General features: G+C 31.7%; 2 protein-coding genes and 1 long non-coding RNA gene across 3 annotated transcripts in view; 1 reads left to right on the forward strand and 2 right to left on the reverse strand.

Annotated features, from left to right (window-relative positions):
• LOC143073778 (neuropeptide receptor 15-like) overlaps positions 1-1,630 on the forward strand; it is an 8,973-nt gene extending 7,343 nt beyond the window's left edge. The window contains exon 2 of the mRNA XM_076249534.1: positions 901-1,630. Within this exon, the coding sequence (XP_076105649.1) occupies positions 901-1,630 (730 nt within the window). The remainder of the gene's footprint in view (positions 1-900) is intronic.
• Positions 1,631-13,434: 11,804 nt separating this feature from the next.
• On the reverse strand, positions 13,435-60,190 carry LOC143073315 (glycerol 3-phosphate dehydrogenase-like). Its single transcript, XM_076248751.1, has 8 exons — positions 60,136-60,190; positions 58,717-58,904; positions 41,751-41,904; positions 40,492-40,698; positions 37,048-37,208; positions 20,672-20,790; positions 17,529-17,739; positions 13,435-14,419 (listed from the first exon to the last, which is right to left on the reverse strand). The coding sequence occupies exons 2-8, from the start codon at positions 58,863-58,865 to the stop codon at positions 14,161-14,163; spliced, it is 1,260 nt and encodes a 419-aa protein (XP_076104866.1). The 5' UTR covers positions 58,866-58,904; positions 60,136-60,190; the 3' UTR covers positions 13,435-14,160.
• LOC143073316 (uncharacterized) lies at positions 26,000-27,795 on the reverse strand. Its single transcript, XR_012977475.1, has 2 exons — positions 27,424-27,795; positions 26,000-26,610 (listed from the first exon to the last, which is right to left on the reverse strand). It is a non-coding gene; the product is annotated as an uncharacterized LOC143073316 (long non-coding RNA).
• Positions 60,191-60,948: the final 758 nt, after the last annotated feature.

The raw sequence follows: 60,948 nt of genomic DNA on the forward strand, positions 1-60,948 counted from the left end.
TTCAAGATCTCCCCAAAAGAGGCGTGTTTTGAGAAACAGCTGTATTTATAAAGTGCAACCTACAGTCTTGCAGTTTCATAATAGATTTATTTTGCTTGATCATTTTTGTTTGCAATGATACCAATTTCAGATAAACATGTGGACAAACTTTACAAACTCCGTTGAAATAAAATAAAAAACCACAAAAACAAATCTATGCACCGGTTTACACCATTACATGTTGCCTTAATTAACAGGGACATACTAATAATGTAAAACCTATTTTAACACGTGTATGAAGAAGTCTTCTGATCTGTAAGTTTATCAGTTGTGAATGTACCTTTCGTGACTTTTTGAACATATAGTCTAGAATTCGAATGGTTGGTGATGCATCCTAACAGGGAATCCTATCTCTGTCGATGTATTCGGTCTTCCACCTTTATGAGTTTGTGCGTTTCCTTCAGTTCTTTATTACTATTGTGAAAGATACGTTGAACATCAGTAAACTACCGATGCCTCTTACTAGTATAAATCATATATTTGTAAGTTGCTTTTTAGGAACCAATTTCGGAGCCTGTAATTTAGAGGAAGTCCTTGGTTCATGTCCGTCGTATTTATTATTTCGTAAACTGAATTGTTATAACATAGTTGTAGTTCATTTTTCTCCTTTGAACACATTTTTATGCTCGAAACCTTTTATAGCTCTGACTATACGGTATGGGCTTTCGAAGGTCGTACGGTGACATATACTTGACTTCTTCCAGTTGCACAATTTGAAGTCATACCACATCTTGTTTTAATATTTACGTGGAATGAGAAAACAAATGGCTAATTTATCGTAGTCAATGTTTGATTGATTTCTAAAATCTGTTTCAGTTTTGTATGTATAATAAAATATTAAAATGTCTTCTTATTTTTCAGATATGTAGCTATTATCCATCCAATAAAGGCACACATTCTTTGTAACAAGAGACGAATAACTGCTGTATTAGGGTGTTTATGGCCCTTTGCATTTGGTGCCGGATTGCCAACTCTGTTTTTCAACGATGTACGCATTTTGCCTGGGAAGGAAGACCCTTACTGTACAATCATGTTTCCATACAATCATGAAACATTTTATAAAGTTTTCAAATATGTGGAATCGGTTTTATTCTATTTTATTCCTCTTGGAATTCAACTTTCATTGTATCTGTTAATATCAAAACACTTATTTACGGGATCTGATCGTCTCCACAGAAGAGTGACTATAAGGAGCGCAAACGGTTCGTCCATTGAGCGCCATTCAGAAGCACTCAAGTTGAGAAGAGGTGTTATTAAGATGTTAATGATGTGCGTAATAGTCTATTTTGTGAGTTATTCGCCAAACCAGATTCTTCTTATTGTTGAAACGATTAGACCAGCAACATTTCATGAGAATTTTTCATACATTGTATTTACGATGATTGTGGCTAATATAAACTCTGCCGCAAACCCTGTTCTGTATAGCATTTTCAGTCAAAATTTTAGGAAGTGTTTTAAACTTATCCTCTGCAGATGCCTTCGTTCACGGCATTCTCCAGAAATTCGCAGAGCACTCCACCTGACACATGGCAACGGAGGTACCAAATCTTCAGGAAATTCTATGGCTGGATTAGCGTTCACAGAAGTATAACTTCATTTCGTATTGTTTCATAATAAATTTTTAATTGATATCTTAGGGTTTTTTTCTTCAGTTTTTAAACAAGTTAGTTAGCAATTTGTCAACAACATGAGAGGTTTAGCGCTATAAAACAAGGTTTAATCCACCATTTTCTATATTTGAAAATGCCTGTTCTAAGTAAGGAGTATGATAGTTCTTGTCCATTCGTTTTTGATGTGTTTTGTCATTTAATTTTGCCATGTGATAAGGGACTTTCCGATTTGATTTCCTCTGAGCTCAGTATTTTTGTGATTTTACTTTTTACATGAATTGACTGTTTCACAAAGAAGATTCATGTAACACATAGAATAACATCACATATACACAATTTAAAACAGACCGAAGATACTTATGACAATTCGATTTGTCACAATTCGAAGAAAATTGACATGGTCATTTACAGAATCAAAGATGGAAAAAATACAACAAAGTCTACAAAACACTTAATAGAAGCCAAAAAAAAACACCAAAAAAACGCATTAAAAATACTCGGGATGATCACATTACCTTAAAATGGTATGTAGATCCTGCTCCACAAGTTGAGCCCGTAATGTTGCTTATTTTAAGTATATAGTTCGTGATAAGTCACATAATATCAGTAAATTTTAAGAATGTACAATACAAAACGGTACCAAAGCATATAATTTGATACACCAGACGCGTGTTTCGTCTACAATATACTCATCAGTGATGGTCAGATCACATTAGTTTTGAAAGCTAAAAAGTTCAAAGATGAAGAGCAATAAATGTATTCTTTCGTTTTCAGTCTCTAACTACCAGTATTATAACTATATCTTACTAAGTTAACCAAAGACAAAAATCACAACAGAAATTATAATCTGCTTATATATCAACTGAATAAACTAGCGATAAATGGTTAACATGTATTTGACCTAAATATTTGCTAACATGACATCTGTTGCTCTTTTAAATAAAGTTAATCTTTGTACAAATTAAGAATTTGTGTTATTCAGACCATTGTTAATAGTTCAGAAATTTGTATGTATTCGACTTCCCAAACATTGATCACCCGCGTGCCTTATGAAGATAATTTAAGAAGTACTTTGCATGGCCACGGACATTAGTTAACATTATTTGTCTCTAAAAATACTTATTCTGATAATCTGTATTGATTTCTGTTCTGTTCAGAATGGATGCATTTTCTTTTAAAACAAATATACCAATAGAAAACCAATAAAATAAGAGCAGAAAAAACATCAATAAAATCATGTTCGACAGCATAAGAGTTTTTATAGTTATCTTATAACTAAAAGCTCAGTAACGATCCTGCATTATGGTATTTTAACTTAATATTGTATTCTTCTTTATAGTTTTGTTTTGTTTCTCTTATGTATTTGTGTTATTGGGTTAATGGTATGTGAAAACTTGTAAGTGCATTATGAACATGGATTGATATGGCCCATCAGTGTGTTTGCAATGAGGTTTTCTGAGTAGAAATTGTAGTTAAAACACATTTTTGTCCTATTAGCAGTCGTTATAATAAAAATTTTAAATCTAATTTCTACGAGAGAGAAAAGAATGATCAGACACCCATTCACTCTGCAGAATTTACCAAGCTAGTACGTTTACGTTCTTTAAGTTATAACGAAATGCAAGAAAACGAAAAAAAATATATATAAAAAGATGAAGGAAAAAATAGCAGTTCGGAATCATTGGATTGTATACTGTTTGCTCTCAACATCTTACGATTCTGTTTTACGTTGTACATGTAAGGTTAATTGAAAAATATGTACAAAATACAAGGGGTAAAAATTGACACATTTTGCAATTGGATTGTACCTATAAACCCTATCAGTAAATTAATAAATTGTGTCATAATGATTTATTGATTGAAAGTAACAACAATTACATAATGCCAATCCTTTTCATTTATTTTAATTTATACCTCGAAGTTAATAAATCTTCTAAAATGTTTCCTCGCAATGATCAATCGCCTGTTCTCAATTGATGGCAAACTGACGTTAATGAACCAATAATTTAAATTTATTTCCCTTTAATTTAATTTAAAGTGCATGCAATTTACACCTTATATGATTTGTATAATTCTCTAGAATGAGTAGGTTCATCCAGCTGCTGAATACTAAACACGATGATTTTCCCGCTTTTTAACCCTATCCATAAATGGTCCTTACAATCAATTGTTATACAGAAAGGGTTTTTAATTTCCGAGTGAATAATATATTGCAGAAAATTTCCTGATTGATCTAAAATATGCAGCTTGTTACAACTATAGTCGGAAATGATTATTCTTGCTTCACTGTCGCAACAAATACTGTTTGGATTGAAATGCTCGTCACTGTCACTGCTTCCGTTATAAACTAGTTTTAACGATCCAGCCTTATTAAAAAACAAAATTTGACCACTTTTCTCACTTGTTTCATCCAAAACACAAACGTCACCATTTATATTTTCGGTAAGTTTCCTAGGTGTCGTAAAAATTCTTTTTGTACCATAAAATTCTATTGTTTGTTCAATTTCAAAATCATTATTCATCCTTACAACTTGTCGACGACTTTTGCTATCTGTATTGTACGACCATGAGTCAACAAGCGACACTAACACATCGCCATTTTTGCAAAACGCCACTGCAATCGGATGTAAATCAACGTGAAAAAAAGACCAACCAATATTTTGAGTTGAAGATAAAGTATTTACAGGTAATCCCATTGGGGTTATTTTAACAATTCTATGGTTATAGTCAACTGCTATTACGGTGTTTGGAGGCTTGAGTGTCCAATCTTCAACAACAAATTTAAACTCAATTTTTTTTCGTTTATTTTCACCAATGTCAAACAAAGAATTTGTGGTAGAAAACCCCTGGTGTATCCAACATACATCGGAGCCCATAACGCAAATACAACACACTGGTTTATCTTCGCAATCGATTGTTAAATGGGGAACGGGTTGTAATATAGAACTAGGAATATTGTCCTCGCGAAGTGATGTACTTTTGTTTAAGTTCATGGATGGTAGAACACTGCTAACGTGTATGGTAGGTTTCACAGACGACAGTAAGAGCTCATCCGTTTCATAATTTCCGTATTTATGATCAAAACTTGAGAACCCTTTTGGTTTATTGTTTTTGATACCGGCGTTTATATCTTGATGTCCAAGATTTGGATGAATTTCTTTTGCATTTGTATGAATATTGGTGAAACTTTTCTGTTTTTCGCTAAAATGATCCATCCATTTATTACCCTTTAAGCTTCTGTCATTTTCTGTAAGACAGTTATAGTTATTCATTCGCGGACTTATTTCTCCTTTGTTTAGTCTATATCTTATACAATTAGACATTGTCTGTTTAGATTCTGTATGCCTAGGTTCAATATTCTCCTCTGACGGAATAGGATAATCCAATTTAGTTTCAGAAAAAGACGTTTCATGGTTAACTGCTCCTTTGACCAACACAGCCCCGAACATGGACTTCATTAAAATAGTATCAATTTCACCTGGTTCAAATACCGGCAAATCTATTTGTGGGTACAATATATTGACATTATCATGTTCAACTAGTTTTCGTTGTCTAAAGACATCCCATTTTAAATAATCTGCATTATGTATACTCGTCTGTTGAAATATATTTGAAATTTCGATTTCTGGACGTTTTTCAAGCTTTAAATAAACTCGTTGTTTTATTTTATTCAAATGTGTATGATTCTGCTTTGTTATTGTCCGACATTCCTCTAGTAATTGATTTTTTATTTTCTTTATATGTCTTAGAAATTCTTCCGCTCGTTTATCTATTCTTTCATTTATAATTTCAGCGGTTTCGTTTGTCTTGTTATGATATTCTTCAATTTGCTTTAAAATTTCTACAAATTCTATATCATTTTTAACCGGTTGACCCGGAACATCCGGGGTCTTAAATAATTCTTCAAATCTTATCTCTTTCTGTCTTGAACTTGCTCTCTTGACGTCATGGACATGTGCAGAATGACGTTCTAAAATACAATCTGAACAAACGTGGCTTCGACATAAAAAGCAATAATATTTCAGTTCTTCCTTTACATGCATGTCACACACCGGCTGTAGAAATTCTGAAGATGACAGATTTTCCATTACTGTTCAGGAAATAGTATTTATTAATCCCTATTCTGTATGGAAAACACCTTAAATTACTATAATAGCAATTCACTACGCATAAATCCTCCAATAGCAGCTAGTTATCCCACGAGAAAATGAACAAATTTTACGAATATGATCTACCTATTGATTGTCATATATTAATGCTAATGACACTTATGACGATATTTATTACAAAAGAGTTATTTGTTTGTACCCTTTAAAAGCTTTGAGACGAATCACTGGTTACGTATCAACCTGCATTGTTTAGGAATTAAAGTTACAAAACAAACGTATATACTGACACACACTTTCTTATGTATAAAGTATCTCTTTAAATTTTGTAGTTCATTCGACCTACTGTGTATTGAACTAGTTTGACCTTTTGAAAGTTGGCACAATTACATGTATGTTTTTATATTTACAATAAGAATAATTTTACCACCGAAAATCGTCCAAGTACAAAATACACCAAACAACGAACGTTTATCAATAAAACCTTTATCTCTCGTTCAAACAACAAAACAGCTGATAAAAAATCCTAATAGATTTTCATTTCTTCAATCATACATGTGGCTTAGATGCACATTAATATAAGAATACTTAACTTTAGGTGACTGAAAATAATTTATAAATTACTTTGGTCAATGTCACAATGTCATTCATATTCTGAGAAATATTCGAACAGTACATAAAATGTAAGAGGAATCATATAACCAAATAAGATTATAACTTCATTTCGTTGCAATAAGTTGAATGTCCTAAGAATGGTTCAACACAAACTTTGAAGAGTTAGGAATCTGAAAGTCAAACTACAGTGAAACCTGGCTAACCGAATCCTTTAAATAAACCAAAAAACCTGTATAAACCAAACATGTTATTAAGCACCGTCATATCAAATTGTATGCGTTGTATACCCTATAAAACCGAACATCGGCCAAAACCGAACACAATCTTAAGTCCCGAAGAGGTTCGAGTTAGACAGGTTTCACTGTACTACATCCTCCTATAATGACGTTTAACTCATCAATCAAAAATAAAATTTAACTCTTAACATCTGCAAACTTTCCATTTATAGACAAATTTAAACCAAAAAAATGAACATCCTTATTTATACAGAAGCATGTGTGCAAACAACACAATCTTATCTGAATTGATTGGACAATAGCGCTGCTTTGTGAAAGATTTATCTATCAATCAATTGTCTTTACAGTAAATTGTTCCCTGATTTGGTAATTATGAAAAATAGGAGCGTTTGTTATATTTGCCAATAAGATAGCAACGACACGAAAAGAAATTTGAAAAGAGGTGAGCAACCGCCCACGAACAGGCACGCAAAACGATATTTGTTATTAAAATTTTGTTTGTTTACTCAGAAGTGCATTAGTTTTCAAATTTGATGAAGAGTTTAAGAATCTTTTATTTTCGTTGCTTAGACGAACAATTAAAAATCAAAAATAAAGACCAATATTGCTTTACACAGTAATAGCACAGAGTTGTTTCGATCACTTCATATAAAAGAAATATGGTGTTTATTTGATACATATGACGTGCCTCTTTGTCCCGTCATTGTGTTATTGTACAGTTGTTAATTTGTGTAGTATTCTTGTCTTTAATTTTTGCTACTAATTGTGATATATATGCCATTTTGTGCTTTTTTTGTTACATATTTATTGGGGTTTTTTTAGTGATTAAGATTATAAAACAATGTTGACTGCTGTACCTTTATTTGTGACATTTGTACCTATTATGTCTGTTTGTTGTTTACACATAGTTGTCAATATAATCAACAGTTGTTTACATTAGAAAATGTCTGTTCCAAGCCAGGAATATGACAGTTGTTATCTTTTCGTTTGATGTTTTTGAGCTTTTGATTTTGCCATTTGATTAGGGACTTTTCCTCAGAGTTCAGTATTTTGGGGATTTTACCTTTTTCACAGTTATATCATAATATTATTACAGAAATATTACTAGCTTTTTGATAAAAAAATAGCATTTCAATATTCTGAAGTTCAAATTTTCCTATTTGTATTTCATCAAGGGGAATTTGTTTAATATGCTAAAATCGAAAAGTGAATTTTTACATGGTCTGCGTCTATTTATCTACGTTCTGTTTCACGTTTAGCTTAAAATTTTTAATGCAAGACATATGGATAAAAGAACCTAGTTAAGTCTTACGGCTTTAATTTCTTTTTTCTATATTAAGAATATAATGCATCGTCTGTATTTCATTAGGTATGAAGAACTTGACCACAGTACAGTCTTCATTGTAGTGTGTGAGTATTTTAATACAAAAAACAGACAAGTAGGTAATACAGAAAGCACACCTTTTATTTTATTTTATATATTTCTCTGTTCTGTTGAAATATTGAGGTAGATAGCACATGCATACATGTTGAAGACCGTACCTTAATCTATTATGGTTTACTTTTATAAACTGTTACTTGGATTGAAAGTTATCTCATTGGCACTCATGCCACATCTTTCTATATCTATGAACGTTGAGGTTCATTGCGACAAAAGAAAGAAAACACTTAATTGTTGTTCGCCTATTAAAATGATGGAGTCCCGAATCATTTATATTACTTCAATTTGTATTTACGGCATATCTCTATATCCCTATCCCTCAACAGCTGTTTTCCATGCGTTTGATATGTTGAAGGTTCCACTAAAAACAAAATATAGGACACTTCATAAACATCTAAACTTTGCCTGTATTTTTCAACCTATGATGAATAAAGTCCTAAACTATGAGAACATATGTTCATTTAAACATACTTATCATTTACACACTGTGTAAATTGTACATAAACTTGAAATTGTTAAGTAGTACCCAAACCGGTTCTTTGGGTGCTCACTAAATTTTTATAAAAATCTGGAGGCCTGCTAGATGACTTAATTTGTTTGAAATTAGTATAGATGAATACTGTTACATGTAATGCAGTACAAGCTAATATTGATTTTTCAAAATATGTATTGATTTACGAGTTTCTGTTAATTTCATGCATCTAAGTGAACGAATATCGAAGGTACAATACAGAAATTGTACAACTATGCCATTGAAACATATTTATGCTTGTACTGCATCACATGTAATAGTATTCGTCTTTACCAATTTTTATCAAATAAAGTCGTCTCAAAGGCCTCCAGATTTTTTAGAAAATTTAGTATTCACCCCAAGAACCGATTTGGCCACCACATAATATTTTCAAGTTTATTTACAATTTACACAGTGTGTATATGTTAAGTATGTTCCACTGAACATAGTTGCCCATAGTTTATGACTTTATTCATTATAGTTTGAAAAATACAGGCAAAGTTAATATATTTATGAAGTGTCCCATATTTTGACTTTAGTGGAATCTTAAGCTTTTTAATTTACCAACTGATAACTTAATTTTTGCTTTTATTTTTCCTTGGAGTTTTTTCTTTTTCTTTTTTTGTAATTTTACTTTTGAATGTTATATTGTCCTGATATTGTTTAAGTAATTTTTTATGTTTATCTCCTCTGAATCAAGGGTTGCATAATAAATAATATTTGACACAGAATTGTATTCATTTGTATTTATTACACCTTTTGAACTTTTGAGAGGCACTTTGATTGTTAAACTTGCTAAGGCACTTACATTGTTTAAGTTGCGTGCTTTAATCATTGTTACAACATATTACTTAAAAAGCTGCATTTTCTGTGTAAAGTCAGCTGGAAACATAAGTGATTAGACTAGTTATATTAAAAATATTACATGCCCTTAAAATGGTAATTTTCACCGACATAGCATGATTTCTATAACATAATTTCAAAGATTTCAAATAACAACAGTTTAAGCAACATTTTAAATGACATTGAACTTTTGCTCTACTATACTTTGAACCGTGTCTTATCTCACTAGGAAATTCGTTTTGATATAATATTTTGCGATACCACAATAGCAGTATACGCTTATCGTTACGACAAAATAAAGTAGTGTCGCTGAATGTGAAATGGAAAGATTCGTTAATACAATTCAATTGGTTTATCTATTAAAAATTTATGAGTTCAGATATTCGGTAAACAACGATTGCCTTTAATTGTATTCTTGATATATATGTTGTTCAAAATGAATTTTCCTCGATGAAATAAACACAATAGATTTCATACTGGACTGATACAATCTGAACCGTATTGGACCTAAGTGACGTTCATTCTAGAACAGCAAAATGTGATATTGTTGTCAAACCTGATTCGATTGTTTTTACGATTAACAGCTTCTACGTTGAATTTATGATTATTTAATTGTATAATATGATTTTGAATCTCTTGAGATTTATAGCTTTTTTTCATGCTAGCATAAAATGCAATGTTTAATACTGATGATTATCATTTATCAGTTTCTGAGAGAATTTGCTATCTTCTTTTAACTCTAGAAATATACTTAAGAGATAAACTATTAATAGTTATCAAAAGTACCAGGATTATAATTTTATACGCCAGACGCGCGTTTCGTCTACATAAGACTCATCAGTGACGCTCAGATCAAAATAGTTAAAAAGCCAAATAAATACAAAGTTGAAGAGCATTGAGGATAAAAAATTCCTAAAAGTTGTGCCAAATATGGCTAAGGTAATTAATTTTAGGCATTGGAAATGTCATCAACAAAACTACAGTTCTTTCTGTTATCGCCTATTTTATTTTAACAAAAAATGGCAGTTGAATTTTGAAGAGCCTCCTACGTGCCAAAGAGGAAATGCATAATATCAATTTTGCGCACAAAGTTTAATCTTGTGGATTTGAAACACAAAGGTTTGTCTCCCAGATAAAGATTGCATAAGAAGTATTCAGTACAACTTTCAGAATGATCTTCTTATTTGATTTGCCTTGATAGTTGTTTTGATTCGAGCTCCATTGAAGAGTCTTATGTACAAAAAATTGAGAATGGAAATGGGGAATGTGTCAAAAACAACAACCAACAAGGTCGCCAATAGGTCTTCAATGTAGCGAGAAACTTCCGCACCAGGAGGCGTCCTTCAGCGGGCCCCTAAACAAATATCTATACATGTATATATGCGTTTGGAGTGATTCATGTAAATTTTATGACAGGTATCTTTGATGAGTTATTGCATATCTTTTTAAATTGTATTCCAAACTAGAATTCGAACCTCATATGCAAAACATTCAAAACTGTGCACGAAAAGAACAACGCTGATTTACGTTTGCGGAACTTCCAAAACAATGGGTTAACACAGACATTCAAATTCATATAAAAAGGTACATTTGGCAGTTTAAATTTTTCATCAAAACGGAGTGGACTTGCAGATCTAATTAACATATAGTTTAAGACGAAACTTTAAATTTTATTTGTAGGACTTTTATAATTTCCTTATGGAATAAGTGGTTTGTACCTCAACAATATTTTTTTTAAAATAAATATTGATTTGTGTTCACTGATTTTAGCCCTCCTTTCTAATGGTGATATTTGAGTTAGACATCCTTTAGTTATTGTCGTCCGTTAATTTTGACACGCATTTCGTCTACATAAGAGATATCAATGAATTCCATTGACTTGACTGTTGGTGTTGCTATCCGACTATTGCAACACATTCAAAATTCTGACCAAATTGCAATTTGTTTTATAAAATCAAACTGTTCAACTGGTCAAAATTTTGAACAAAGTGTTCAGTCAAAATGGGAAAGTGCAAGGTGATAAAATAAGATATACTTACTATCCTATGAGACTTTAACTCCACTTTAATGTTGTTGTGACAAAATCAGTTTAACAGTTTATATAGGTATATTATAGTCATTACCATGCAAAAGGTGAAATTAATTTTGAATTGCTATAAAAATGTCCAAACTATGCTTTCATATAATTTTTCTTTTAAAAGGTCTACTATATTCATTAGAATCAGACATCATTTGAATTAAAACATCAAATATTCATTAAAATATCTGTGAAATAACAATACTTTATTGGTAAGTTTCCATGGGGAGATAACCTAAACCATTATTCTTTTGAATAAAGACTTTTTTTTAGAAAAGAAAAGATTATCTCCCCATGGAAACTTCCTACAAACATATTGTAATTTCACACATATTTTACTGAATATTAAATGTTTTAATTCACATAATGTCTGATTCTTGTGAATATAGAAGACTTTTCGAAAGAAAAACTATATGAAAACTTAGTTTGGACATTTTTATAGCAATTCAAAATTACATTTCACCTTTTGCATGGTAATGACTATAATATATCTATACAAACTGATAGACTAAATTTTCACATCAACGGTAATGTGGAGTTAAAGTCTGAAAGGATTGTAAGTATATTTTCATTTTATCACCTTGCACTTTCACCAATTGACTGTGGTTTTCTACAGCAGTTTGTTCAAATTTCTGACCAGTTGAACAGTTTGGTTTTATAAAAGAAATTGCAATTTGGTCAGAATTTTGAATAAGTTGCAATAGGTGAAGAGCAACACTAACAGTCATGTCACTGTAAAACACATGCATTTTTCAGCTAAACAACAGCAACACATCTTTATCAATATTGGGCCCCACATTTATAAAACTTAATAAAAAAAGAAATAAACTTGATTTGATTTACGGTCCTCCCTTTATTCAGTAGTATATTGTTATACAGAATCTGATCTGCGGAAGGCGAGTGTTTCTATAAACAGGTGAAATTCGTTCGATTGATTTAAAAGAAAGAAACACAAAGTACCACATCAAATCAGATTCTTATTACCTTCATCAAGAAGTCCGAACCTAATCTTTAGCTCATATAAACGAGTGTAAAACTAGTGATTTGCAGTTGGCGTAGGAAAATTATGTTCAATTAGCGACACATTCCTACACACCTTTAATGATAACATCATATAGGGAGGTTCAAACATTCCTTTTTTTTCAAACGCACCATTTTAGATGAATTTAGATTAGATGAAGGACCTTTCACTATAGCTTTGAGCCATGTTTTAAGACAAACTGATTTTATTCAATAAAATGTTCTTAATACAAAATGTTTGCATATCTGTCATTATGTTACAACATAACGTATGCTAATATGTGATTATTTGTTTTGCATTAATGCTTTGGAGTATTCACCACATTGTAGTCTAATTTAAAAATTGTAATGTAACGGGATGAAAATTTCAGGAACTAAATTTTCGGCTCTCCCTGAAACTGTTTGCGAGTATGGTCTCGAGGAAACGATGATAGTCCGTCGGAAGGGGACGATAAATGGCTGACCCGTGTTAAGAGAGAGCCATATCTCTTGCACGTTAAAGACACCCTTGTAGATTTCGAAAAAGAGCAGGCTAATGCCGCTACAAGGCAGCACTCGCACCCTCAAAGTGGAAAGGGATTAATATAGGTTGCAAAACTTGTTTCCCAATCCACTATAAATAAATATGTTTAAATTAATTAAAAAAGAAAGAAACGGAACATAGATGAATAGAGCCAGGTAAACATGCACAGAACTTAAATATTTCACATCATTGTAACATTATCATGAAAATTTCGTTTTTTCTAATTTCCAATAAAATACTACTTCAAGTTGTAAATATTATTGAAAAGATAATCCACAGAATTGTTGATTTATAAAGTTCTGTAAAACAAATCCTCCAGCACAAGGACACAGCAGTAACGTTCAGGACAACTTAAGTCACCATGTTATTGTATTTTATCATATTATAAGTACAATGACAAATTAACACAGTAATGTTAAACAATACTTTTTAATCAAAGTTTATTTCTACAATCAAAACTAATATTAAATATATGCACAAAGAACAAAAAAAAAACATGCCAAAAATCAAATGAAAAAAAGTCTAACAGTTCACTTGGAAAATTAAGATATACATATAAATAAATGCATGTTGAAAGTAAATTAAGGCAACAGAAATATACTACTGTTCAATACCACTTTATAAATGTCGTGCGGCATGAACGCTTTTCTGAATTACCCATCATCAGGGCCACTCAAACCTTAACGTTTGTAAGCCAGGGAGGTATACATATTTTAATTTGTTAGGAGCTTTATGACAAAAAAGGACTTAGAATAATAATAAAATTCTATTGGAGATATATATAATGAAATATATCAGTACTGACGCATTGATTAATGAGTTGATAATGGTAAGAATGGCCTTTTCTATTAAATGTCAAACGCACTCTTGTTGGTACCTTTAGCATTAAATGATGAGTCATTTGTATCACCATTCGTCATAGCAATTAATTTTAGCTACTGTTGGTGTAAACGGGTGTAAAGGGTTGATCGTAAGCATCGTTATTTTAATGACAGTTTTGCGTAAATTTGCATGTTACAATTGCGGGGTATCACATTCCAACCACCATATCTAAATAGTATTTTATGGGAATGAAATATTCTGTAACAAATATGGAGTTGACGTCATACACATTAAAATATAAATAAGACAAGCGCAAATTATAAGTTTGATTGTGAAATCATCTGTCTGGTTACTCCAGTAAACGTAAGAGGATGTGTTATTAAATGTTCAATTCCATATGGAAACATAACTGTTCCATTTTTGGTAAACTTAAAGTTAACTTTCTGAATAGTTTCCCAACTGGATTTTGATGGCTCAATTCCAAATTTATCTTTCACCTGAGATAATATATGGTCTGCGATACCAATACATCCACTTAATCCTGTTGATCGGATACCACCAACTGTCAACCAGTTTCTGAAAATAGTTATTAGAATTGTAACATCTGTACAGGCTAATTGCTACTAAGAATGACAATTTTAATTATAGATCGTTCTAATAATTATAAATTATGGACTTCTGACGATGTTAATACGTTTTAAATGGACCTATTCGAAAAATATTGACTGAAGACGAGGTCCGAGTGCCAATATAATCTAACACCTCCATAAATAACGTTATGCATTAGTGAAAGTCCCTTATTTTAACATTACATATGTTAGTAATGTATATAGAAACATAGTGTCAATAAACTACTAAAAAGAAACAAAGCTTTAGATACTTTGAAACACGTGATCGTTATAACCAATGAAAAAAGTAGAATGCCTCACTATAGATAGTACAGATTCTTATAAATTCGTTTTAATTTGTGAACTATTTTAAATATCGGTCTATTTCTGAAATTATTTCTTACATACTTTTGATTTTTTAACCCTGTATGATGAGACTGTCACCAAAGTGAGAGGGTGAGCGCTATAAAATCAGGTTTAATTCACCATTTTCTACATTTGGAAATGCCTGTACCAAGTCTGGAATATGACAGTTCTTGTCCATTCGTTTTTGTCATGTGATTACGGACTTTCCGATTAGATTTTCCTCTAAGTTCAGTACTTTTGTGATTTTACTTTTTACATAAATCTTCTCCTGTGAAGCTACTAAGACATATTTAACCAAACTTGTCTACAATCATAATTAGGGTATCTAGTTTGAAAAATGTGTCCGATGACCTCGCCTGTGAACCAAGATGGCCGACATGGCTAAAAATATTACATAGGGCAAAATGCAAATTTACCCCAAGGAACTTACTTTAAATAAATCAAATTTATTCGGTAATAACTGTCCTGTCCTGGATTTAGATATTTCGGTTTAAAACGGGAAACTCCACACTAAAAGGACGATTTTTCGTTCCCTATTGTTAATATTCCATTTTTAGATATTGATGTTGCTTTTGCACCATCTTACGGTGTTCATATTTCACAGCTCGTTCGTTATGCCTGTGTCTGATGTGACGTTTTTGATTTTAACGAACACAATCTATGTATTACTGGTAAATTATTAAACCAGGGATATTGTTACCATAAATTACTTAAAACCTTTACTAAATTTTTCCATATATATAAATATTTGGTTATACCTGTAGAAAACTTATTTCAAACAGGATAGCACATACTCATTTTAACGGAAATTTTGTTAACCGTGCCCGGAAATTTAGAATTAATCCATGTAAACTTATCGCTCCTTTAAATAAACTTATTCTAAAAGGTTACCAATTCAATACTGTAATAAGATCACTGAACATTGTTTTTATTGGTATAAATATTGAGTTTGTTATCAGTAAATTAAAAGCAAACTTAATATTACTAGAATGTTATATACTTATACACATTCATGGATCTTCAATCTGTCGATACCTGTAACTTGGCTTGCACAAAGTCATGTTTTTCTCTGGCTGTTTATGACGTCTTTACACTAAATCCATTGAATGTTGGATGTGTACGGATTGATAGTTTAGTCTTAGATGCATGATTTTTTTATTAGTTGTTAGTGGCTTTGAACTAGCTGTCAGATAACTGCGAGTACTCTCAGATCTGTTCCGAGTGTCTTTTTGTTGTTGTAGGGATGTATAAGTGCCCGGTCACGTCAACTTGTATTTTTGTCCATATGGTGAGTTAAGCCTTTTTCAACTGATTTTTATAGTTCGTTCTTATGTTGTATTGTTATACCACTGGCCCAGGTTAGGGGTGGGGTTGGGATCCCGCTTACATGTTTAACCCCGCCACATGATTTAAATATGTGCCTGTCCCAAGTCAGGAGCCTGTAATTCAGTGGTTGTCGTTTGTTTTATGCGTTACATATTTATTTTTTGTTCATTTTTTATATGAATAAGGCCGTTAGTTTTCTCGTTTGAATTATTTTCATTGTCTTATCGGGGCCTTTTATAGCTGACTATGCGGTATGGGCTTTGCTCGTAGTTGAAGGCCGTACGGTGACCTATAGTTGTTAATGTCTGTGTCATTTTGGTTTCTTGTGGACAGTTGTCTCATTGGCAATCATACCACATCTTCTTTTTATACATAGACAAAGGTGAGCGACACAGGCTCTAAACACAGGCTCTTTAGAGCCTCTAATTTAATTGTTCTAATCTATATTGAAATTAATCTTTTTAACACAAAGCATCAGTCGTAATTGACATATTGTTAAATCTTAGGGAGGTGTGGTATATAATTCCAAAAGAAGACGTCGCATATTAAAAAAAAGAATCTGACCGAGCTTGGGTGTGATCTTTGTCAAATGTTTTTTCAACGCTTGTTAGCGGACGACAATTTCAAATTGATGCAATATCTTAAAATGACCACTAGAATGCCAAGGAATGTCAGCTTGAACTAGATAAAAATCAATTTGGTTTGCCAAACATTCAGAAGAACTAAAATCGTGTTAAAAGCAACATTTTCAATCTATATTTGATAGTATGTCGTGATATTACAATTTTGTTTCAGGTAAAAATAAAATCACAAAAATACTGAGCTCAGAGGAAAATCAAATCGGAAAGTCCCTAATCACATGGCAAAACCAAATGACAAAACACATCAAAAACGAATGGACAAGAACTGTCATATTCCTGACTTGGTACAGGCATTTTCAAATGTAGAAAATAATGGATTAAACCTGAATTTATAGCGCTAATCTATATTGAAATCAATCTAAGGGTGACGGTTGGTACATATTTAAAGGTTTAAACGCGCTACACTTGTTTGCCCAGGCCTAAGTCAGGAACCTAAAGGTACAATGGTTGTCGTTTAATAAAGTGGTTCATAAGTGTTTCTCGGGTTTTGTTTTATATAAAGATTTTAAAGTTGGTTTTTCCTGTTTGAATGGTTTTATACTACTCATTTTGTGGCCCTTTATAGCTTGTTGTTCGATGTGAGCCAATACTACGTGTTGAAGGCCGTACCTTGACCTATAATGGTCTACTTTTATAAATTGTAACTTGGATTGAGAGTTGTCGCATTGGCATTCATTCCATATCTTCTTATATATTTAATTTTTTCATTCGACCTTTCAAAAATTTTGATTTTCGAAATTTCACCTGTCCGGTCTTGCAATAATTTGGTAGTCTTTGTTTTCAGTTGCTGGTCTTACTCCCGTGTACATGTGGACAATATCATGCTTCAACAAAGAGGGCACTGTTTTCTTCCCATGATTCCATAGTCTTTTAGTTATGACCGAATCAATCGTAGGAGAAGGATGCCTGTCTTCAGTTTCCTCTGCAGTTGGTCCAATAATTACGTTGTCATATACTATAAAATAACATTTAACAGGGATAACAATAATTCGAAGATATACTTTTAGCGCACGTCGATAATCTTATTAATAGAAAAAAAATATATAGCTAGTTAACAAGCAAAGGTTTCATGGTCATAACTCAGCAAAAGTAATTGTTATCTTAGAAACCAGGAAGTGTTGCACAAAAGTCAACTGTAGCTAAACGGCATTTCAAATCTAAGAATTAATTAAATCTTTTCAGTCTGTACATAAGTAAATACGTTAATAGTTGACATTTAAATTGAAACGTAGTAGAACTGGTATGCATCCATGCCATAAAATAATACGTATTGATAAAAAAAGTGTAATCTAAAATTTCAGAAATCAAAAATTCACGAAGCAAGTAGCCAGCAAAATAAAAGTGCACACGCCAATTCTTAACATTCCTTTTTGTCTGCAAACGTCACTCACCTACTTTCTCTCAAGTATTTTGCCTTTCCTTTCGAGATATGCAGTACTATAAAACACTAACATAATAAACAGAACTCATCATTTCTTACCAATATTTAGAATATGGCAATGTGTTTTATCAAATGTAAAAACAAACGTAATTGTTCTACGCATTTTATTTAAATTAGAGGCAATAAATCCATTAAGACGATACAAATCAAAGTAGTAAAATCATATTTCATTTAAACAATGACTTATTTCAAACTGAAAATATTTAATCCAACTATCGCTGTACAGGAAGTGTTTTTGATGTTTATAAGTTTCTTTTGCTTCAGGTTTTTCTTTAGTTCTGATGAGGAGGAGGACATGTGTATTCGATCTCCGTAAATAATTTCTATGAGTAAGATAAGTTATAAAGTAGATAGCACAAAAAGACAAATTATTTCTGTCTACATTCAACAGATGATCACACCAAACCGTGTTCTCTAAACGGGTTTTCCCAATTTAATATGCAACTAATTTATATCGATGGATCTGATAGGATGATCAGCATAAAACACACAATTAACATGTCAGTAACGAAAAGAAGCTTCATTATATTCGTTTTACAATACTAGTAGTAATTGGAAATATTTCATCATCTTTTATCATCTTAATAACGCATTATACTATATCTTTTTTTGTTTGTTTTTTTTTTTTTTTTGTTTATTATTATGACTTTTACTGTATAGTCTGTTTTCATTGATATCTATTTGACGTGCCTCGGGACTTGTACATCCCATTATTGTGTTATTGTTCTATGATAATGACCGTATTATTGTCTTTCATTTTTGCTAATGTGCTGTTTTGCTCATTGTTGAAGGCCGTACGGTGACCTATAGTAATTAATGTCTGTGTCATTTTGGTCTCTTGTGGACAGTTGTCTCATTGGCAACTATACCACATCTTCTTTTTTATATTTTTTTCTATTATAGATTTGAGAAGATGTGGTATGAGTGCCGTTGAGACAACTCTCCTTCCAAGTTACCATTTGTGAAAGAAAATCCATTATAGGTTAAATAACTGTCTTCAACACGGTTATTAAATGGCTCACAGCGTACAGTAAGCTATAATAGGTCATTCAAAAGGACAAAAAAACAACAGTTTAAGCTGTATAAAAAAATGATAAACTATGAGAAACACTTATGAACCACACCAATGAACGACAACTACTGAACATCGCCTTTTAATGTTTCTTTGATACATCTGTTACGTGGCTCTGTACTTATACATCCCGTCGATGTGTTATTGTATTATGGTAAATTTGTGTATTCTTGTCTTTAATTTTTGCTAATATGTTTGGTTTATGTGCCATTTTGTGCTTACTTGTTACATAATTGTTTGTTATAAGTGACTACGAATTGTGACACTGTGTTGACTGCTGTGCTTTAAATAAAGGCAACAGTAGTTTACCGCTGTTCGAAAGTCATAAATCGATTGAGAGAAAAACAAATCCGGGTAAAAAACTTACACCAACAAAACAACAGAAACATTGAAGTGCTAAATAAACAAAAGACAATGCAACATACAAAGAAACGAACTATAAGATAACAACTGCCATTTTCCTGACTTGGTATAGGACATTTTAAGAATAAATGGTGGGTTGAACCTGGTTTGGGGCTGGCTAAACCTCGCTCTTTTATTGCAATGTTAAAAATAACATTAAAACGAAAACATTATATGACAGAACTATAGTACAAATAAATGCAAGAACAATAAGGACAGAGAAATACACAAATAAACAATACAATAGTACATTTCGATATGTGATCAAAGGTACCAGGCTTATAATTTAATACTCAGACGCGCATTTCGTCTACAAACGATTCGTCAGGGGCGCTCATATCAAAATAGTAAGTAAGCCAACAAGTACAAAGAGCATTGATGATCCACAATTCAAAACAGCTGTGCCAAATTCGGCTACGGTTATCCTTAGTATTTGGAATGATTCATACTTTGCAAACAGTAAATTCTTTGAAAATTACAATAAAAAACAGGTTTAATCACCTTTTTCTTAAAAGGGAAATTCCTGTACCAGGTCCTGAATTTGAGAGTTGTTATTCATTCGTTTGATGTGTTTGAGCTTTTGATTTTGCCATTTGATTGGGGACTTTCCTTTTTTAATTTTCCTCAGAATTTAGTATTTTTGTGATTTTTCTTTTCAGCTACATACACTATTTTTTTCCATATATCATTTATGGCACTCTGAAGCGTACAGGAAACCTTGCTATGTATATTAATAAGCTCATCATAGATACCAGGACTAAATTTAGTATATACACCAGACGCGAGTTTCGTCTACAAAATTTGTTATTTATGTCTGAAGCAGTTCATATTATGTTATATAATTGGTCAACAAGGTTTTTTTCATTGACCATAAAGTGTAGACAAGATCTGAAATAGACTGCTGACTTTTCGTTCATGAGTACTAGACTGTCTTTTTTACCCACTTACATAATATGCAATAAATTAACTTACCAGATTTAAAAACTATTACTCCTTTTGTTATTTCTGTGGGAACAGGAAGTATGCTAGAAGATATGACATCTTTAGCAGTTTTGTTGAATATCAAATATTGTCCTTTTCGTGGTTTGATTCTGAAAAAAATAGATAAAGTAGATGTTTATTAATCGAATATAAGAGTGATAATACATAACTTCATTATTCAAAATTGGTAAAATTTAAAATTTAAGACAAGACAACAAAAAATATATAAGTACATTTGGTGAACGGACATTCGAAACGAATATATTAGCTGTACCAAAACATTTACAACATTATAAAATGTAACAAATACAAAATTCTCCTATAACATTATGTTTTCATATGAACATTTCTGATAATACACCTTTGAATTAAAAGAATTTAATGTTTTGACTATTTAATAAACAATTATATTATTAAGTCCGGGAAGGAGTGGAAATAAAAAAATTAAGTAATTCCTACATCTTATGTCAGAAGTACTTTCAAACTGTATAATAAGTCATGAAGTGTTGAAATAAGAACTGAATTAAACCATAAATATCTCTTCAAAATACAAGTAAAAGTTACATACAAAATCACTGTGCATTATTTTGAAAAATGAAATCCAACACTAATTAAAATCTGAATTCTAAAACAGCTTATACAAAGGACCTAACCGACTTGCGATACTTCATACAGAAGTAGTTCTTATGAAGAATAAAAAAAAAATACCATTATTTTTAACTTTAATTTTAAATTTCCAACATGTTGTAATAACAAATTTTAATGACACAATATCTCTATTTTCATGCCAGTTTAACTACAACCATACCATGAAAAATACGATTATATTATATGTTGCGTTTTGTGCTCATTCTCTTTTGTATGCGTGGATCAAATTCCATTTGAAAAGCCACCGTCAAAAGTTTCTAGTACGAACCAAATAACCATAATTGAATGTCTGTCCAGACATTTTTTGAATATTGTCAGAAGGACCGTAGAAATTCTTTGGTCTAAAAAAAACCCTGAAGTATAAAACAAATCTAAATACAGTACCATTAAACCATTGCATTTACAAAACAATGACTTACGGTCAAACCTGTTATGACGGTTACCCCTATTAAGCGAAACCTATCTTTGTTAGTCACACGTTATTCATTTCAAACTTTATTTCAAAAATGAATTCTCCTCAAAGGTAAATTTTCTCTGCTCTCAAAAATGACCTTTATATGTAGGGTTTTTAATATATAGAAATAACTAAAAATGGAGATATCAGCTATGCATTGATAAGGAAAATACCAAACGACATCAATGTTTTATCATATCAATGTAGTCAATGATACGTGTGTATGTATCTAAAACCGTAAGATCACATTTCGAAATGTCTTTGTATCGCCGTGACCTATAATACAATCAGATATGAAATAAAAGGAAATTTCATTCGTACATTAGAATTTTACAATGAATATCATATTCTAAAATCCAGATGTGGAATCCGGTCAACACAAATTTACATGCCATTAGGGAAACGAGTGATATTTTGAGTTGAGCAGAATCTGCTTTCCCCATCGAGGTATCCGAGTTCGACCCGAGCTGTTGGTGGTGTTCGAGTTGCTCAATCGTTATAGATTTCTGAGTTTGTGAGCTTTTCATTTTATTGTTTTATAGATATGTCTTATCTTTAAAGCGTTTTTCTGTTTGACCAAAGAATTGGAAGTTTTTCTTCTACTAATATAGTAGTATTTATTACTTGTAATTGAAAGGAAATAAGTGGGGTAACTTTTTTGTTTATAATTAATTTAACATGTTTCTTTGCATTTACATAAAAGTTAGAAGGATTCTTAAGTAAGTCTAAGCCAAATTCTGTCTGGTATAAATATCCTGTTTATAAGCCACTAAAGTATTATAACTACAGGCGCCAAAATACCAGCTGCACAGATCAGCTAATTAAACACATAAAATAATTTTATTACTGTAATAAATTGCTATCAGATATAATTTGCTGGTGCAATTCAAATGTCAGTATATAAACATGCTACCCTACAGTATATATGTGCTTTGAAGATCTCAGTGATATCCTCAAGACTAATTTAAAATTAATTTGAATTGTTTCAAATTTGTCCTTTTTTTGGTATGCGGTATGGGTTTTGCTCGTTGTTGAAGGCCGAACGGTGACATTTAGTTATTACCGACTATGTCATTTAATGTCTTGCGGCGAGTTGTCCCATTCGCAATCATACGCCATCTTAACTTCTTTTTACTTTTTATTGATTTAAATGTAATTTCAAATCACATTTTGCTATGGAAATGTTCAATTGGAAATAATATATGTAACACTCAGAAACGTGTCCGATTCTCCCAAACATGTCTAGTTGAAAACTGCGCCAAAGCGTGTCATTTGTATAAACGCCCAAACGTGTCCAATCCCCAAAACGTGTTCATATCAAACGTTATTTGGTTATTGTTATTTCTTTAACGTATACTAATTTTACTATTTCATTAAAAATATACATAAGCACGTTAGTACTTTTTCAAAAAGGAAGAATTAAACTGGCTTAAAGTGGGGGCGTCATTTCGGCTATTTCGTTTGTAAATTGTAAGCAAACATGTTGAGTTAAACAGTACAGTTAACGGGTCAAAGTGTCCCTTTCTCTGCGCGTTAAAACTTTAATGTTCTCTCTAATTATGCATGAAATACTGACAACTGGACAATTCGCAATCAAGAGTCTAAAGTTAATTTATTCAGTAGAACTGAAAAAAACATTAAAACTTGTGTTTTCTCTAATTTGAATGAAATACTTGCAACTAGACAATATGCAACCAGTAGTCTAGAGTTTATCTTAACAAAAGAACAGTAAAAACATTAAAACATGTATGTTAAAATGTAAAAAAAAAAACAAAAAAAAAACAGGTAGCCTATGTTCTCTCTAAATAGAACTGCAAAAACATTAAAACTTGTATGTTCTCTCTAAATATGCATGACATACTTGAAACTGGACAATACGCGATCATCAGTTTAAAGTTTAGTTTAAAGTTAATGTGTACAGTACAACTGTAAAAACATTAAATCTTGCAAAACTATTGTGCGCTCTAAATATGCATAAAGTACTTGCAACTGGACAATACGTAATCAACATTCTAAAGTTTATTTATACACTACAAAATAAATTTGCATTTAAAACCGGCGTTGATCACATAACAGTAATATTCATAAAAAAAAGAATCTATAAAACTTATGCATGAAATATTTGGCACTGGACGTTATGTTTCTTATCGTGTGTCTTTAGTGATGGTGGAAACCTAAAATTTATTAAAAACCAGGAGAACAAGTTTATAATTTGATGGGCTTTTGAAATACACACAAACTATTGACAAAAGTAAAAAAAAATACTGTTAAAACCCCGCCATGCAATATTCGGATAAATATAAAAGGCAACATCGGAGTTTATAAGTACAAAATAATTATCAAAGTTAACGATTAATTCAACTCCAGAACTATGTGTATGTTCGCTCTAAACGAATATGAAATACTTGCAACTGGACAATAAACAACTGCAGTCAAAGTTACTTAATAATAACAGATTAATTTTGCAATTATTATAATCATTAAAAACCTACATCGAACTAACTTAGACCCCGTTCACACTAGCATTTTTTTTTTATCGTTCTAATTTGAATCGATCTAAATAGAACCAGTTAGCGTCCACATTATCTTTACTCCCAACGATCTCTATCGATCTAATCTAAACCACTGCGTTCACACTACAATTAAAAACGTAATCGATCTGACCTAATTAACCGTAAAACTGTAAACACTGTGTATAAATAGAAAATAATTAATAAAATGTATGTGTTAATACACTGATACACATACTTGGAAAAAAAAATGGACGAAGTTATTGTTTCTGTTGAATGTCAAGTTCAAGTTTTAATACTTGTGTTCTTCCAGTTTTTATTCATTTTAAAGCAAACAAGAGTAGCAAAGAAGTTGCATAATGAAGAAATGCTGCGGTTCATAAAAAGAAAAAAACAGAAAAACAAAAGAAGACAAAGATTTCGTCAATATATGCTCCGGCGAAGAAAACTTTTTTTCCGTTTGTTTGCACTTGCCTGTACCCGAAGGTCTGTCCACAGGGGAATATGGGTAAAACCAAGAACTACTGATTTATACCGGGATGTTATGAATTGGACACCAAATGACTGGTATGAAAATATACGTATGTCTCAACAGTCGTTCAATCATATTTGTGATCAGCTCTCTGTGTTTATCGAAAGAAGGACTACGAAATTTCGATCTCCTCATCCAGTTGGAAAACGTGTTATGGTGACACTTTGGCGTCTAGCAACAAATATTGAATTTAGAACATTGGGTCATTTATTTGGGATGGGACGTAGTACAGCCTGTATGATATTTCATGATGTGGTTGATGCAATTAACTCTATTCTTCTTCCCAAGTATATAAAGTTTCCAACAGGACAAGCCTTGCGGAATACTATCGATGGATTCCGAACTAGATGGGGATTTCCTCAGTGCTGTGGGGCAATCGACGGGACCCATATACCAATCATCGCACCAAAAGAACATCATGCGGACTATTACAATAGGAAGTGCCATCACTCTGTACTTTTACAAGCTGTTGTAGATTACAACTATCGATTTACTAACATAAATGTTGGACATGCAGGGAAGCATCATGATGCGCATGTTCTTCGTGAATCATCGGTGTTTCTAAAAGCAAGTGCTGGTGAGCTATTACCCAATTGGACTGAAAATTTAGACAATGTTGAAGTTCCACCTTTTATAATTGGAGATCCTGCCTATCCGTTACTAACATGGCTGATGAAAGCGTATCCCGGAAACAATTTATCCCAGGAACAAAAGGTTTTCAACTATCGTTTAAGTAGAGCTAGAATGACCGTCGAATGTGCTTTTGGTAGACTTAAAGGTAGATGGCGTTGTCTCATAAAAAGATTGGACAATGAACTGTACAGTGTGTCGGGGATTGCTAAAGCCTGTTGCACTTTACATAACCTTTGTGAAGTGCACGGAGACTTTTTTAATGAAAATTGGCTTGAAGATATCGACGACAATGTTAATGTGCCAGCAAATCGGAATGACGACAATGCAAATACTGATGCTAAACAAATACGAAAAGCCATAACCAACTGGCTCAAAGATAATTAAAACAATCAGTTAATGAAAGTAGTTGTATTCAAAGCTCACATGTCGTCTATATATTAGTATCAATAAACTTAACGTCAAATATTTGTCACTGATCTAAAATGAACTCGATCAAACATTAATAAATTATTGTAATCATATTTTTTTCAGAAAGACTAATGCACAAAAAAATCTTTATTAACAATTTTCATGGGAAAACATCAGTATTACTTTCTTTTTAAATGAGTTAGATAATTGCCTTCCTATGAACATCAGAATTCCATTTGATTTCTCACATTCTTTAAAACATCAGATGTCTGATAATTGCCCATGTTTGATGCTTGCATTGGCTGCATTTCAGTGTAATGTTGTTGATTCAGAGGAGTTGCATTAATTTGTGGAGGCGGTGGTGGAGCTTGTTCCTTTTCAATGTAGTGCGGTTGGTACTGATGACTCAAATTAACAGGCGGTGGTGGAGCTTGTTCCTTTTCAATATAGTGTGGTTGATACTGGTGACTTAAGTTATTAGGCGGAGGCGGAGCTTGTTGCATTCTCATTAAATTCATCTGCATTTGCATAAGGTTTGCCATGAATTGTCGGTCAGCATTCCTTTGTCTATCCTCTCTGTCTGCCTCTTCCCTTCTTCTTTTTTCTTCCTGCTCGTTGTCTAATTTCAAGCGTTTTTCTTCAAAAACCCAAAACTGTTTTTCTGATGTTTTCTCTAATTCTAAAAATTGCTCCATAATTTCAGCTGGGTCTTGTTTTTTTCGTTTTGTTGTTTTCATTCTTGTTCCTAAAAATTGCAATAGAGTGTAAAAATGTGCTTTAGATTGCATTATCTCAACAATGATTTTTAACGTTTTTAAACAAGAGGCTCTCAAGAGAGCCTGAATTTCTAGAGCCTGAGAAGATTTTCAAATGTTAGCAAACTTGATGAACAAATTGTGTAAAATTGTCTGTAAAAGGCAACAACTCCTTAAGGGGTCAATTAACAGTTTTGGTCATTTGACTTTTTTGTAGATCTTACTTTGCTAAACATTATTGCTGTGCACAGTTTATATCTATCTATAATTATATTTAAGATATGAAAAAAAAACTGGAAAATTTCCTTAAAACTACCAATTAAGTGGCAGCAACCCAAAAATGGTATTTGGCCTAGTAGTTTCAGAGGAGAAGACGACGGACGCCAAGTGATGGAATAAGCTCACATGGGGCTCTTCGGGCCCCTGTGAGGCTAAAAAAGAATCTAAAAAGGATCAAAACAAAATATGCACAAGAAAGTTTGTCGGGCTATATTATCACAGCATATGGCAGATCTCTTTTTTTTTTTTAAATTTATTGACATTACTCCACAGCTGCAGTGATGTTCAAATATAGGGATGGTAGTCATTTTGCAAAGAATGCTACTCCGGCTGGTGCACGGAGTTGTCTCAAATATTTATAGCGAAGTAAGAGTTTTTGCTCCGCGTGGAAATCAGTAAAATGAAGAACAACAATAAAAGCGCTGTTACTTTGCTTTTTTGCGATTTTCTCTGTAATTTTTTTTCTTTTTCTCAAGGATGGATAGACCATATATTTTCTTTATAATTTTAGTGCTATAGTTCACCTCTGCTTGTTTGCATTCCAGAAGACCCTGGTCTGGAGGGTGCTGGAGTTTCAGGTCTTGGTGGTCCAAGGAGTTGACTCTCGGGTTGCCTGGACACGTCACTCGTGTGACTGTCATCTTCGTCTTCAAGTTCTGTGTCTAAATATATAAAGTTTCAATTCATTTTATATTGAATACGAAGTGTGTTCATTCATTAGAAATTAACAATTATAGGTCACAGTACGACCTTCAACAATGAGCAAAGCACATATCGCATAGTCAGCTATATAAACTAACGGACTAATGATTTAAGAACAAAAATGAACAAAAAACAAATATGAAACACATCAAAAAACGATAACCACTGAATATTAGACTATAGTTAGCCCCTTGTTTAATATTGATTGTATTTATATGTTCAGATGCTTCTCCAGTATATATATGTTCAGATGCTTATCCAGTATATATATGTTCAGATGCTTATCCAGTATAACTCTATATGTAGCTCTATAGGGGGGTCCGGGTATGGATACCCCCTTTCAATCCGCCTCTGTTGTTTAATGTGGTCTACATGTACCGTGATAAATTCCATACACAACATGTATGTTTATGAAATTACAAACGGGATACACAGAAAAATTGTTCTTTTTTATTTACACTGTAATAATGTTATCACGGAGGATAAGTGCAAAAATGTATTGATATTTCGAATACGGTTTTAAAAATGCAAAAAAAGGCAAAATAATTACACAAACCTGCAATTGCTTCATAGGAATCATTTTCCCCGTCATTATCACTTTCGTCATCCAGGGAAATTAATGAGTCTGATAGTGCGACAGGATTCACAGAAGGTCGCGTCCCCAATATAGTGTCCATCCTCTCGTGGTACGGGAACGATGTTCTTTTTCCTCCAGACTTTTTATTCTGTCTTTTTACTTGGAAGTATTTTGTTTTCAATCTCTTAATCCTCGCTCTACAGTCCTGGGGTGATCGACTAAAGTCTAAAATTCTATCCTTCATATCCGTGCAAATTCTCCGGAAAACTTCCAGATTACGTCTTGGGGTGTTTTCTAATTCATTTTGGACTCTTTCATCTCCCCAAAGTTCAATTAAAAGGACCGTTTCTTCATGGGTCCAAGCTTCAGCCCTTTTATTCTGATCCTCCATTTTGAAAAGCACATGTAGTTTTGCCGCTGTACATGCGCATATATTATTTTGTATTCAATCGTACTAATGTAGATCGATCTATGCGTTCACATTTAAAGTTAGATCGGTTCTATTTAGATCGATTCAAACTAAACTACCTCTTTTGGTGTTTTAGTTTAGACCGATTGAAGATCGATTCAAAGCGTTCATATTAGCCCTTAAACCGATCTAATGTGAACCGATCTACTTTAAACCGATAAAAATGTCCTAGTGTGAACGGGGTCTTAATCTGATAAATGACATCTTCATCACGTGTGTCTCCCATCATAGAATTGCCGTAAACGTTATCAGCGATTTTATTTAAGAGATACATGTAAAAGCGCTAAAAGACGTGTAACGTTTTGGCGTTAAATATTGGACACGATTTGGCGAATAACAATCATCGGACACGTTTGGGGGTTATGAAATCGGACACGTTTGGGAAATATTGTACATTTCGGACACGTTTAGGGAGAAAAGACACGTTTGGGAGAATCGGACACGTTTGGGGGAAGGACACGTTTGGGAGTGTTACATATATAGAACAAGTGTATGAACTTTTATTACTAGGGTGATGTATAATCGCTTCTAACAGCTAGAAATTGACTTGAATTTGAAAGATGACATTTACAAAAATAAAATTAGCAAGTCTTCAGTTTTTGAGTGTACTCTTTCTTTGGTAATTTAAATACTTTATGTTTATATGTTAAGTATTTTTAGTATGAAGCTTCGAGAATCTAATTCATTTCTGTTTGTATTGATTTTTATACAATATATTATCTTAGGACCATGTTTGCCTTGTAATACCTAAGATTCTAAAATAAATTTGTTTGAATCTATATTTTTTGTTAAAAAGAAGGCTTAACTAAATTTTGAATTGATTGCGCTAAGTTATAAACGTTCTTTTTTTTTCGGTATCTGTGTTCATGTGATAAGTGCATCTGGATTTACATTCCTATCATAAACGTGCTTGATCAGGTTTTTTTTTTTTTTTTTTTTTTTTTGTATTCGTAGAACTTTCTAATTGACTTTTTATATTCAAAATTAGGCTGATCGGTGATATGTTGAATTTGTTACCATAAAACCAGGTTCAATCAACCATTTTTTTCTTAAAATATCCTTTACCAAGTCAGATATATGGCAATTGTTATCAAATAGTTCGTTTCCCCGATGTTAGCGCTTGTTTTTGTTGCACTTCAGTGTTGCCGTAACAGTTGTTCCTTTGGTTTCCTCGGGTTAAGTTTGTAACCCGGAATTGTTTTCTCTCAATCGATTGATTAATTTTGAACAGCGGTATCACTACAAAAGTCTAAAAGTCTGAAAAGACCAGTTTTTGTCTTAATTTGCATGAATTTTTACTCGACATTCTCCAAAAGTATGACTTGTGTCTTAATTTTTCTTGACAAATTCTCATTTATATTAAATTTGTATTAAATTTACTCGACAGATTCTCGACATTCTGAATATTGTTTTAAATTTTTTGACAAATTCTTGATATTTAAATACTGTCTTGAAATTTCTCGACATATTCTTGACATTCTTATTTTTTATCAATATGACTTGACATATTCTGAACATTTTGAATTGTGTCTAAAATTTTCTTAACAGTTCTGAGCTCTACAAATCATGACCAATATAAATGATATAACTTTATCTTTGTTTCTCTTTATATGTTATACTGTTGTTTCAAGTTACACTTCTTACAACAAAAATAAAAGTTGGGCATGTAAAATAATTGAAAATTTACAAATGCAAATATGGCTATGAAATCTAAAGTATGAAATAATTTAAATGTGGGTTTTAAACAATTACAAATTTCGATTTCTAAATCTTATAAATTAAATGATTAAAACCAATCATACTGTAGACGTATTTCATTAAACATTCATAATACTCAATGTTTATTAATATGGTAAATAATTATTGTACCAAAATGTGGTTTATATAAATAGCAAATCATGATGATATACAAATCATTCATTTAATAAAAGAACAATTTGTGTAATGTTACCTGTTGGAATACACATGGACAGGATGTTCCCTATAAAGTTAAGGTATTCCATACCCCAGAGTACACGCAACTGTCAAATAGAAATTACTAATTTACCTGTAATCAGCCATACAACTTATCAGTTGACTGACCATACCAGTACAATTTGAAAATTTTGTTGATAGATGAAAATGAAACTCATCATTTTGATGATGAAAAATTGAATTAAAATGAATTTTATTCATCAAAATTATTTTAGCATAAAAACAAATTGAAAAATTCCTAAAGATTAAAAATAAATTATTATCTACTCCAGAATAATAAGTCTGGTCACATTTCAGGCAAAATTTATACTGTTGAAATAGTGTCGACATATTTAAGACTGTCAAGAATGTGTCGAGACATATTCAGACATTATTTAGAATGTCAAGAATATGTCAAGACATATTCAGACATTATTAAGAATGTCAAGAATATGTCAAGACATATCGAGACAAATTTAAGACAGTCAAGAATTGGTCAAGACATAATCCAGACTCTTATCAGATGATACAGGAAGTGTCGAGAAATTTTAAGACAATGTTCATACTGTCAAGACACTTGTCAAGAAAAATCAAGAACCTTATTAGAGAAATTCATACTATGTCAAGAATTTTTAAAAATTATTCAGGCTAATTAAGAATGTCGAGTAAAAATTCATGCCAATTCAGACAAAAACTGGTCTTTTTAGACTTTTTGACTTTTGTAGTGTATATTACTGCTGCCTTGATTTACAAAATGCTTTAGTTTGGAATTGTTTTTACAGTCATTATTGATTAATTAGTCTAAATCTGTTATAATATTATTGTTACATTTATCATGAACAAGAAACCCCGATATATTGTAATTGCTTTATATACAGTACGTTGTGAAGAGACCTGTTAGTTAGATACATAATTTAATACACACATATATGCATTAGAATCATGCTTTCGTTTGATTTGATAAAAAAAAAACCTGCATAACTAGACAGAAAATGCTGTTTTCTGTTGAGTGAAGTCACACATGTGTGTTTTCTTGATAGACGAACGTACTATTTATTCCATTTTGCTTAGTGTTAATTGACATTGCGGGCGATAAATGCATAGGAGTGGCTTAGCCTATCCTTGCACCCGGTCTCTTTCCTTTTGGAGTTCATGCCATGTTCTCTGTTTTTGTTTAGAACCTTGATTTTTCGCTTCCTAATCGATTTACGATATTTAAACATCATAAACTACTGTCATCTTCTCTTCAAATCAATAAATTGATAACTTGTTTAACCTTCGGGAGTTCACTCTGTTCGAACTTATCTATTTTCCATTTTATTATTTCTATTCTACATTGTCTATTTTAAGAGGCCAACACACTTCCGTTATTGAAACAAAAGTACATATTGGTTGGAATAATTATTATGCCGGATTATTTCAAAGATTTAGGTACATTTGCTACACGAAGCCTATTGCAACCAAGATTTAAAACCACAAGAGGTTATTAGACACATATAGAACAAACAACTTTAAACATCACAATTATGCTATTGTTCATCGTCATCAAACACATTTACTAGTAATCATACTTGTCTTCATATCTAAAAAACATTATTTGCAATGTCTCACTACAGAGCTTGGAATTGATAAAACTACTGGTAATCCTACATATTCTTTAACATCATTTACCAAGGACGAAATTTTACAAAATCATAAATCTGTCCTTCTTTTTTTTTGGTATCAACATCAAAGAAAACGAAGAAAATTTGCCCTCATTATACTGGATACATAAATTACACAAAACTCCATATAAAGAACGATACATAGCTGGGTTTTCAAAATGTTCGACTTAACATCTTTCTAAAGTACTGACTACTATTCTTTCTACAGTTAAAGATGGGCTTCAAAAATATTGTGAGGAGATATATTCTACCAGTGGTGTTAACCAGATGTGGATTCTCAAAAATTCGAAAGATCTACTGCTTAACCTTCGATCACAATCTTTGCAAATTTGCAGCAACATAAAAACCTTTGATTTTTCTTGTTTTGGGTTACAATAATTCATATTTTGTGAAGAATCACACTGAATGTTCCAGAAAATATACTGAAGATGATATTATCAACATGCTGGACTTTTTGATCGACAATATATTTGTTGAGTTTGGAGGATTTATATTTCAACAGACAGTCGGTATTCCAATGGGTACTATTTGTGTACCCCTGCTGGCTGATTTGTTTTTGTACTCGTATGAAGCAGAATTCATTCAGAACCTTCTAAAAGACAAAAAGAAAAAGCACCTTGCAAAATTCTTTAATTTTACTTTCTGATATATTGATGATGTTCTATCATTGAATAACCCATATTTCAGCCAATACCTACATCTCATATATCTCAGTGAACTTGAAATTAAGAATACTACTGATACTAGAAGGCCTGCTTCATACCTTGATCTTTTCCTCAATATTGACGTAGATGGACGACTTCACACAAAAATCTATGATAAATGGGACGATTTCAACTTCTAAATTATCAATTTCCCATTTCTCAGCAGTAACATACCCTATGCCCCTTCGTATGGTGTTTACATATCACAATTGATACGTTATTCTCGTGCTTGTTCACACTATACGGAATTCATATACAGGACTGTGCTCCTTACGCAGAAACTGCTCCAACAAAGTTATGAGGAGGACAGATTAAAATTGACACTCCGTAAATTTTATGGACACCATCACGAATTGGTGGATCCATACGATGTGCCTTTCACCAAACTAGCTAAGGACATTTTTACCACATGGTAGATTGTGGTTTGTCATTATGTCGTCTAATCTTTTAATTACCGAACATGACTTATTCCCGATTGTGACTGTTTTGCTGAGTGTGAAGTATTAAGTTCAAATATAATCTTAAATTAATCCTAATTCTATCTTATTCATTCAAATGTGACGTCACTGTTCATTTTTTGATGATCTGTTTAACAAATTCATATGACGTCATTTTTTTGTCATTTTTTACAATTTTAAATATGACGTCACTTGGCGTTCATGTTTAAACCTATTCGGATTTGTCTACATTTTGTGTTACAAATGTCTGGTTATGTAATGTATTTCAGTTGTTTCCTGTAATTAGTTAATACTTCAGTCTTATCATGTACATCTTTTGTATATTATTTTATAAATTTACTGTTTGCAAAAGTATAAATTATTCTAAATAATAGGGATGTTCTGGTAACTAACAGAAAACCCTGGCCGTTTTTGGAACAACTTTTTTTATCTTTTGGTCCTCGAAGCTGTTCGACTTTGTGCTTGTTTGGCTTTCAAACTTTTGTATCTGGGCGTCACTAGTAGATCTTGTGTGGACAAAATGCACTTCTGGCGTATTAAAATTTTGAACTTGTTGCCTTTTGTTGGCTGTTGTTTGTGTGTTTCTTTGTCGATTGTGTTCTCCAATTTATTTATATTGTAGTTTTGTAGTGTTGAGTTGTCATTTTAATGTTATATTTCACATGGCTATAAAAGAGGGAGGTTTGGCATGCCACAAAACCAGGTTCAACCCACCATTTTTTCCTGTTAAAAATGTCCTGTACCAAGTCAGAAATATGGCCATTGTTATATTATAGTTCGTTTCTGTGTGTGTTACATTTTAACGTTGCGTCGTTTGTTTTCTCTTATTTTTTAGTGTAAATTCACATTGCGATAAGACGTGTCACGGTACTTGTCTATCCCAAATTCACGTATTTGGTTTTGATGTTATATTTGTTATTCTCGGGGGATTTTTTTTCTGATGCTTGGTCCGTTTCTGTGTGTGTTACATTATAGTGTTGTGTCGTTGTTCTCCTCTTATATTTAATACGTTTTCCTCAGTTTTAGTTTGTTACCCCGATTTTGTTTTTTGTCCATGGATTTATGAGTTTGAACAGCGGTATACTACTGTTGCCTTTATTTAGATAGTTAACAACATTATTAAGAAGAGATGTTGGAGATGAACATATATGCCCTTCTCTCCTTTTGGCACTGATATAAAAAAAAATGGATGATGAAAATCTCTCCATTATAAAACTGAATACCTAATTTTCAAAACAAATCCTAATGAAGAAGGATACATAGACGGATCCGTCAAGCAATTCGACCACATATATTTCTATAGTTCTTTAATACTACCATTTTTTTCTTTCACATATAACTGCAACAATAATGTGAATAGGTATACCAAAACCACAGTGTCAATCTAATGGGATATCTTAAAAGTTCTAAAGATTTACTACAAAATCACTAGGCTTACAATTTTATTCATTTACATCAAAACATTTTATTTGTTTACGCTTAAACTATTATTGAACATGATAAATTAGAAGAATTATTGCATCGTCTCTGCGAACAGAGTTGTTTTCTATAAAAATGAGAAAAGTAGAAACAAATCATTCGTTGAAGTGAAGCACTGATTCGAAGAAAAATACAACAAATATATTATCATTTAACTGCTGGACTTCTGATGGACAACAATTTTATGAAATGTGATATGATTGCCAATGAGACAACTTTTCATCAGACACCATATGCTGTAGGATCTGTTGTCACAACTCACTATGGTAATGATTTCGCGGTCATATATTTTATATAAGCGTTTGATCCAAAGGCTGTTGAGTTCCAGATTTTGACATTTTGAATGTTAATTATAATGACGAGTGAGTTATGAATATCAGAAGCCGCTTGCCCTGTCGACGCTCACGGTCTCGTTTTTTTGTGACTCTTATAAATCTCTCAGTTTTTGTTTTTATCTTGATTTGTCTCTTTAAATTTTACTAGATTTGAACATCTGTAAACTATTGTTGCATTGTTTCAAATTTCTCACGGACGCAGTTTTTTTTTAGAGCGGGAGGTTTAGCTAGCCACAAAACCATGTTAAACCTACCCTTTTTTCTTAAAATGTCTCGTATCAATTGAGGAAAATGATCATTGTTATATTACAGCTAGTTTCTGTGTGTGATGCATTTTAGTCTTGTGTTTCTGTTGTATCGTAGTTCTCCTCTTATATTTGATGTGTTTCCCTCAGTTTTAGTTTGTAACCTGGATTTGTTTTTTCCTCAATCGATTTATAAATTTCAAACAGCGGTATACTACTGTTGCCTTTATTTTTCTATAACATATGTTTGCTCTATATTACATAAATTTTCGGGAAAAGTACTAACTCTCACAAAATTTACTGTACATGTGTGTGTTAATTTAAACCGTTTTTAAGAAATACAGGATATTATTATTTTCATAGGTTATTTCAAAACAGGTAACTAATGCTATGGGTATGAGTTGTTCTATTAGACCTTTATAGACATAAATGAGTCATTTTTTTAAAGTTTGTACATCTACTTTATAAAAGAAAGACAGAAATCGCAAACATTTTGATTTATATCACGACGCGACTATTCACTTACAAATGTGTCATCTAACCATGACAGACACTAGTTAGTGGTGAGCAAAAGGAATACTTTATCTATCAATTGACATGCTTCAGATAAACTCTAGACTTCAGTCAGTGAGATATCGGGATTCTTTTTAATTAAGTCTTGCATATTTGTTCTATTGCTTTTAAGTTATATCATTCAGGCAAAATGTAAAAACTTCCAAATTATTCTGCCATAAATATGTTTGCTACAAGATATTATATACAAAAATTATAATAAAAGCTGCAGTTCCAATTAAATCGGCCACAAACAATCTCTAAAATGATAATTTAAGAATAATAGGTCAATTTGCACGTGTTAATGACACCCTAGTGACATCAAAATTGCAAAATTTACAATTTTCCTTGTACAAATCTCGTATGTCATAGAGAACATTTGAAATTAAACAATGTTTGAAATAAACAATTAATACAAATGTATACTTCGACATACTTCTGAATAATACAGTCGTGTACCGCGTTAACACTTTGAATAATATTTTTGAGTTTTGAACTAAAACGGGAAAACTACGAAAAAGATTTTTTTTTTCCTTGATTTTTGGTGTCTTTTTAATGCGACACTGTAGCAATTCGAAATTTGTTTTTTACTGTATAAGTGAATGATTAAGGAATGTCGTATTTGTCAGAAAGTATACTAAAAAGATAAATCACAAAAATATTGAACTCCGAGGAAAATTCAGATAGGATAGCCCCTAATCAAATGGCAAAATCAAAAGCGTAACACATCAAAACTAATGGATAATAACTGTCATATTCCTGCCTTGTTACAGAAATTGTTTATGAAGAAAATGGTGGATTGAACTTGTATGACATTCGCATCAAATTCCTTTGTATTGAAAAACAAACAAACATAGTAGGTAAAAATGGTAAAAAAAACATGAATCGTGTGCATTTATCATGTTTGCTTCGGAAAAGTAGATTCAATGGGACGTTCCGAACATTACACGAAAAAAAATTCCTTAGGACACCATATGTCAAAGTTGTAATATGAATAATATGGCACTTACTTGAAAGATGAATATCCGGCAATCTTTTCAACAATATCGCCATACAGACCGGAACAATTTATAACTATTTTACTTCCAATGTTTCCTTTGTTCGTATAAACATTCCATGTCCTATTACTATCATTAAATTCAACATTATTGACCATTGTACTTGTATATATCTAGAAAAAAGGAAATATCTGTATTGGCAATAGTACGATTTTTACTATAAAACTTACACATAAGTGTTTGTTTTCACAGATATATATATATATATATATATATATATATATATATATGTATCGATAGTATGTTCATGTTTATGTCGGTATATGGTACTTCTAAAATTTATAAAACCTACTTAAAACATTTCTAGGAATTTTATGTAGTTTAATTTGAATTCATTTCACAATATTTAAATCATGACACTTTGTATATACAAAATTTAGTATCTATGATGAGTTTATTTTTAACCACTGGGTCGATGCCACTGCTGGTGGAGATTTATTTCCCCGAGGGTATCACCAGCCCAGAAGTCAACACTTTTTGTGCTGACATGAATTATCATTGATATGGTTATATTTATAAATTACCTGTCTACAAAATGTTTAATTTTTGAATACTAAGGCTTTTCTACCTCAAGCATAGATTACCTTAGCTGTATTTGGCAAAACTTAAAGTAATTTTGGTCCTCAATGCTCTTCAACTTCGTACTTCATTTGGCTTTTTTTTACTTTTTTGGATTCGAGCGTCACTGATGAGTCTTTTGTAGATGAAACGCGCGTCTGGCGTATATAAAAAATTTAGTCCTGGTATCTATGATGAGTTTATTTAATATTCATATTCAAATGCTGTATATGATAATATACCAAGTGGGTTAGATTGATGAATAAGGTTAGGATTAAACTGTCAATTAAATAACTATCAATATAAGACAAACAGACAAGGGTCAGACAGGAGTGTAAAATACTAAATGGCAATCTGCTGCCATCAACAGTGATCAAAAGTCATACTGAAAAGTAAGCATTAAAATTCCCGCATGACGAAATGAACACATCAAAAGATAATGGTCCAGTATGATCTAGAATGAAATTGAACGAAACATCAAAAAGCAAGACAATTATCAACGACAGCCTTTTTTCACATAAATAATGTAGTGAATTTAACCATGTTAATAGGCGAATAACAATACTCCTAACGTGGATAAGTGGTATTACAAAAGACCAGCTGAAAAAGTTTGATTCATTAGATCTGCACTGAGCACACAAAATACTTAACATACAGACATTCACAAACATAACATAAACAAGGGTTATCCTCAGTCAAATAGTAATATATGAATTATCATTGATATGGTCATAATAAGAATATGTGGTACGAGTGCCACTGAGAAAATTCTCCACTAAAATCACAATGTGTAAAAAGAAAACAATTATAGGTCGAAATACAGCCTTCAACACGGAGTTTAAGCTCAGAATCAGCACCAAGCTATCAAGGGCCCCAAAATAACAAGTGTAAAATAATGCAATCAGGGAAACCAACTGTCTAATCTTTGTAAAAACGATAAACGAGAAACACTTATGAACCACACCAACAAGCGACAACCTCTGAACAACAGGCTCATCATATATTTTCATATGTTTGACGAGTTTTGAATATCAGTAAAAAAACGACAAAAGATATCAATGAGATATTCAAATTCATAAGTTGAAGACAAACTGATAACGCAAAGGCAATCAAAACATAGATACCTAAGGACTGTGAACTATTTAGTACTGTGTCATCTAATTATTTATTTATTGCCAAACTGTTCGTTGGAAAACATTCGATTGATATGAAAGATTTTTGGCTTAGCTCATTTTAGTATTCAAGTTAATCCTTCGTTTATATCATAGGTTTTAATCAATTGCTTTGGACATTGTGTTTTATGTATCTATTTATATTTCTGACTTGAAATTCGTTGTCGCCATGAGGTGACAAGTGATTAACTGGAATTGTTACAAAACACTTCATAGTGATTTATTATTTTATAGTTAGTTTATCAGTGTGCATCCAGCTGTAAACCTTAAAGAGTCGAAGACTGCTCTTTTTGATTAATTCAAGATTTCACAGCTACAAGGCAACGCATGAATCAAAGTGCGAAATCATTAAATCCTTGATCGGAAAATTACCATAAGACATATTTATTTCCTTTCTAACGACAGGTTCTGTCATTAAAAAAAAACGTCTGCACTCATATAATCGTTATTGGAATAAAAAAAACATAACCATTATATATTGTAATTTTATAATTCTAGAATCAGACACCAACAACAAATAATCTTTTAGAGGCTCACCTCTTTAAAACATTTGATATAAAACATAATATGATATTAACAGATCAATTTATAAAAAAAGCCGTTCTAAAAAGAGTTATGAGAGACTGCAAAATACAGATTAAAATATATTTATATTACATATAATAACATTTCTTTAATTCTTCGTCAATTTATCCCTTTCTTTGCCCATTGTGTAAAAAATAATCAACGTGTGGTTCGTTTGATTTTAATTCTTCATTGGTTAAAATCCGATTATGACGTCTAATTTTCTTGTTTTCCTCTGGATTTCCTATTGTGACGGCATGCAAAAAGGCGATAATGCCTAATGACGTCACATAGACAGAACACATCTTTTTGCAGATCAGTCGCAAAGAAGTAATAAGTTTGCCTGCATATTGTTTAAAAATCATTAGAGAAACTGATTCCACCACCAAATCTCGAGTGATACGATATTTATCCACTCTCGACAGTTAAATTTTAAATATTCAAAACGCTCGGCGAGCCTCGCGTTTTAAATTTGAAAATTTAACTGTCTCGAGTGGATAAATATCGTATCACACTCGATGTAGTGGTAGAATCTATATATAAATCAATATATCTGGGCATAAAACACCAGAATATTGCAGTATATAAAATATAAACTTTAGAATGTATTTATAAGGCTGTTTACTTCTCTAACATTTTTTGTAGACAAAACAATGTGTTAAAGCCAGATTAAAGATGAGAATTATATAATTGAGTAAAGTGTAAGGGTGATTCTTGATCTTGTTTTGAACTCCTTGTCAAATATTTGAATCTCTAGTTTTATGTATTTAGGGTAGGCTCTTTGAAATTTGACTCGCAAATATAAATCTTATGTTTTTAAATAATTTAATTAAAAAAATTTTAAAGCCATATTTTGTTTAAAGGTTTTAAATTTTAGTTACTTTTTCAGAGTTTATGAAAGAAAAACGGATTTTAACGTTTAAATCGAGTGAGAATCATATGGGGTGTACATGATGTTTTCAAAAAGAAAATTAAACCTTCAAACATCTCACAAATACTGCGTTTCCATTTGAAAAACTTTTACGGGTATGTATCTTTTGCGCAAATAAAGCTGTTTTAACCGTGTTCTAGGTAATTTTTAAATTGAATCAACTAAACAAACCTTTGCACCTCTTATACGTGCATGTTCAGCCATTACCATAGGAGTTAACCAAGGGTCGACTATAGTTTCTCCCGGGATATGTATTGCACCAGTAGCATTTCTCGACAAATTTGGTTCTCTCTGGTAAAGTTCCGATAAACTGAGTTGATTAATTTCAGAAAGGTTAGATATTCTTGAATGTTGCATAATTTTTGGTAGTTTTGACATCTACAAAAAATAACAATAAAATGATATTAAAAGGTGTATGGATTAAACATATACTGTAGGCATTTTGTTTCGATGTGAATATGCTGAAGACTGAATACGCATGATATACTTTTTTAAGAAGAGGAATATGTCGGAAGCTTTGAATGAAAATATATCAGTCTTCCAAGAAAGGTGTGTATCGCCTGCTGTCCCCAATTCTAATGTTTAAGTCCTTGTTTTGGTGTGGAATTCACGAAATATCACTCAGATCAAAAACCAAATAAGCAGCTACAAAACTTTACCAAATATAACTGCAGTGTTTGTTTCAATCCGTCAAGCTGCTTCAATAATTTGCCGTTACCCAACTGCTGAACTTTGGTTATACGGTTGTACAGTGACCTTTTGTTGTGAACATAATCTTCCTGTGGTCTAGCGTACATGTTTCATTTTTCAACTTTTGCATCTTTTATATTAATATGTGCAGAAATAACAAATCGTTTGTTTTGATATGGAAAACTTTTAAGATCCTTCATTTCACATTAAAATAACAGATGCATAGTTTCATATTCTGTGGGAATTTGGATGAATTATGTTAAATCCTTATGCAAGTAATAAAGAGTAACGCGGACGAGAAAGAATCAGACTAGAGTTATTAGTTATCCATATGTATCGCTACATTTCCCTGTCATTCGGGCACATGCAGTTAATCCATCCAAAATAACTCTGAGTTGGAAATACAAAATTCTAGCAAAAAGCTTTGAAAAATTATCAAAATCTGTAAAAATGTGTACACGAAGCTATTATGACGTCGTTACTGCATCTATTGTGATGACCCGAAACCAATTGTTTGTTTTTAATTGCTTTAATATGCATGCGAATGTAATACTTAAATTAAAAGTTTAAATGTCAAGTAAAAATCAAACCAAAAAAAATTTATTATTTAAAATTATTGAAAAAAATCTTTTTCTTAATTGCAATAAGTTCGTTTAGTTGTTTTTGTTGGTTCTGTGTATCATAAATCACATATTCTGATTTCCAATAATAAACTGGAAATAATGAAAATGTGGTTTTACCTGAGCTGAATCCCACGCTACCATTGTAGCCCCAATGCGATTGTATGGTAGATCTAGCTTGTTGAGTATATCAAAGATATGAAGTTGACATTGTTGAATGCAGTGCAGTTCTAAACTTCCAAGAGGTGCGTCGAAACCTGTATGAAGCATTCCACTGAAATAAAATAGAAAAAAAATGTTTCCCAAAGAACCAATCAAATGCAATCATAACATAAAAATAAGGTAGGATAATACTAGTTTTCATAAAATTAGAAGAGAAAGCCTTTTCATCTTTTCCTCGAATCTGACCTACCTAATAAAACTTTTTACCGTAAGTGTACAAATATGAGCAACACGACGGGTCCCGGTATCATTTCCGGTATTGTTTTTGTTTTTTGTTGTAGAATCTGTGTTGCTAAATCTTTCGTTTTGGGTGTTGTGTTTTGTGTACTTTTCTTTGTATTTGGGTTTGTTTTAAATGTTGGGTCTTTTTTGCCATTTTAAATATACCTATGGGGTTTTTCTGTCTCTCTTTTTCAGATAAGTATTCTGTCATCTTTTGTCTATCACTTGATTTTTATCTTTTCAATCGATTTATTAATTTTTAATGTAGGTTAACAACTGTTCTTGTAATTTTTTGGGGGGGAAATGTCATTAAAAATAATGCTGTATTTTAACTCGATAATAGCTACTCTCGAGATTTAGATGTATTGCTTCTATTTTTTAGAATGTATTCACAAATTATGTTAACCTTTTAAATTCACTTATATGTGAAATGGCATATCTATAATGACATGTATTTTTATACTGAAGAACGGGTTTCTTACGTTGTACTTTTTAGAAGAACAGATAATAAATAAACTCATCATAGAAATCCAGATTAAATTTAATATTCACGCCAGACGCGCGTTTCGTCTACAAAAGACTCATCTGATTCAGTGACGCTCGAATCCAAAATAGTTAAAAAGGCCAAATAAAGTACGAAGTTGAGGACTAAAATTACAAAAAGTTTTGCCAAATACAGCCAAGGTACTCAGTAATATATTCCTGAGGTAGAAACGCCTTAGTATTTCAAACATTCAAAAGATATCTTGTTTCATGATCTCTAACATATAGAACTTAATAAGATTTTATGTTCAAAACACATTGTTGCAAAGTAGTTCTTTTTGAACTATGATCTTCTATTTTCACATTTCATGTTATTTATGTGATTTTTATCTTCTAAATCGTTTTATAAGTATTGAATACGGTTTACTACTGTTAATAAAGTTTCATTAAAATCTATGAAGTATTTTAAACCTTAAATAGTCTCTGTGTTATCATTGTAATATGTATTGCCTGAATTAAATAAAGGCAACAGTAGTATACCGCTGTTCAAAACTCGTAAATCTATGGACAAAAAACAAAATCGGGGTAACAAATGCATGTAAAAGTATGCATTTTTAAATTATATAAACCTTTTAATTTCACTGATATGTGATAGGGAAACATATAATGACATATAATTTTACCCTTAATAGCATTTTAATTGTACTTTACAGAACAAGTAATATCTTGTGTCATGATATATAACATATATAACTTAAGAAAAGATTAATGTTCAAAACACAGTATTGCAAAGTAGTTCCCTGGGACTATACTCTTCTATATTTCACGTTTTATATCTTTTCATGTGAATTTTTTTATTTACGTAAATTAATTTAAAAACATTTTAAGAATCAAGTATCAGTGCAATGCAATCGTTTCTGTTCATTTACATCTCCGTTCTGTGAATATTTATATCTTTTGTCGATATTCAGGTTTTAATTGTTAAAACCTAATCAAAGCAGACCTTTACTTGCTTTATTACGCTAAAACTAATAAGAATGGAATCTGTTACACAAGAAGTACAAAGTTAATATCCTGTATTCATCCTTTCGTTTGTTGTTTCGTTCGTCTGTGTGATTATTATGTCAGGAGCTTATGTAATGTGTTAATCTATTGTCCTGAGAATATCCTAAATCGGAATACTTTAACATGAACTTTCAAACTTCCTTGATTAAGTTAACTGATCTTTGTAAAGGAAATTTGCTTATAGAGTATTGTAATATTGTTTACAAATTATTCTATCGGAAATCAAAAGTACATTACATTGATGTTTTTGGTATCGAATTTCCAACACTTGATACTATATTTTATCGTTTCTTTGTAAGTTTTTTTTCCGCAAACTGATTATTGATTATAGAGTATGTAAATAAAAAGTAAGTCTGACCTCTTGAGATAAAAGCTCTCATCTTATCAACAGATAATGAATCCTAAATTTTTCCATTGTTACCAAAAAGTAAAAACACAAAAAAAAAATGAATTCCGCGGAAGATTCAAAACGAATCAAATGGCAAAACCAAGAGCTTAAAACATACCAAACGAATGGATAAATACTGTCATATTACTGTTAGCAGACAGAAAGATCGTATTTTTCTCGTTATACATGTAACAATTCAATCAAATTCGACCACATTATAATTAGTATGCTTGTTATGACATCAATATTTTATTCATTATAATTTATTGTGCATGTTCACAATGGTTTCACTTATTAAACAGAGCTGAAGCACGCATTACACCTGTTTCTTAACCGCACACAAATACATCTGATATTTAAATTAGATGGAAACCAGACCCTAATATGCAAGAAATGTTATGGTTAACAAGAGAGAGATACCAAGGGATATTCATACGCATTAGACAAAAATAAACTATCAGCGCCATTGCAAAAATAGAAAGAAAAGACAAGCAACAATATCCAAACACAACATAGACTGAGCAACACGAACCCCAATAAAAATATCTGTTGTATTAATAATTGCTCCGGATGAGTTAGCAGATCCTGATCAACATCTTGCACCCGTCATTTTGCTTGTGTCAATTGAAATCCATTAATATGTCTAAGTCATATTCCATAAACTTTTGCATAGATTTCAATAGGATGTAAATCTTATTTAAGACTATGATTCATTTCAGCTAGATGAGTTTTGGGCAATTTATTTCGTTTTAAATATATAGTTGTAAAATAGCAAATTACGTATAGAGCTTTCTGTTTGTCGCTATTAACCAAATTATGATCCTGAGAAACTAGTCAATTTGTAGTTTTTGTGATCTATTTTTTCTACTATGAACGGAAGGATAAGAATAGTCACAGATTTCGATCGACCTTTTGCTTAGTAACAAAGGTGATAACGTTAAATTGAATTATACTGTCCAAAAAACATAATTTGCAATGCCATTTATGTAGTAAACATAAATGTTAAGTTTCAATAGAAATATTTCCAGTACAAAGCTATAAAAAAAATTTTGTTGGTGGTCAAATATCGAGTGAACTAAAAAAGTCATCTATCTTTTGTCTACAGATCAGGACTTGTATATTATTCTTCCATTCATAAGTCATTTATTTATATGAGCTAGATTATTCATTTATCGTACAAATTCATCGTGAGACGTGGGTTTTATATTTCTTATTTCCAGTTATTAGGTTTTTATTGAAATCAGGATATCATGCCAAATGTCTACAAAAAGATCGAGTTATGCAGTCCTTTGAATATTGCAAGTATCAATCCATTATTTGCTAAAATTAACTTTCATCACATCTAAAGTATGGATGAACTGAATATTTATCCAATACATGTCTAGTCAAGGTAACCGTGTCTTGAGATATTCTGTTCGGTAAAAGTAAAATCACAGAAATAGCGAACTCCGAGGAATATTTAAAAATGACAGTCCCTTATCAAATAGCAAAATCAAAAGCTCAAACACATCGAACTAATAGATAACAACAATAAAAAAAAATATGGTGCCAATTGTATTTTAGAAGTATTTGTTCCTCTTTACATACAACCTTTTAAACAAAGGTCCGCCATTTTATATATGAAAGCATTGCTTATAAATATAAGAAATGCGTACTATAACACAAGGATATTAAAACTCGCATTTTGACAAACTGATAACGTCATTGCAGAAAAAAGAAAAACAATATACAAAACACAAAATACAGAACAGAAAAATACTGATTATACGAACCCCATCATACAGAACAGAAAAATACTGATCATATAAACCCGAGCATACAGAACAGAAAAATACTGATCATACGAACCCCATCATACAGAACAGAAAAATACTGAGCATACGAACCCCATCATACAGAACAGAAAAATACTGATCATACGAACCCCATCATACAGAACAGAAAAATACTGAGCATACGAACCCCATCATACAGAACAGAAAAATACTGATCATACGAACCCCACCAAACACTGTGTGTTAGCTCAGTAGATACCAGAGGGAGGGACATACAAACTAATAAATCGAAAATAATCTGACATCGTCATTGCTAAAGAGAAAACGACAAACAGACAAACAATAGTACATAAGACATAACATAGAAGACTAAAAACTAAGCAACAAAAATCCCACCAAACACTGGGATTAATCTCATGTGTTCTGGCAGGGTAAGCAGATCTTGTTCCACATGTTGCAACCGTCGTGTTGTTACTTGAATAACGATAGCTATTTGTATTTCATTTTAAAAGTTTTTTATATAGATTAATTTTTTACCTTGAATTATTGCGTTGAAAAAAATTATTTGATCATTATATTTTTTCTTTGGTTAAAAACTAAGAATGAACTTGAAAGTCGATTTAAATTCAAAGCAATGATACAGACTTCATCCTCGTGCCATACGATAAACACCAATCCCTAGGGGAAAATAATACAAAACAAATCCCACGTAACAGTAAAAGCACAAAGAGCTAAACAGTTCGCATACAATAGTCACACGTCAGCTTTGGGTTATCGAGTTTACATACATAGAAGTTGCAATGAGAACTTTTGATAAAACACCCTAAGGAAAGAAATGGCTACTGAGTGGATTGCATATATAGTGACTGACAGATTATCAACATTTTTTTTTTACGTAATAATATCGTTATTGCATATTTGCTGTAACAACTTACAGATTATCAACATATTCACTGTCAATGTCATGCAAACTACGGAACGCATTTCATAATTTCATTTTGAATTTGTTTAAATATTTTGTCATGTATTGATAAATAAATCTATGTTTATTTTCTTCGAAATAAAGTTTTGAATGGTCACATTATGAGAGGGAAATGATATGTATGCGTAATTGATTGGGAGTTGATATCATTGCCATTTTATTTTCCGTGTAATTGTTATTTTCATTGACTCCTTCACAAGTATATAGTACCTGTCTAAATGCCTTACTAGGAATTATATTTGAACAATAATGACCGGCATGACAAATGGCTAGCAGTTTTGGTCAGATACCTTGGTTATGTTGTTTTAAGAGTGACTGGGTTAACATAACGATATAGTTAAAAACAAAAATTGGGTTTTTTTCATTGAAGTGAATGCATAAACATCGACGAATGCATATATTTGAATGTAGACAATGTATCTGGAAGAGTCGAATGCTATACCTTGACAGTATGAGATGATGCTTTGTTTACCTTTTTGACAGCGTAATGCGACTTTTGTGAATGCTGATTCCGTTATCAAACTCTGATTCATAACTGTTCTTTTCATTTCATGGCCCTTAAACTTGAATATATATTAGTTAAAGTTTTAAATGGGTTTTCTATAGTTAGTTTTATGCCATATGATGTCATCATAGAAATTGTATTTTTTTATACTCAATTTTAAAATAACTGTATTTTTATCTCAAGAACTTAGTACTAAATAAAGGCATCAGTAGTATACCGCTATTCGACATTCATCAATTGATTGAGAAAAAACAAATCCAGGTTACAAACTAAAACTGAGGGAAACACATCAAAAATAAGAGGAGAACTACGACACAACAGAGACACAACATTAAAATTTAACACACACAGAAACGAACTATAATATAACAATGGCCATTTTCCTGACTTGGTACAAGAGTGGGTTGAACCTGGTTTTGTGGCATGCCAAACCTCCCGCTTTTATGGCAATGTTAAATATAACATTAACACGACAACAGTAGATGATAGGAATACAATACAAATAAATTTAATTCGACATGGACAGATGATATAATTAAAAAAAAATAAAACAAACTTAAAACAAAAATGTAATAACGTAATAGGACATCGTGATTGATTGCGATCTAAAAGCAGTTCAGATTGATGAAAGAATTCTACAGGGAAATAGCACGGTTGTTTATTATTTCCTTTTAAAAAGCTAAATTCTGTGATTTATGTCACCCTACAAAGCAATTATATATTTTATAAGATAATCAAATTATTCAGAAAATTCTTAGAGGAAATTCTATCGCCTCGGATTTAGTCATTTTGATGAAAAGTTCAAAGTAGTGAATACAGTTATTTATACTCAATAATCATTCAGACCGATTATTTGTGTAAACTATCATCTTTTGATTGCATAAGACCTCTACCTAATCCCTTGACAGAACAATATATATATTTTCCGTAGAAAAAGCTACAAAGAGCTGAAAAAAATCTTTCCTAGTTTATTGATACGTAAAACAAATAATAGCGTTTTTAAAACTTATTATAAATCCTGTGAATCCTCTATTAATTTGTTTTAACTGCTGTGTTAAAGCGTAGACCGACTTAGATTGGAAACACCTCAAACTTCAAGAGTGTTAACGTGCATAGCGTTATTACAACCCTTTAACATACAAACTAATAATGAGTAAAATCAAACATTTAATTTGTTGTCCCTGCAATACCGTTATGAAGAGTACACGGAGTCATAGACGTAATATGTAAAACGTAATTTTGGAATGCCTTGTGTTATTGATGTCTGTCAATCTAATTGACGGAACCTGATGAAACATCTATGTCATGTAATTATCATAAAGTAGCATTATAAATCAGAAATCTGAATAATAGTAATTGATAGGGATTCATATTAAAGTATACGGTGCAAATTTCTTATACAAAGTGCAGACGTCGATGATCGGGAATTAATCATGATAATGTACCTATATTTTATTGTTGCTTTTATTTGTTAAATTTCATCAGAAGTTCAATTTCCTTACACAAAGAAACCTAGCTGTTTTCTTTCACCTTCCCCAATATTCAGCGGTGATTGTTCTTAGTGACGGTAACGATTTAAATCCTTGAAACATACGGAAAATATCAAAAATAACTAAAGACAGTAAACATGGCAATGTTATAAATAATAGGCGTTACAATCAAATAACAAAGCAACTCAAGAGAACATGTGTAAAAATAAACTAATGAAAGATACCGTCCTAATTAATTTATACACAAGACAGACATTTTGTCTATAAAGTACCCAAACAATCAAAAGGTCGAGATAAGTACGAAGTTTGATTGCATTTAAGCATATAGGCAGGTTATGGTTGCCCTTTTATACATATCATAAATAACCATTTTAAAATGAACTCATTCAAACATTAACAAAAGACCAACTAGACAAAACAAAATAATCTTGAACTATACAGACGAATAACTATCAATCTGCTTAAATGTCAAATGTTCGCGAGCAAAAACTGCTAAAACTAGAGAAACAAGTGATACATTTTGTACTTTTGTTGGCCGAATTTTAGATTTTCTATAAATACACTCCTGAAGAGGAGTTAATTGATGATTATTAAATCTATAGATTGATGTATTGTATGTTTTCTTTAAACTGTTAGTTTACATGATATTTCATACTGACAGATTGATGTATCAAGTATGTCAATTCTACAAATCGACTTCTTTATTAAGTAATAAAAAACTGTCTCTATCTTTAATGAATAATTTCCATTCTTCATATGACACAGATAAAACCATTACCAGTTCGTAACGTGGCTGTTTTTTAATGTAATTCCCACTCAAAGGTTTAAGTTTCATAAACTCAAGACTTACTATAAAACTCATCCTAAATTAACCAAAACTATGCTACTAGTATTTGACAGAAATTATATAACATCATTTGATGTTGAAAGCTACAAATGCAGTTGAAAATCACTCTATCAATACATCAGGTGTGCATTATATAAATACAATTCATGATTTGTATATCACCAGCTTTATAAGTTATAGAAAGTCTGAAATGTATTTTTTTTTATTTAACAGTGGATTAATAAGACAGACTTGTTGAATTTCTCTTCTATAATCGGATAACAAAAAAAACAGAAGATTTTAATTAAAATTTACAGCAGTGTGTAATAATAATGCAACATTTTCGTTGTGGCATACAAAGCTAAGTTATGGTAATTAGAAACTGACAAAAACAGGTGCTCTACCAGTAGAATATAAATATAGAAATAGAAAAAAAATAATCGGATTCATCAGGTCTTCAAGCTATCCAACTTATCATTTTTCTAAAGTTATCAGCACCACTCTTTCATAGAAAAATATGACGTTTATAAATGCTGTGCATCTTTAAAACTCTTTAAGGAATGACTGTAATATTTTTTCTGTCTATGAAGAAATCACATTAAAAATTTGGTGCACACTGAATAACGCGCGTAGCGGGTTATTTAACAGTGTGCACCACATTTTTTATGTTATTTCGAATAGACAGAAAAAATATTACAGTCATTTCTTATAATTTAATTCTAAATTCCATTTTAAATAAAGGCAACAGTAGTATAGCGCTGTTCAAAACTCATAAATCCATGGACAAAAAACAAAATCGGGGTAACAAAACTAAAACAGAGGGAAACGCATTAACTATAAGAGGAGAACAACGACACAACACTAAAATGTAACACACACAGAAACGGACAAAGCATCAGACAAAATCCCACGAGAATAACAAATATAACATCAAAACCAGATACATGAATTTGGGATAGACAAGTACCGTGACACGTCTTATCGCAATGTGAAATTACACTAACAAATAAGAGAAAACAAACGATGCAAAGTTAAAATGTAACACGCAGAAACGAACAATAATATAACAATGGCCATATTCCTGACTTGGTACAGGACATTTTTAAAGGAAAAAATGGTGGGTTGAACCTGGTTTTGTGGCATGCCAAACCTCGCACTTTAATGGCAATGTTAAATATAACATTGAAATGACAACATAATACTACAGGACTACAATACAAATAAATAGGAGAACGTATTAGACAAAGAAACACATGATTAATGAATAACAAAAAGCATCAGGTTTAAAATTCAATACGTCAAAAACGCGCCTCGTCCACACAAGACTCACCAGTAACGCCCAGATATAAAAGATCGAAAGCGAAAAAAAGTACAAAGTTGTTCAGCACTGAAGATCAAAAGTTGAAAAAAGCTGTGTCAAATACGGCTATGTTTTTATGCTTGGGATAAGAACATCCTTATTATTTAGAACAATTAATGCTATTGCAAACAGTAAATTTTATCAAATGAATATAACAGATATACATAATGAAACTGAAGTATTAACTCATTACAGAAAACAAACACGAATACATGCAAAGACCAACACAGAATAGACACACCCGACTCAGTCCAGGCCTCAACGCAGTAAATTGTGAAAATGACGTCACATACGATGGTGAAAAGGCATTAAAAATTACGTCACATTTGAATTTATGAAATTTCTGAAACAGCAGAAAAATGACGTCACATATGACAAACTATATCTCAAAAGTAAGATCGAATTAGGGTTGATTAAAGATTATAATAGAACTAAATACTGATATTGCATTTAAACACAATGCATATTGCAATACTTATTAATAGCAATTAACTATAATATATATATGTCCAGTTTGTTATGAATCCAACTTCAAACGTAAATTATCGTACAGATTACGTTGACCAAAATTAAATCTAATAAATGACGGCGGTGATTAATTTTTCTTTCCATAACACATAAATATAATAGAAAAGACGTCAACACATTTGACAAAATCCGATGAGAATTACAAATATAACATTAAACATTTAAACTAAATACATGAATTTGGGATAGACAAGTACCGTAACACGTCTTATAGTAATGCGAATTCACACTCAGCAAAACAGTCACAATCGGGAATAAGTCACGTTTGGTAATTAAAATATTAGACGACATGATGACAAACCACAATCTACCATGTGGTAAAAATGTCCTTAGCTAGTTTGGTTAAAGACACATCGTATGGATCCACCAATTCGTGATGGTGTCCATAAAATTTACGGAGTTTCAATTTTAATCTGTCCTCCTCATAACTTTGTTGGAGTAGTTTCTGCGTAAGAAGCACACTCCTGTATATGAAGTCCGTATAGTGTGAACAAGCACATGAATAACGTATCAATTGTGATATGTAAACACTATACGAAGGGGCAGATGGTATGTTACTGCTGAGAAATGGGAAATTGATAATTGGGAAGTTGAAATCGTCCCGTTTGTCATAGATTTTTGTGTGAAGTCGTCCATCTACGTCAATATTGAGGAAAAGATCAAGGTTTGAAGCAGTCCTTCTAGTATCAGTAGTATCCTTAATTTTAAGTTCACTGGGATATATGAGATGTAAGTATTGGCTGAAGTATGGGGGGTTATTCAATGATAGAATATCATCAATATATCGGAAAGTAAAATTAAAGAATTTTGCAAGGTGCTTTTTCTTTTTGTCTTTTAGAAGGTTCTGAATGAATTCTGCTTCATACGAGTACAAAAACAAATCAGCCAGCAGAGGTGCACAATTAGTACCCATACCGATTGTCTGTTGAAATATAAATCCTCCAAACTCAACAAATATATTGTCGATCAAAAAGTCCAGCATTTTGATAATATCATCTTCAGTATATTTTCTGGAAGATTCAGTGTGATTTTTCACAAAATATGAATTATTGTAACCCAAAACAAGAAATTTGTATCTACGATTCCCATTTTTATAGAAAAAGCTCTGTTTTATGAGATGGTGAAGTCGATCTTTCAACTGAGCATGGGGAATAGTAGTATATAGCGTAGAAAAATCAAAAGTTTTTATGTTGCTGCAAAATTGCAAAGATTGTGATCGAAGGTTAAGCAGTAGATCTTTGGAATTTTTGAGAATCCACATCTGCTTAACACCACTGGTAGAATATATCTCCTCACAATATTTTTAAACCGTAGAAAACCATGAAAAAACGTTGATGACGTCACGATCACATGACTAAATTATGTCTATGGGCTCATAACAAAATAACGTCAGCCAATCAGAAGACGCGTTACATCCAAAATTAAATTATAAAGATTTGCTCCAAAATTGCAATCACAATCTTTTCAAATATTGCAGATATATCAATACGTTATTATTTGTTAGGTTACACTTCTGTTTCCCGTGCTTAATTGAAAAATTGACTATGCTAACTAAACAGAGTGTTTTACTAGAAAAGAAGGAAAACGTAGATGCAATTCCTTGTTTCAGGTCAGAAATACTATGGGAGAACCATGCTAATTCCAACAACATCCCAACGGAGGATGTATCATCAAAACACTGAGCAACATACTTGTTGAGAAATGGATTGACAGCAGACTGTACATATTCCAATGGCATAAATTGTTCATCACTATAGGCAGACTTGTTATTTGCAAACGCATGGAACAGAATACATACATAAAATTTTCAAAGACAAAAAGGAAACGCATCTAAATGAGTTCTTTTATTTCATTCTTAGATCTATTGCTGATGTTATGTCACTCAATAACCAGCATTATAATGAGTGCTTACATCCTATATAGCCAAGTAAACTCGAGATAATGATACTACCGAAGAAGTTATGCTTCATATCTAAATCTTTACCTCGATATTGTCACATATGGATGAAGATGTTAAACTAGAATATCTGACAAACGTAATGATTATAAACTGTACAACGGTCAACTTCCAATTTCTCAGCATTAACAAACCCTTCACTACGTCGCATGGCACTTTCATTTTTCACTCAAAACGTTACGATCATACATGCTCACACTACTAGTATATGGAATACAAATGGATATATGGATTTGAGGTGTGGTCATAACACGAAAACTGTTCAAACGGAGTGATTAAGAACAACTTAAATCGAGATTATATTAATCTCTTGGTCGCCTTAACAAATTGTTGGATCCATACGATGTATCTATGTCTCTAGTCACTATTGACATGTTTTCGTAATCTTAGATCTTAAGATAACAGTATCGTCGTCTGATCTGTTATTTTGCCGATTATTTCCCCATTAACGATTGCGATGTAAGGCATGCATTTCGGAGATACTTACTTTGTAGAAGCACTCATTCTTGTGTCGCATCGACTTTAACCTTAATTTGAAACGTCTTGATATATTTACTTGATTTGAACATCCGTTTGACAAATTACTACTATCTTTAATTTACCTACTCACTTAAATATTTCCTCGTGGTTTTTGCTATTCGAAAGGACTTTATAATGGCATGTTATTTTCACATTTCCTATTTTTATCAAACTGTAATCAAATTTTTCTAACTACCTAAACTGGAAAAAAAGTATATTTTTATATAATTTGAATTTTAATTTGAATTTATATCGATGTTTATGAACAATGTCAAAGTCCAACCAACAACGTTTCAATCATAATTTATAATTTTTCAATTTCTTATTTATCTAATCATATTAATACTAAATATACTTTATATTCCAGTGGGTACTTATTGTTCGTTCATGGTAAGAAACATTAATTTGTTCTGCTTTGTAACAGTCTTTATAAACAATCTATAAAACGCCAAATGAAGCAAAATCCTTCATATACTCTTTGATGTATTTAATATTTATAATGGTTTAATATTTCTTATTCCTGATTTATTTATATTAAGGTAATATTAGATATGCCCTTGCCACAAGACAATTTGCAACCAACAATGAATCAATTAAATATGCATAAATATTTCAATGAGTACTAGATGGTCCCTCTAGCTGGCCGACTTATTCTTTTACTTGTTTGTAAAAAAAATATACAAAAACCATCTTAAAACTAAGAAAAAGATCAGTAAAGCAAATCTTTTAATGCTATTTCCTGGGACATTTATGATACCCTGTCCTTTAAATATCCGTCGTTTTGTAAGCATTTACATCATATAATAAGATCTTAAGGATATTACAGAGACAAGAAGATCAGATACATATCTGTATATGTTTCTTGAAAAAAATGTTTTGATGCGGATTAAAAAGATGACGATTTCAGTCAAGGTGATAAGGAAAGGTTACCAAAACTATCGCTTAACAAGTTTTACAGTCAGCTTCAGGAATAATTTACAGTGTCCAGATTTCTACACTCACTTGATACATTTTAGCTTTTTCGTAGATCTTAAATTTAAACAATGTCAAATGGAAATAACACTTTAGAAGTATCGTTCGTCAGATTTTATGTATTAACCGTAATCAGGAACACTAAAACCAAACATTGAACTTTCCATTTCTAAGAAGCAACATTCCAGCAGCACCTGCATACGGAGTATATATCTCCGAATTGATACGATATTCCCGCGCTTGCATTTTCTATCATGATTTTCTTGATAAAAGGTTGCTGCTCACAAGGAAGCTATTAAACCAAGAGTTCCAATTGGTGAAGTTGAAATCATCCCTTCGTAAATTTTACGGACGCCATCACGAGTTGGTTGACCGTTATGGAATAACCGTTTCACAAATGATATCGGATATGTTCCTTACGTCGTAACTACAATCCCCTTCCCTTTCATGAATGTGACCTACCGAATTAAACTATTTACCGGATTTGTTATAACATAAGCAACACGAGGGGTGCCACATGTGGAGCAGGATCCGCTTACCCTTCCGGAGCACCTGAGATCACCCCTAGTTTTTAAATGGGGTTCGTGTTACTTATTGTTTAGTTTTCTATGTTGTGTGTACTATTGTTTGTCTGTTTGTCTTTTTCATTTTTATCCTTGGCGTTGTCAGTTTAATTTTGATTTATGAGTTTGACTGTCCCTTTGGTATCTTTCGTCCCTCTTTTAAAAGTCAAATATGCATAAATAAGCAGAAACATATATGACCAAAAGGGACCCGAAAAAAATATCAACACTCAGCATAGGCCTGCCAATTTACCTGAGGGAGTTTGAACCACAGTTTATAGCAATTGAACAATTTAAAATGGGAATTTTAGAAAATATGCTGTATACATGTCAGTACGAAACACTTGCAACTGAGCTGATGGCACAAGTAGTTATATCGACCTACTAGTGCTAGTAAATAAGTAATCGAATCTCAAGTTCATAAATTGTTTGCATCCGATCCGTTTTCTTGGATAAAATTCATCAGGAGGGCTAAAATAAATATAATTGGTTTCTTTAATCTGGTTTAGAGTATGGAAATAAAAAGGTGAAATAATATTGTTTTGATGATTAGGATGAATTTCAATTCGAATAAAGTGTAATTCTACAGGATCCTTGGCACTGCCTTAAAACCCACTATTAAAACTATGGAAAAATCAAAGTGGCGTCAACTTTTGATACATTAATTTTCTATAAATACACTGTTGATAAAACTTTAACAATTACCCGGCTTTCTTCACAAATATAGTTCCCGTGAGCCAGGTTTTTCATAACTTTGAGGAATTTGGGATATTAATGCTTCCAACTTCATCTTTGATTTTGCCATCAAACTGTTTTGATCCGATCTCCATTTATAAGTCGATGAAATGCGTGTCAGACGTACTTTTTTATAAGCAAATTATTTTGTTAATGAGTTTTATTTTCAACCCCACGCCCACCTCTGGATTGATATTTCAAAACTCAGTGGTCATTGCTTCGGGACTGGCATGAAATAAAGCATAATATCTTACGAATTACCGTTGACAAAAAGAAAATAATAATGAAACTAAGGTTCTAGTATCACAGCAAAATTTAATCATGCATGTATTTTGCCTTGCTTTTATGTCCTCGTGCTAGTTAAAATAATTTAGATTTCATCAAAATAAAGCATATTCTGAAGCGTATTCTGAGATACATTTAAACTTTAATCAGGATCACTCAAACCCAAACATTTGAAAGCCAGGGAATGTTCAAAACGTAGAAACATTATGAGTATTATATAATTGTTTGTCTCTTTTTCGGAATCCTCTGGTTTATCCATGTAATTCCATTAAAAACATAACTTTCCTTTTCATCATTTAATCACATCTAGTTTAAAAAGCCATTTTGAAAAAAATGTTTTTAAAAATCTGAACTTTAAGGAAAATTCAAACAAAAAGTATCTTAACAAATGGCAAAATCAAAAACTCAAACACATCTAACGAATGAAAAACTAATGACATGTAGCTAGATTGGTACAGACAATATTAGATATATATAACATTGTTTTTCAATACCAGCGACGTCTTCAACAATTGCTGACATGTAACTGCACGTGTATTTTCCATTATGAACTTTTTTAATAGAAAAGTTGGTATCTATCATATTCAATCGGACAATTAACACAAAATTATGGTTTTTCAAATGCAATTAAAATAATAATATGCATTGAGAAAACAATACAAAGTCATTTTATAGCAACGTTCCATTATTGCTTAAAATTTTTGGTAATGGTATACGGCAATTGATTGTTACTGATACTAGACCAGTATATTATAAACAAAACAGTTTAAAATCAATATTCTCAATGTGTAGCTGCGTAATAAAATCTGTTCAAAATTCTAATAATTTTATATACTTCCAACTTAACTTAATTTTGAATAAAAATTTAAAAAGTTTCTTTGATCTTGTTTCGAGTATAGAAAGATAAGTTTAAACTATATAGGTTTTTATTCTGTGGAGGATTGTAAGATTCAAATTTTAGATAATGTACTGAAGATTTCTTATAACAGAAATATTGGCACTACCTCAATTCCAAGTAAAGCTGCAAATCACATTTTTCAAGACTTGTAGACAATTTCTGTAAATGAACTGTTGATAAAACGTTAAAATTACCCGCCTTTTTTCTCACGACAAAGTTTACTTTAGCCGTATTTGGCACAACTTTTTGAATTTTTTGTCATCAGTGCTGTTCAACTTAATACTTGTTTGGGTTTCTAAATATTTTGATCTGAGCGTCACTGATGAGTCTCATGTAGACGCGCGTCTGGCGTAACAAATTATAAGCCTGGTACCTTTGATAACTATTTACGAAACTGGGTCGATTCCAATGATGGTTTCGTCCCCGATGGTATTACCAGCCAAGTAGTCAGCACTTCGATGTTGACTTGAAGATCAATTGTATGGTCATTTTTATAAATTTACTGTTTGTGAAAGTATTAATTATTCGAAATACTAAGGATTTTCTTATCCCAGGCAAAAATTACCTTAGCCGTATTTGGCACAACTTTTTGGAACTTTTGTCATCAATGCTTTTCAACTTTATACTTGTTTTGGGTTTCTAACTATTTTGATCAGAGAGTCACTGGTGAGTCTTATGTAGACGACACAAGCGTCTGGTGTGACAAATTAGAAGCCAGGTACCATTGATAACTATTTACATTACCCAGACTTCGTACAACTTTTAGAAATTTCTTATACTAATTTTTAATTTCGTTATTGATTGGGTTTTCAAACTGTTCGGTTCCGAGTGTCACTTATGAAACTTGTGTAGTTGAAATTCGTGTCAGACGCACTTAATTATCAGCCTATTATGTTTTATCAGCTCTATTTGCACCTCATCGACGCCCACCTTTGAATATATATCATAAGCTCAGTGGTCAGAGAATTGGTACTCACATGATGTAGAGCTTTATATGTTTAAATTTCCCGGTGATAAATTAAATATTAATTCAGTTTCGAAGTACCCCAGTCAAAATCGACCAATTGACATTAGGCTTAGTTTTTTCTGTGATCTGGGTCTTGAGTGTTTTACGTATTTTTGTAAATTCTGGTTTTAAATGTTTATATTTGAGCTTCCCAGAGAGAGAAAAAATGATTGTCACATACACTGTCATAAGGTGCAACTGTTCTGAAATTTCATTATAATGACGAGGATTGTAGGATATAAAATTGAATCGGACGATACGGTATAAATAAAAAAAAAAAAAAATAATACAAACAACATTCTAACCTGTTTCCCGCACTTGCTTCTGCTACTAGATCTTTGTTCTTCTCTAACATAATACAGTTGTATCCATTGTTTATTAAATGGAAAAGTGTGGCACACCCTACCACTCCACCTCCTATTATTACTACATCATAGATTTGGTCGGTGGTCATAATGAGAGCTAAGGGAGACAACTCTTTTGAAAGAAGTATCTAAAATATGAATACTTATCATAACAAATTGAATAATATCATGGTACATGCACTTGTGTGAATCTTTATCGGATAAGTACTTTGTGTACTTGTTAAATGAATATGTATTATGTATAATATTAATTAATTGGTTATTCTTTCGTCAGTATTTAATGCAGTTTTGTGAATTTTGATAGATATTCTGATATTCGTATTTTTTTTTTTTTTTTTTTTTTGTTATGCCAAAAATTTAAGTATTTGTTAGATAACATCAGTTTTATGATTATGAATTACAGGTTTCATATCGCATATCCCGAATCTGGTATTCTTACACTTAAGATCTCTGTATACCTTTGCAAGCTGGACGGCACTGAACATTTAGTTTTCTATATAATCTTTTGATGGGTAACAATGTCCTCCTATGTATTTTTCTATTTGACAACACGCGAAACCCAAATTTTCTCTATCAAAACTGTGCCTTTTTCAATTAAAAGTGTTACCAATAGTTTTTCTATTTTTTAATTGGTCAAGAAGAAATTTTAATATAGCAAAAATTACAAAATTTTCGCATAAGAAGTTAGTGAAGTATTAAAGACGAGAACTAAACAACGTTGTTATACAGAACGAACTGGTATTGAACTTGACATTGCTGCCGAAGTAAACCTTGCACAACTGTAGTTTACTTCAGATGTTTTGGGATTGTCATCGTTTTTTGCATCGTTTCGTATTGTAGCGTAGCATGCACCAATCATGTGTAATATATGTACAGTAGGAAATGGTAAGCCTACAAATTAGCCTAGTTGTGTAATGCCAGCTTATACACAGGTATTCACCTATATTTGTACTAATTTGAATGAGTGTAAATAAATATAGATATCAAATCGAATTGAATAGCACAAAGTGAAAACTATAGCTTTGCATAAAATTAATGTACGGGATGAGCCCATAAAAAAGCAATATTCGCATTTTTTTAAATTTATCAGTCGAAGCGATAATAATTTTTAGTGTCCACTGGTTTGACTTAATTCAATATTTCATCATAGGGAAAAGGTAAGCAATGAGAGTTGATATTTCTGTATCTGGACATTGCTATATACGTTTATATAGGTGGTTATCGATGTACATAAATGACCTAAATAACGGATAGTAATTATTTTACCTAAACAAGGTTAACATTGCAAATTATAAATAGCTCGTAACTTCTAATAAATGATTAGTTTAGAACTAGCAAGTATGCAATACTTATACTTACTGTGTCGCTGATACTTTTTCGGTATATTTTATACCCTTAGACGTCACGTGATGCATAACATTAAAAAAAAGAACAACAAGGTAGGGAGACATTGGATTTTAAACCCGGATTCATATTATACATTGTATGATTATGTTATAAACTCTCCTAGGCTTGATACGTTCTTTTACAGTTCTAAAAAATCATCAAAGGTATGAATCAGGCTTAATATTGTTAACCCTTCCGGAGCACCTGAGATCACCCCTAGTTTTTTGGTGGGGTTCGTGGGGTTTATTCTTTAGTTTTCTATGTTGTGTCGTGTGTGCTGTTGTTTGTTTGTCCTTTTCATTTTTATCCATGGCGTTGTCAGTTTGTTTTAGATTTATGAGTTTGACTGTCCCTTTGGTATCTTTCGTCCCTCTTTTTTAACGCCAGACGCGCATTTCGTCAACAACAGACTCTTCAGAGACGTTTGAAAAGATGACAGGACATACAAAATTGGCAGCGTAAGTTGGAAAGCTTTTAGGGCCAAAATAGATACGATAGGTTTTTCAAAATAATGCTAATAAGTAATTTGATAAACAATCCTGAATGTTTCGAACAATTCAAAGTTAAAATTAAATTTCTTAATATGCCAATTTCAAGGATAATTCGTGTCAACACTATACTGGACTAAACAAACTTCCACCTAGTGGTTGTAAAAATAAACTCATCAAGAATACAGACTTAAAATTTTGTCAAACTCAAGAAGAGTAGTCTAAAGGGAATGCTGAAGACAATGTGTTTCCAGAATAATCCGGATGTTGTAAATAATAGATCATAATAAAAGAACCA

The sequence above is a fragment of the Mytilus galloprovincialis genome, chromosome 4 (genome assembly GCF_965363235.1).
Source record: "Mytilus galloprovincialis chromosome 4, xbMytGall1.hap1.1, whole genome shotgun sequence".
In the NCBI taxonomy this organism is placed as follows: Eukaryota; Metazoa; Mollusca; class Bivalvia; order Mytilida; family Mytilidae; genus Mytilus; species Mytilus galloprovincialis.

Bases quoted from the DNA above. Each gene is read 5' to 3' on its own strand.
- LOC143073315 (XM_076248751.1), bottom strand. From the start codon at position 58,865: ATGACCACCGACCAAATCTATGATGTAGTAATAATAGGAGGTGGAGTG. The intron at 17,740-20,671 runs GTAAGTTAATTT...GTTATTTTATAG, and splicing joins AGTAATAGTTTTTAAATCTG to TATATGACAACGTAATTATT. The intron at 14,420-17,528 runs GTGAAATTTCGA...AACTATTTTCAG, and splicing joins ATTATTGCAAGACCGGACAG to AAACTGGTTGACAGTTGGTG.